Genomic DNA, 71,874 nt, shown 5'->3' with positions numbered 1-71,874 from the left:
AGTGTGTGAGTGTGTGTGGATTGAGTGTGGCAGGAGTGTCTGTGTGTGAGTGAGTGTGTGAGAGTGTGTGTGTGGATTGAGTGTGGTGGGAGTGTCTGTGTGTGAGTGTGTGAGAGTGTGTGTGGATTGAGTGTGGTGGGAGTGTCTGTGTGTGAGTGTGTGAGTGTGTGTGGATTGTGTGGTGGGAGTGTCTGTGTGTGAGTGAGTGTGTGAGAGTGTGTGTGTGGACTGAGTGTGGTGGGAGTGTCTGTGTGTGTGAGTGAGTGTGTGAGTGTGTGTGGATTGAGTGTGGTGGGAGTGTCTGTGTGTGAGTGAGTGTGTGTGTGTGGACTGAGTGTGGTGGGAGTGTCTGTGTGTGAGTGTGTGAGTGTGTGTGTGGATTGAGTGTGGTGGGGTGTCTGTGTGTGTGAGTGAGTGTGTGAGAGTGTGTGTGTGGATTGAGTGTGGTGGGAGTGTCTGTGTGTGAGTGTGTGAGAGTGTGTGTGTGGACTGAGTGTGGTGGGAGTGTCTGTGTGTGAGTGAGTGTGTGTGTGTGGATTGAGTGTGGTGGGAGTGTCTGTGTGTGAGTGTGTGAGAGTGTGTGTGTGGATTGAGTGTGGTGGGGTGTCTGTGTATGTGAGTGTGTGAGAGTGTGTGTGTGGACTGAGTGTGGTGGGAGTGTCTGTGTGTGAGTGTGTGAGTGTGTGTGTGGATTGAGTGTGGTGGGGTGTCTGTGTATGTGAGTGTGTGTGTGTGGATTGAGTGTGGTGGGGTGTCTGTGTATGTGAGTGAGTGTGTGAGAGTGTGTATGTGGATTGAGTGTGGTGGGAGTGTCTGTGTGTGAGTGAGTGTGTGAGTGTGTGTGGACTGAGTGTGGTGGGAGTGTCTGTGTGTGAGTGTGTGAGTGTGTGTGGACTGAGTGTGGTGGGAGTGTCTGTGTGTGAGTGTGTGAGTGTGTGTGTGGAATGAGTGTGGTGGGGTGTCTGTGTATGTGAGTGTGTGTGTGGATTGAGTGTGGTGGGGTGTCTGTGTATGTGAGTGTGCCTTCTGTAATTGCACACTGGCGTTTACTGAACACAGCCTGTCACACAGGCCCTGAGCTGAGTGCCCTGCGCCTGCACCTTCCTGACACTTGCACTTTGCTCAGCATGAGAAGGGCCGCCCGCCGCAGCAGGGGGACCTAAGCCGGACCGAGGGGAGCCTTGGGTTGAATCAGGCTCCGACTCTGACTCGCTCGGCAAAATTTCAAGCAATGGCAGCCACAACAGGAAGTGACATTGAAAGAAATAAACGCAGCCCACTAAATGGAAACCCAGGGAGGCCCAGCCCAGCCTCCCCATAGCCAGACCCCAGCCACGCCACAGCTTCCACCCCGAGGGGAAGTGGGACCCACGGAAGGTCAAAGTGGAAAGAAACAACTCAGCAGATTGCGGCTTAGAGATATTTTGCAAACATCCCAAAACATGTGACTCCGCAAACACACTGCCAGCCCCTTCCAGCGGGCGGTGTGGATGTCCGTGCAGTGTGGACAGTTCCCACACCGGACCCTTGCTGGGATGGGCAGCGTCCTCCTCATCCCTCCTGTCCAGGAACCTGAGGTTCGGAAAAGTCGGGGTAGGGTCTGGAGGTGGCTCATCGGAGGAACTCGGCTGCTCTGAACCCTTCTCCGAGGGCGGAAACAGCTTGGCTATCGGTGTCCTGGGGCTGCTGTGGGAGCGCACTACAAACGGGGGGCCCAGGACAGCAGAAAGGGATCGGCTCCCATGCAGGAGGCCGGAAGGCTGAAATCAGGGCATCAGTGGGGCCCTGCGTCCTCTGAAGGCTCCACCAGAGAACGCTTCCCTGCTTCCCTGCTTCCCTGCTGCCCTGCTGCCCTGCTTCCCTGCTGCCCTGCTGCCCTGCTGCCCTGCTTCCCTGCTGCCCTGCTGCCCTGGCTCCCGGCAATCTTCAGCGTTCCTTAGCGTGCAGCTGCATCACCCCAGCCTCTGCCTCCTCCTCTCCTGGGTTCTCTCCGGTGTGTCTCTCTCCTCCTAAGGACACCAACCCCTAATCCAGTGTGGCCACATCTTAACTTCACTCCCTTTGCAAAGACCTCTCTTCTCAACCAGGTTGTACCCACAGGTACCGGGGGTGGGACTTGGACACATCGCCCAGCGGAACCCAGCATGGAGGAATTTGGACTGAGAGTCAGAGTCTTGCCAGTCAGAAGGGCCCACCGCTGTCAGCTCAGGGGGCCTGAGACTTCTCCCCACATACAGACCGAGACTTCTCCCCACGTGCAGACCGAGACTCCCCCCCACGTACGGACCGAGACTCCCCCCCACGTACGGACCGAGTCTTCTCCCCACGTGCAGACCGAGACTTCCCCCCACGTGGAGACCGAGACTCCCCCCCACGTACGGACCGAGACTCCTCCCCACGTACGGACCGAGACTCCCCGCCACAAACAGACCGAGACTCCCCCCCACGTACAGACCGAGACTTCTCCCCACGTACGGACCGAGACTCCTCCCCACGTACGGACCGAGACTCCCCCCCACGTACGGACCGAGACTCCCCCCCACGTACGGACCGAGACTCCCCCCCACGTGCGGACCGAGACTTCCCCCCACGTGCGGACCGAGACTTCCCCCCACGTGCGGACCGAGACTTCTCCCCACGTGCAGACCGAGACTCCCCCCCACGTACAGACTGAGACTTCTCCCCACGTGCAGACCCAGACTTCTCCCCACGTGCAGACTGAGCACTTCAAGGCTTGCAGTGCTCGAAAGATCTGAAAACATCATTGCGTATTCACTTTTCCTTTTGCCTCAGTAACAGCACAGATGTGGAGAGCGGCTCAGTGAAGAGGGCACCCTGGGCTCAGAGGGAGCACGACCAGGGACTCCCTAAGAGAGAAAACAGAAACAGGTGCAAGCAGAGGGACCCTCCAACCTGGAAAAGCACCAGCAGGTGGTGCATCTCTATTGTCTCTGGAGGAGGCTGCAAGTTCCTGACCCCTAACTCTCTCGGACCCCAGCATTGTGTTTAGGGGCCTAAAGAGGGGCACTGCCAGCAGAATTACAGCTCCTGCTCGTGTGCCTGGAAGAATGCAGTAACTGCAGCCTTGTCTGAGTAAGCACAGGCTTGCTTTTGCGGACCTGTGGTCCCTGCCATGTACAGGAGCTGGGCTTGTGAGAGGAGCAAAGTGAGGGCAAAGAGAATGGCTGAAGCTCTTGACTTCAGCAAAGCTCTGCTCATCCGCAGCCTTAGAATAAAATCAGTTGGATACTTGAGAAATCAGAGGTGAATTTAGACATCGGCTCAGTGATTATATTTCTGCATGTAATCATAATGTCCAGAGCGTGGTGGTCGGGGGGCAGGACCAGGCATGCATTCATTGAGAAATTAAGTGGTTTGTTGAAGCCTTAAGAAGATCATGGCATTATCTCGCTGAGTAAAAGCCATATCCAGGAGAGCAAGAACAAATCAAAAAAGCCCTGCTCGCTCTGCTCTGGGAATGAATTGAGCAACTGCCAGGCACGTGGTGTCCCAACTGATCTAGATAAAAATCAATTTCGTTATTTCTCATTCTGCAAAACTGGAATTAAGGCTGGGCAGAAAGAATATCTCCATTTCCAATTCAGCAGAAAGCTCTTTCCTTTTTAAATAACTACAGGCTTACTCTTTGTCCTTCCCTTCCTTCAGCCCCCTGATAATAACAAATAATTCTTTTTTTTGGAGGCTAACAAAAGACAGCTTTGAAATTTGGTGGGAAACTTTTATAATATTTAAAAATTGGCTTTTAGAGAACGAAACTCCCGTCCATGCATTTCTTGGGGATAGAAGCAAGTCGAGGTTCGAGGAAGCCTTTTCCTGAGGCTCCCTGGAGGGCACCCTTTCCCTGAGGTCCCTTTCAAGGGATCCCTTTCACTGAGGGAGGCTGGCTCTGGAGGTGGCCCTGACAAGGTTGTCTAGGGGACAGACGTTCTTGAACGGCTGCATGTTCCCTTTCTCTCTCCCTCCCTGCCCCCCTCCCTCCTGAAGACAGGCTCTGGGGTGCTGGGACAGGATCACATTCTCCAGGCAGAGAGGACTCTTCTTGGGCCCTGCTGAAACCTGCAAGCCTGGGAGGGCAGATCCCGTCCCAGACTGGGAGGCCGCACAGATCTTCAGTAGTTCTGTGCCTCAGGGTCCTGGCCGGGAACAAACTAGGCCCTCCAAGGGGAACTGGGGAGCCTCACATGCGGAGTCTGTAGGGAGAGCCACAGCAGGGTCCAGGCAGTTCAGACGGGGTAGGAAGCCCCAGGCCGGCAATGCCACAGAGCCTTCCCAGCCCTCGGCCTGCAGTGGCCCAGGTGGGTGCACTGACCAGAGCCCAGGCGAGTCAGCCAGAGAGCTGCCCAGCAGAGAGCAACCACTGCCTCCCCGAGCTGCCTGCCGAGGCCACGTGCCGGGATCGGGGAGGAGGGGAAAGGAGAGGAGGGGCCTCGGGCTCCTTCGGGTTCCCTGCCCAGGCGCTGGCGGCCGGGACACTGGCCAGAGCAGTGCTGTCAGATCCAGGCTCCCACAGCACCCCACAGGGCAGCACAGGTGGGGAACAAGTGGGCGATCTCCAACTTCGAGGCCGTCCTGGCAAGCCCGCGGGAGAACTGTGCTGACAGGTCTCAACAGGTTGTCCTGTGTGTCCACAGCCTCGGAAGAGATTCTAGATGTATTTTGTGCTCACTGATGTGTGTGTGACATTTCTCAACAACCTGTTTATTTGGCAACATCAATGAATGAATGTGTAATTGGAACTGTTTTGTCGGGGCCTCCACATTCTGCCGCCCTGACGAGTGGTCTTTCATCGCTAGTGACAGCTCTCTGCCTGGATCAGAGTTCAGCAGATGAGTCTGTCCCCACCATTTCTGGCTTGTGCGGCAGGGAGGGTTGGCCCATGGTTGTCCTGCCTTAGGCGCAGGGGGCTTCAGGGGCTGCTGGGGGGCAGGAGAAGAATCATCTGGGAGCCAGCGGGTGACTGAACAGCCACTGAATTGCCAGATCGGTAGGAGGTGAGGGGAGAAACCTAAGTCCCTGGAGGAGAGACACTGCCTGGACCTCGCCTAGGTAACGGGCACAGAAGCCATGTCTGGGGCTGGGAGTTTGAACTCAGCTCCAAAGGACGACTGGGAATTGCTTAGGGAGAAAGGAGGGCGGAAGTGTGTTCCAGGCAGTGGAACAGCCTGCAGGAAGGCCAGAGCTGGAAGGGATCGTGGCTCAGGAACAGGACATGGCTGGCATCGGAGGGGCCGTCTCATGATGAATGGGGAGAGGGCAGGAGAGAAGGGGTCGCTGTAGACACAGAGGGGCCGTGCTGATCCCGGTCCTATATCTTCAGAGTGTTGGGAGTCCGTGAAGGGTCACAACTGGTAGTGGTGAGATCCACAAGTTTCAGGGACAATTCATCTGCAGTGCAGGGATCAGGTAAACCAGAGGCACTGGGGGCGCCGGTAGCAGGTGGAGGAGGCAGGTGTCCAGGCCAGAGAGGCTGGGCTGGTCAGGCGGGCTGCAAAGGCTGGGAGGGAAGAAGGTGAGGCTTAGAAGGAAGCAGAGTGTCTTCAGAAGGCAGCCTGTGGACGGGCGCCTGTGTGCCTGCCACTCCTCTCTGTGTGCCTTGCCCGAGCTGGCATCCTTGGGTTATTTGAGGGCTGATTCTTCATCTCATCCGTCCATGTGAAGAACAGCCATGAACGCACCCTCATCTGCAGTCGCCCACCAGCATGCAAGGTGCACACAGGCCCAGAGCTGTGGTCTCTTCCTTGCAGGCAGAGTCCCCTCCCCAGGGCCCGCCTGGTGCTGGAAGCTCAGTGGGCTCAGGCTTCATGCCTGCTGAGCGGGACAGGGCAGCCTTCCCTGGCTCCTGCTGCTGGGAGCTCCCTCACTGCTGAACATGAACCCAGAGGCTGTGGCCTGTTTCTCATCCTGCCCCCTGCCTTCCTCTTGTGGAGAAATTGCCCAGGAGCAAGTGGAAAGCTGCCGCCTTTGGAACTCGAGGCTTCCCAGGAGACGCAGCAGCCTGAATCCTACTCCAGCAGCCTGTCCTAATAAGAAGAGATTTGAACACAGAGACACACAGGGACAGTGCCATGTGATGGCTGCAGCGATGTCTACAAGCCACGGAACTTCATGGATCTCCGGCTACCACCAGAAACTAGGGGAGAGGCATGGAACAGATTCTTCTGTGAGTTTCGGGAGGAACCAACCCTGCCCACACCTTAATTTTGAACGTCTGGCCTCCAGAACTGTGAGAGAATGTTTTCGTTGCTTTTAGCTACTCAGTTTGTGGTACTGGTTGTAGCGGCCCAAATAAACTGACACCCGGGCTTTGCTGCAGATGGGGAAACAGGCATGGAGAAAAGGACCGTCCAGACTCCAGCGCTGGCGAGGGGATGCCCATCTTCCCTCTGTGGATCATGGAGGAGATAAAAGATCTTGTTTGGTTGGAAGTGCCTTATTTCTATGTGCAGAGACTCTTATGTGAATTCACAAATGGCATCAATCTGCCTACGTATTAGGGTGCAAGGGTTCTTCGAGCTCACAAGGACCTCAGAAGTCCTGAGTCTGCTGTGCATTTGGATGTGAAGTTTGGATGTTTGCCCTCACCAGCACCCCCTCACAGATACCCTGGTGGGCCCCCCAGCAGGCCCTCCTTCAGCCGCTTCTGCAAGGTGGGATTTTTCATGCTAAAAGGGGTGGGTTCCTGACATGTCCCAATTCCAAAGTAAAACTAAGCTCCAAGTCTCCCATGGAGCATAAGCACATCAGAATATTTACGTCTTATATTCCTGCTGGAAATTCAGCATTCTGAATGCTGAAACCTAGAGTCACTGGGCAGAGACAGCTGGTTTTTAATTGGTGAGGAGTCGGGAGCTGCATCACCCACAGCCTGGGGACGGAGCTGGATGTCCCTTCCCCAGCTCCCTGTCTTGCTCTCTGTCTATCTGCAGGCATAGAGAAAGCTGACAGGCAAGTCTCTTTCCACTGATAGCTGGAATTTGGCATTGATGGTGTGAGCTCTCTGCAATCAGCTTAGAATTGCATGGCGCTGTGATGGAAAATGGGGTTGGCGCTGAGGCTGAAATACCGCTGTGCTCAAAGTGAGTTGGGTTGCACTTGAAGACATCTCATCACAGAGGCTTATTGTGTAACTTATTTTTTGGGATAAAGAAATCCCCGTAGGCCCACCTGTGGGTGTTACGAGGTTCCTGAGTGAGTCCCGATTCTCGAGGCTTTGAAAGGAATCCATGCCCCTGGGATGGAGGTGCCCAGTTTCACAGAGAGCAGGCGTGAACGGGAACCAGAGATGCTTTATAACCTGCTTGAGAAAGATCATCTGCATTCATTTCATGCATGCTCCAAGAATGTGAGTAAAGCCTGGAGTCTTCTAAAAGAGTGGAATCAAACACAATATGTGGAACTAAGTATCTGTGTCTGCCACTCATTTTCCACTTACCCAGCTAGAGCCGCTCTCTGCTGTATCTGCCCTGCCCTGTGCCTGTGGATGGGCCAATGCAGTCAGAGGCCTTCTGATCCCACTGGATGTAACCAAAGGCACAGGGGCGGGGGGCAGCAGGGAGAATCCTAGTGGGGAGAAGAGGAAGGTCAGGGCATCGGATTCACTGGCTGGTTCCCTGCAGGGTGTCTCAAGCTAGCGTGTCCCTGAGCCAAATGCCCATCTCGTCTCACTGTAGCCCTCCCCCTGCTGGTCTCTCTGCCAGCTTCAAGCAAGAGCTCCATCTCCGTCTCCCAGCCCCATCTCCGGCTTCAGGGAACCACAACCACACTGATACTAGCACCCAGATCCCACCCTGTCCCTTACAGCCTCTCTCATACATCGTCTCCTCACTGACACTCCCTGAGCTGCCATTGCAAGTGAATCATGGCTTCCTGCAGGGCCCTGGCACACCAAGCCCCTCATAGTCACCGCTATTGATCTTTCCACTTACGTGCCAGTGATACCGTGATTTTGTGTGGGTCTTTGAAGAAATTGTCTTGCTAAGTAAGTATCTGCTAACTGTTAAGCCACATAACATGCTAGTCTTTGTGTCAACCCTATTGGGGTTTGTTTTTCTGCTGTGTTCTAGATAGCTACACACCCCACCAAAATCATTTCTTTATTATCAGCTGAGTCATGTCTAAAAAAAAGTCAAGTTATGGAGACTTCTTAGAGAAGGGAGGGGGTTTCAATTTCCACAGCACTGCATGGCTGGAGAGCAATTGTAGGGGCATTTGAAGAGGTCCCGCAGGCTGTGAAAGGGTTTGCCAAGGGGAAGGATTGGAGAGAAGCTGTCTACGACACGAGTCTAGGCAGTAGGTCGCCTTATGTGAAAGTTATTTGAGGCTACCCATCATTTCTTGCATATTTTAAAGCACAATAGACTCTAGGCAAAAAAGAAAACGTGCAACACAGGCTCACAGACCCATTCATTCATTCAGCAAGTCATCATTGAATCCTATGCACATGCCTGGCAATGTTCTGGGTGCTGGATCACAGTGAGCGACACCGGCCTCGCTCTCCGCCCTCTAGATACTCACAGTTCAGGGTGGCATCGTCCAGGAAGCAGGCGACAGAGCTGTGGCCGGCTCCACAGAGGACAGGGTTGAGGTAGGATGCACACTTATGATGCGGTGTTCCATGATCAGGAAGATCAGGGAAGGCTTCTAGGAGGAAGTGGCATCTGAGCTGAGGACTGTGAAACTGTAGGAGTGCACCAGGCAGAAAGGGTGGGGGAGCGGGGTCCCAGACAGAAGGAAAGATGGTACTAAGGAGACAGGAGAAAGGGCCAAAGATGTGGGGCAAATGGATATGGAGGGATGTGGGTCAACCTGGGATGAATTGTCAGGGAGGGTTATACTAAATAATTCTGCTTTATCTCCAAGGCAAGGGAAATCACTAACGGACCTTAGTTCCTTAGGGACAGTCAGAGATTTTCATTCTTGTGAGATCACCCTGGCTGAGACCAGAGCAGAAGCAGGGGCCTCTGGAAATAGGGAGGAGGGATGCACACAGGCAGAAACACACATGCACTCGTCACACAGAAACACACACGCACACACACACACACTCATGCACACAGCTACACATGCACATACATATGCACCTGTGTACACAGAAACACACATGCACACACACTCGTGCACACAGCTACACATGCACACACATCAGCACATGTGAACACATCACACAGGTATGCACATATCACTTATTTATGCACACACATAGACATACATACATGCACATATATGCACACACTAGTTCTAATAATAACACAGGCAATGCCATGGTTCTTGTGTGGTAGTTCCTGCGATCTGCTTGGTTTAGGCAACTCTTGCAGCATCTGCCAGGAGGAGGCGGTTGCATAAAACCACTTTAAGTGAAGCTGGCCAGAGCCTGGATGAGACACGCGCCGTGGGTCACTCTGGGTCACTCCCCAGCCCTTGAGAGCGTCTGCGTTTGACTCTGTCGTGATGAGCTGGGAAACGGCCGCATCAGCAGCTGCCCGTCTTGCTTCCTCAGTTGATTCTCCACCAGATATTTCTGGAAGGAGTGAACAAAGCTTCCTATCATAGCCTACATTCCAGGATGAAAAATTGCAGTGATCGGCCTTATCTTCCATGCTTTAACCTTCATTATGTCAAATGTTTTCTTATCATAGAAATTGAATAGCTTCAATCCAGCGCTGGGGTCATATTCCCCATAAGTAAAAACTAAAAGTACTCCCTGCCGTCAGCATGCGCGGCAGGACTTTCGACCGTCTCAACCTAAGGGACGCGTGTGGATCTTACGAACGGGAAGAGCATGCTGTTTTCAAGCCCAAAATCACCCTTACACTCAAATGTAAAACTTAAAAAAAATTCCTATTAATCTGCTGCGTCGTGGGAACAGAACAACCCTCCTTTGTAGAAAATAGAAGACCGAATGGTCAGCACGCAAAGTAAGTGAGCAGCGTCGAATCTGTACAGGGCGGCAGTCTCCATTCTCGCCTCCTTGAAGGAAAGAATTCGTCCGAGGGGGGATAAGGCAGCGTGAGAGACCGAGGCAAGTTTAGGGCAGGAGTGACCAACATAGCACCTCTTGGTGCCATTGAGCCATAGACAATGTGTCTGCAATCCTAAAAAAAAATTAAACATAATTTGGCCAAGTTTATCTTTTTTTTCCCCTAGAGATAAGGGGAAGCAGATTGCCTTGTGCCTTGAAGATAATAGAATTAGCTGCTCTGTCCTCCCGGGGCTGTGGTCTGGCCCTCTGTCCTCCTAGGGGCCTGGCCATAGCAGTGTGATCCTGGAGAGCCCCAAGGCTCTCCCACCAGTGGATGCCTTGGGGAAGGAAGGGGAAGTGGACTGTCATGGTAGGACGACAGCCCCATCACCTCTGTGTCCCAATGCACAACCCACAGGTGCCTGTGGAGCAGAGTCACCCATGACAGCAAGCAGTGTGACCACAGGGGTGACCACCGAGGTGACCACCGACACCGCAGCCCCAGATGCAAGCCCAATTCTGGCCTCTATGCTTTGGGCCATGTAGGGAATAATATACACTTTTGGGTGTGCATTGTTCCCATTTTATTGATGAGAAAACTGAGGCTCCTGGGGACTTTGTGCTCTCCTGGTTTTCCAGGCCTGTAGCGCAGTCTCTGATCTTCACACCCACTGTTCAAGACAGACACAAATCATTTCCCGGGTGGGCATTTTCACTGGACTTGAAGATGTTCATTGTGGGGATTTAAGTGGCTCCAGGTCCCTGAGACTGTGTCTGCTGCAACAGATTGACCTGAAGAAGCTGGAAGGGGAGCGGAAGGAAGCAGAATCTGTCCCAGTGGCCGTGGAGACCCCTGTAAGCCCACCTGAAGGTGGGAGCCAGTTGGAAACTAGGCTTCAGGGACTGCAGGGTTCTCAGGGCACCCTCAGCCCGAGGACCACGGGGCCCATGGCTGGTGTTTAGACTCTTTCCAACCAGCGGCCCAGGTCACTCGTGTGTGTGTATGGAAGTGTGCATGTATCTGCACACGCGTGTGTCCATGCATGTAGGAGAGTACCCATTAGCTCACTGAACCACGCTGCAGGTGCAGAGCCCCACAGCCACACTGGCTACACCTTCCACACTGGCAATCAGGAGCTCCAGTGCTCAGATGTGCCGGCCGCCTGGCGGAGGGAAGTGTGGCGACTCCAGAGCCCTGCTTGGCTCACAGGAGTGGAGACAGCAATGATGCTGGCCACCAAATCCAGCCCTACGTATAGAGGAATCTCAGCTTGAGGGCCCCTCTTGGGGGTGGCAAGGGAGGCTTCAGACCATGTCCAGGAGCCATGGCTATGTGGCAAGACCACCAGGACCCCCTGACCCCCGGGAAATGAACTAAGACCTTCCTTGGGCATCCCAGCATTGGTGGTAGGAGGATTGGGTTAGGGGCAAGGGGAGCAGGCCAGGGATTGATGCCCATGGATGCTGATGTGACCATTACTGGGATTAATAGGACCAAGAGACTGGTGACTGCAGACACATCTGTGCTGGCTCACATCACATACGTGAAGAAACAGAAGACAGCAGAGATCCGGTGACATGCTAGGCACCATCAGCTCCTGGATTCAAACCCACCTTCATCCAGCCACACAGCTGGGCTTTCAGCTTTTCAGTCAGGGAGAGAAGAGCTGAGCTCTACACGCAGCTTCTCTCTTGCACACTTGCCCTACTGAGCAGTCTCCTGGGTCTTAGCATGCATGAAAAAAATGTCCAAGTCTCTAAGTACCAGAAGTTTACAATTTAAAAGATGTGAGGGTGATGATAGAAAACTTTTCAGCATTCTAAGTCCCCACCCCTTTCCAAGCACATTTGAGAGACCAGATACAACTCCTGACCTCCCAGGTGTAAATGACACATGGCTCCTCGGTTTTGGATGCCGTTCCTGCACCCACCTGGCCTCCCCACAGTCCTCTCTGAGGCTGACACTCTTGGATGCTCCTGAAGCCTGCAGAATGAGGCCGCACTGCGGTGCCAGCACTGCCAGCCCGACTCTGACTCTCAGCATTGTCCTGCACAGGCTCTCCACAGGGCTGCTCCATGCTACACCCTTCATGCTGCCCCTCTGAGAGATTTTAATCCAGTGGGCAGGCAGGCCCAGGAATCTGCATTTTACCATTGAGTGATTCCGTAGCCATCATCTTTGGAGATCACAATTCATCATGGAAAGCTGTAATCACATGATGCTGTGTGCACCAGCCCCAGGAGTGAAGGCTGCAGAGAGCCCAGCCTTGGCCATCACATTTGCCTGCTAGCCTCTGCAGACCTCTGCCCTGCAGCCCAGGATGCTAGGGCATCCCCGACCTTCCTCTTGGATGGTCCAACTGAGAGCCGCTCCAGGTGAAGATTCCCCCAACTCCTGCTGCACCCCCTGCAGATCCTGCCACCCAACAGGGAGGGGCCAGGGTCACCTCACCTCAGCCGATCTGATAAAGTAAAATTGCAGGTTTCCCACCTGGGTATTGCTGGGAGCCGTCCGCTGTGTCCCTGCCTCCTGGAGGGAGCCAGAGCTCTGGGATGTGTGGGTACCTGCTTTTGCTAGGAAGGTTTTGCTCATTTGGGCAGGTGAGGCCAAATTGTCCTGGGTTCTACACGAGGCCTGCCTTCTGAAAAGATTTCCGGGCCTGCCCAGGAGCATGTTTCCCAGCAGAGAATCTGGGTTTCTGGAACAAGCCCCATAAGAGCTACAGAAAAAGAGTTCCAGGGCTGCACCTGCCCCAGGCCTGCCAGATCCCTTGCTTCCCTCCCAACCAATTAGTTCACCAGCCCTGGGTGACCCCTCCAATCTCCCTTGGGATGAGATGGGAGCCTACCATGGCTGGCCCTAAGTCTGGGCCCAGCTTCCCTTTGGTTCTGTGTAGACAGAAAGTTTAGAGTGCACCCAGGGAAGATGGCCTTTGGGCCACACAGGCCTGGCCCTGAGCTGACTGGTGCAGAGCCTGGCACAGGTGGCATTAGGTAAATGCTGGCTCTACACCCTTTTGTTGCTGCACATGGCTTGGGGAAGCCCAGGCCCCTCCAGTCTGCCCTGAGTGTTGATGTCTTGCCTTAGAGAGGCCTTCCTCCAATCCTGTGGCAAAAGCAGCCACACAGGCTGTACATAAAGTCAAACATGGCTGCAGGTGACCAATCCCCTCTACTTGTTTTCAATCCAGGTATCATTTGCTATGTGTTTACTGACCCAGGGATTAGATGGAATCACTTAGGAAAAATGTTTAGAAGGAGAAGATACAATTCAGTGAACATAAGTCCTGTGATCAACTGCCACCTTCCTTATTCTCTCCTTAAATTCTAGGTTCAGATTCTGTTTCCTGATCATCCCCTACTCATTCTGAAATGTAACTTTAATGTGATGGGAGCAGGAGAGGTGTGCAGGAGACACGTGCTGGAGGGAGCCTGCGGGGCATCTCTGTAAAGGGATGGAATTTTTTAGCTGAATGGAAATGTGCTGGAATTCACGATTCCTGCCCAGTGATCACCAGGCAATTTCTAGCAAGCTACGCTACAGAACACACCCGTATTTGATGTGGTTCGCGTGTAATTAGAAATCTGTGAGAGCTGCATTGATTCCTGAAACAGAATAGCCCACATCTGCTGTTAGTCATGCACCGTATTCGCTCAGCAGCTGATGATAACCTGATGACACCCATAAATATGGTAACATTGGCATAAAACCTTGTGCAGGTTGTCGTTGAAGTGCAGTGGTCAAAGCCAGTTACCTGTAAACCTTCTGTGGCTTGTTTGCATCCATCACCCATGTGCTGGGGGGAAGAGCGTCCCCCAAAATCCATTTACATCTAGCGCCTCAGAATATGAACTTTAACTGAGAAGGTCTTTTCCGAAGCCATTAATTAAGATGAACTCACACTGAACTAGAAGAGGCTGTAAGTCCAATCATGTGTGTATTCATAAGAAGACGAGAGGAGGACACAGGGAAAACGCCATGTGACAGCAAAGGCAGAAAGTGAAGGGACAAGCCTGTAAGCCAAGGACCCCAGCAACAATGAGGAGCTGGGAGAGGCGAGGAGTCATCCTCCCCTAGAGCCCTCGTGGGGAGCGCAGTCCTGTAGACATTGTAAGTTTGGACTTCCAGACTCCAAAAGAGTGACAGGAGAAACTTTCATGGTTCTAAGGCACCTGGTGCTCGGTCATTGGTCCTGGCAGCCCAGGAAGCTGACACACCCAGCCAAAGAGGTTTGTCCTACTCTGAGGGCTGGTGGACGAGGTCACCCTCCAAGGACCAGTGTGGTCATTGGCCTGCACAGAGCAGGATCCTGTTTAGGATAATGTCTTTTCCCTTCACCACATTCTTCTATATTTTAACATGTGTCATGTGGAAACATACCTGATTGTGTTGAGTTTTTAAAGATTTATAACTAGTTTGCTATCTTCCCAATGTTGGCAAGTGGAAAAGGCTAGAATCACTTCTGATCACCATGAAGCGAATGTTTGTTATTTGGGGACTCGTGGTGTTCGCAGCTGAAGAAGGAAAAACCACGAAGTGTTGGATGACTCCAGGGTGAGGAGGACCTGTCTGAGAGTTGGAGTGCAAGCAGCTTTCTTACTTGCAAAGAAATATTTGGGGAGATGCAGTGGCAACACTGCTTCCCTGGAAGGAAAATTCCATGATAAACCAGGACCTTGGTTGGATCCTGTGTGTCCACTCAGGGCCACAGGATGAAGGGATTGGGGCATCTGGTGGATGGGGCACCTGGGTTCTCAGCAGAGCCAGACCCCTGCCTGGCCAGGAGACCTCTGCCAGCTTTGACATTCTAAGATCAATGCCAGGGAGCAGGTCTCCTGGCCTCATGTCCCCAGACTCAGTGCCAAGCCTCACTCTCTGAGGGACACCTAGAAAGTATGTTCCCATGAAGGTGGCCTCAGGTGGCCACACCAAGGGCCTAGTACATAATGCCAGGGGTTTCTCGTAGGAAGCCCAGCAAACCCCAAAATGTGCAAATTCACACTTGTGATAAATGCAGGGTCAAATAAGACTTTTAGCCACCATCCCCAATGCAACTTTTTAAAAAAGCAAAACAAAGAAATTTCAAAAACGTAAAGATCGAAGCTCTGATTTGGTGCTTCCTTTGTATTGGACACAGGAGTCTCAAGCCCAGTCCTACAGGAAGGTGGGCGTGCAGGTGCATCTGTGGCTGCCCAGGGCAGGAATGGGTCTGGAGGGCCTGGGGGCAGATGGCACCCCTGGAAGGTAAGAGTCACAGTGCCCTGAGTTCTCTCTGTGTCCTGGGGTGCCGGTTCTCATGGCCTCGGCGCGAAGCCCGTTGTGCTGTACCTGGGCAGGGCTGCTGTTTTCTGGCCTGTGGGTGCTGGCTGCAGTTGGGCTGGGCATAGACCTGGTGTTCACCAGGATGGAGGGCCATCAGGAAGCATAGAGGCTTGTTGAACTCATGGTGGTGAGAAAAGTGACAGGTGTCAGGCTAAGTCCTAGGCAGGGTGTTGATCTTCAAAGATGTGCCCATGTCCAAGCACAAGGCAGCGCAGACCCTCCCCCTCACCAAAAACTGGGTGTTTGTGGTACCTGTTCTTCCCAACAGGCCACTGGATTAATCATCCAAGGACCATGTTGTTTTGGCTGCAAGAAGTTTTGCCCTGGCATTTTGCTCTTAAATTCAGCTAACTTTTTATCCATACCTAACCATGCTGATCCTTGTACAGAAAGCAAGTTGCAAAGAGGCTCACATGTACACCTGACCAGGGGCCCGTCTCCCACGTGGGATCACAAAGACTCAGTGCCCAATTATTCTCTGATGCTTTTAGAAATACTTTGATGGATTCAGAGCTAGAAAGTGTTTGCTCTCTCCCCTTTAGAATGGCAGCCTTTCTGATATTAGCCAAAATAGGAAAAAAGAAGGATGGCGTGGCTTATGTCCCCTTGCTGCAATTTCTACTACCATCAAGGAATTTGTTACCACTATTGGAAGAATTATGAAGATGCTCAAGAAAATAAGCTGTTAAGAAAAGGCATTTAGGTATAATAAAATGAAAGGCAGTGTTTCTTCTTGCCAAAGGAATTATGCAAAGGGACATAAAATGCGGTGTTATGGCTGGAACGTTCTAGCTAACATTTCCTGCTCAGCGATGACATGAGGACGGCTAGAAAGGAGTAGAAAAACAAGCTGAGTATGGACTCAACTACAACCTGACATTTTTCAAGGGACAGTGGGCCTCCCTTCACCCGTGCCTGAACTCTGAGGAGGATGCTCAGTGTCCTCAGGAGCAGCTGATGCACACCAGGGAGCAGCGGCTGCATCGGCAGAATTGTTAGGAAACTCTGTGTTGCCTACATTTGTTCTTTTCTCTGTAAACCTGGAATCAGTAAGCTTTCCAGGGCCATCTTTCTGTTGGTTTTGGGGGAAACGGGTTAAAACAATGAGCCCAAAGAACTTCCTGAACCCGGGAGGCAGAGGTTGCAGTGAGCCGAGATCACGCCACTGCACTCTAGCCTGGGCGACAGAGTGAGATTCCATCTCAAAAACAAAAAACAAGACCAAACAGACAAAAAACAATGAGCCCAAATTAGCTCACTAAGTGTGTGCTTTAAATGAAAATAACCCTTGGGAATCCACATGGGAAGTGGTAATAAGGGATAGGGCTGGTCAGCCAGGAACGGATTTTAGCAAGCTGGGTCCTAGTTGACTTGACTTTTTCATCTTTCAGCATTTGCTAATTTTGTCAAAAGCTTCTTTTCCTTGGGTAAGATTAGACCCAGTGACAATGACTGACCAGAGACAGCTGCCCGGGGTCATGGCCCGGGGACCCCGAGCAGATCTGCCCAGCAGAGGTCGGAGCACCAGCCTCTATGGTAAGACAGTTTTCACTGCGCTCACTCGATTAATCAAATCAGCTCAATCCATACGCGCAATTCTTAATATATATGAATTGATCCTACATGTTGTAAGCAAACACGGACACATTCAGCTCCTTATTTACTTAGCCCTGATCTAAATAACGATGTGCTTTTTTGCTGACATCTTCTGACAATTAAGTCTTTTTTTATTTTCTTTTGTCCAAGAAATGTCTCTAGAGGTGAACAGATCTGAATTCATTTCACATTTTCAGCATGGATTCTTTTTATTTCTTGCCTTAAAAAAAGAAAGACAAAAACAATGAACTGTGCACTGTAAATAAGGAGAAAGGAAATCCATTTTTTTCTGATGATAATGCTTAAACCTGTTTCCCTTGATGAAACTCTTATGGTAATACACAAGCCCCATTATAAATATATTTCTCGTATTTTATGCATCTGGTTCTAAAGTTATAATATTTACCAGGCACCAACACAAATTCCATCATCACATTCATGAGTAAGCTTGGTTACACAAGAAATGGCACAAACACAAACAGGAGTGAAGAAAACAAAGACGAGAACGAGGAGCTGCAGGAGGTGCCACCCTGACGTCAGGGCACCTGCTAGCGCAGGGGCTGCCTCCAGGGGGGTGGGTGGGAGCAGGCTGTACCCTTCTGCCTACCCCCCAGGCCTCACACTGGGACTTTCCCACCTTCCCTCCGCTGCTCTGCAGCAGGACTGAAATGACCACAAGCGGCATTTACCAAGGCACCTGCCTGACCTCTCATTCTGCCACCTCTGATCTCCTGCTGTGGTCTCCACTGGGAAGAGCCAGCCTGGGGCAAGAGGGCAGAGGAGCTTGGTCCCTGGCACAGAACTAAGAAGGACAAGGAGCAGGAGATTCAGTTGGGCAAACGGAGCAGCATGTCTTCCACAAGCCTGTTCATCTTTTCAGCCTAGGCCATCCTCTAAGGACCCACAAGAGTATCTTAACCAGGATCCTGTGGCTCTGCAGGTACCTGGAGCATCCTGGGCTTCACTGTCAGCATCTGCTGTGTGGGCTGAGCACAGGGACTGGTGCTACATTCTCTACCAAGGCCCTGGATGGTCCTACAGGGCTTCTCTGAACTTTCCTTTTTATCCAGAGGTCCCAGGAAGAATCCCAGCCTCACATCTCACTAGAGATTGTTGATGCCTTTGAAAGAATGAAGGTTCCCCTATATCCCTGACAAACCAGGAAGCCTTTGGTGCCAGCGCTTTGCTAAAACTGCTTTGCTGTGGCCCCCCAAGGAAGGCTGAATGGCAGTGGGACTCTGCCAGCATCTGGCCACATATGGAAAGGAAGTGGGTATGGAGGAGAGGAAGCCAGAGAGATGACAAAGCATGTTTGGAAAGTACATGTTCTCCGAGTATCTGTGACACCTCCCTACCTGCCTTGATCCTGTCTTCCCAACTCCACGGTTGTTTAGGATAAACTCAGAGGGCTTTTCTCTTCTGTTTCCGACCAAGGACAATGCATCTTTGAAAACGGGTTTGGAGTTCTGAAGTCCTGTTTTGAAATCCAGGGAAATTCCCTTTCTTCATCTCAGCAGCCCCTGCCATGTAACTGGTCATTCTGTCTCAACTCAGCACGGCTTCGTGTTGCATATTTAATAATTGCTGTGCATGGGGCTTCTCAATGTCAATCACCTGAGGAAGAAAGCAGTTGCCAGGGATTAGTGTGGCTCAGGGAGCAGATCTGTAATTAGACTTAACACTCTCCATCAGCTCTGAAACCCAGTAAATCCCACAGGACTCACCACAAGGGACCATGTGGCATCCACGGCGAGTCAGCCCACTGTGACTGCAGCTGACGTGCCCTGGGGAAGAGGAGGCAAGGTGTGCAAGGGGCCTAAAGGGCACAGCGTACTCCACATGCATCCGGAGCATGGCTGCAGTCGGGATGCTGTGTCGGCCCATGAGGTTGCAGGTCTGAGTGCACAGACTGTCCTAGAGGGCTCCCAGCTTATCCAGTGAGACAAAGAGATAGGCTGGTCGTTGCTATGCAAGGCTGCTGGGTGCAGGTCAGCAGGGCAAGCAGAGGCCGTAAACCATATTCCAAGTGCTTAGAAGGTAAAAGTCAGGCTAAAAAATTGCTAATATAATACGTTCCTCTTCTGACCCTAGCAAATATACTTCACAGGACAGCATTGAAAACCACGTATGAATCTATTATCTGGATAGCACTGACAGTTGGCAAAATATCAAAGATGATAAAATTAATCATCATTGCATGTGTCTGAATTCTGTGCTGATTGCCTGGTGAAATCTGAGTAATAAAATGAAGACACAAATTCCATAAAACAGAAGCTATCAAACCATTTTGTTTGCTTTCATTTCAGCAAAATGTCTAATTATTATGTAATTAAGGAGCACTTTAGAGCTTGCATTTTTCTTTAGAACTTGTATATTTGACAGTAATATTATACAGAATTAAAAATAAAATTCACTGGCATTCAAAAAAACTTGAAAATTTATCAGAAATTAAAATAAATATAAAATTTCAAAAAGTATAATTATTTAATGCATTGCAACACTATTTTTTCAAGATAGTCAAATATCTATTAACATTGGAACACAAAATAGAAATTATAATTAAGAAATATGAAACTATTACCAATAAATTATTAAAATAAATCTGAATTTTCATTACTCAGTATCCATCCAGTTGACCAGATAAAGAACTGATATCATGCTTCATTCAGACCCCTTCTCCAACTATACAGATTTAAATTTAAGAGCATTAAGGAAGATTTAGTATGGAAGAACGTTGCTCAGTCACACCTTCTCCAACAGCGGCAAGTTCTGTGCAAATTCACGGGCATCTGCAGGGGGAGGTCTGTGCCACAGCTGGAGAGGGGTATTGTGGTTGGCAAGAGGTGCCTGCAGGCCTGTGCTCCCAAGGAAGTCTTGGCAAGCTGCCCACGTGGTACAGCCCCTTCCCAGAGTCCTCTCCCATGGCTGGGATCCTCTGTGCCTGAAGGAGCCGGGAGCAGGGGTGTCCTGTGTGCGGGGGCCTTGGACTCCTTTGCTGTGTCCTGCAGACAGTCCCCCTGTGAGAAAAGCCCAGGGCAGGCGACAGAGCTTAGGACACAGGAGAGAGAACCCACCAGTCTGAAGAGATGAAGCCAAGAGGGAGTCAGAAGAGGGCAGGGAGCAGGGGGACAGGAGAGAGGCGTGCTGTGAGAGAGGGCCAGGAGAGGGGCCCTGCCAGCAGGAGCGGCCCCAGAGCTGCAGCCCAGTGTGGGTGTGGGGCGTTGGGAAATGAGGCCAGCCAGGGTGGCAGGGCCACCTGCTCCTAGGAACTCAAATGTCCCCAAGAAGGTGCGGGGCGCTCATCACAGGAGACAGTGGAGTGTTGAAGGCCTCTGGGGACGTCAGCTGGGGGATGGTGCAGGAGCCTGTGGGTGGCTCCTTATAGGGTGGATGTCCTGGCACATCCTCCAGCCTCCATTAGGTCCTGTCTGCTTCCTGCCTCCTCTGTCCCCTTCATGTCCCTTGTCCTCACCTCACCCCTCTCACCCTTCATGTCCTCTTATTTGTCCTTCTCAATTATCAGGAGCAAGAGGCAGGGAATCTCCACTGCTCACACTCCCCTCAGCAGACCCGCCCTGGCTCTGCCTCTCCCAGAGTGGGATTCCCCAGCTGGGACACGTGCCCTGCACCTCCAAGGGCAGCCTCACTCCTGAACAAGTTTGGCCTCTGCTTGGTGGCTCAGCACAAGTAGGTGTCTCAGCTTTGGGGCCCTCAGTCCCCACAGCAAACCCCAAGTTCTCAGGCCCACAGCCCTCCCCCTCTCACAGACCCTCCCAACTACACTCACAGGGCAGTCATTGGGGGCTCAGCCCTCTGCCCACTGCCAGCAGAGGGGACGGACACACTGTCCCCCTTTCAACTCAGGATGCCATCAGGGCCAGCAGCGTCTGCTCACCCAAAGGACTTCAGTGCTAGAAAATCACAACTGAGAGACTGAGGGAGGCTACACTGACGTGCTGAGGGAAGCAGCCAGGGGTGGCTGGGCAGGGTGCAGATGGCTGGAAGAGGCACCTGAACTTCCTCCCCAACCCTGGGCCCCTGCCCTCATCCCATGACGAGAGCTCCTATGAGGCAGAGGGGGGCGCACTTCGCAATTCCTGGGGTGTGCCTGCAGCAATTCCTGGGGTGTGTCTGCAGCAATTCTTGGGGTGTGCCTGCAGAAATTCATGGGGTGTGCCTGCAGCAATCCACGGGGTGTGTCTGCGGCAATTCCTGGGGTGTGCCTGCAGCAATTCCTGGGGTGTGTCTGCAGCAATTCCTGGGGTGTGTCTGCAGCAATTCCTGGGGTGTGCCTGCAGCAATTCCTGGGGTGTGCCTGCAGCAATTCCTGGGGTGTGTCTGTAGCAATTCCTGGGGTGTGTCTGCAGCAATTCCTGGGGTGTGTCTGCAGCAATTCCTGGGGTGTGCCTGCAGAAATTCATGGGGTGTGCCTGCAGCAATCCACGGGGTGTGTCTGCGGCAATTCCTGGGGTGTGCCTGTGGCAATTCCTGGGGTGTGTCTGCAGCAATTCCTGGGGTGTGTCTGCAGCAATTCCTGGGGTGTGCCTGCAGCAATTCCTGGGGTGTGCCTGCAGCAATTCCTGGGGTGTGTCTGCAGCAATTCCTGGGGTGTGTCTGCAGCAATTCCTGGGGTGTGCCTGCAGAAATTCCTGGGGTGTGCCTGCAGCAATCCACGGGGTGTGCCTGCAGCAATTCATGGGGTGTGTCTGCAGACTGGCACATGATGGGCTTAAGTTTTAAAATCATTCCATTTTCATTTTACTTTGGGTTGGATAATCCCAATTTTTGAAAGCTGCTTTCAGCCATTCCAAGAATTTAGTTGAAGTGGGTGGATTCCCCTCCCAGCCTGTCTAGAGAGCCCGCACGCAAGTAGAGTAACCTGGAAACTATCACGTTCCTCTGGTCGGCATTCCTTCTGTGCACCCGATCCCCTCCACTATGAAGGGGACCCAGCTCTGTCCTGCCAAGGGGGCACTCTGGAAAGCACTGGGGCAGGGGGGAACTGTTTCCACCATCCCCAAGGCTTAGCAGGTCCAAATCTGTCCTCCCGACCTTGCCCAGGCAGCGCCTAGGACCCCAGTCCACGTGGGTCATGGCCTTCAAAGCTCAGCTGGGGTTCGGAGCTCTGGACACTGGGACCCTGGCAGCCCTTGGTCCACCCCTGGCCTCCAGAACCACTGTGGAGCAGGCAATGGGCAGCCCAGGGGCCACCACTGACCATGGGGCACATGTGCCAGGCATGGTGGGCAACCCAGGCCACGCAAACAGCCCCACAGGTCAGGAGACAGCTGCAGTATAATTTCCCAAGGGCCTGGGACTAAGGGCAGCGTGGAACGTGGGGCTACCCAGGGCCTCCGGCAACTTTGCATGCATCCTGTGCATGCAGACAGGGAGAAATCTCAGCAAAGCAGGCTGGCACCTCCTTGGGCAGGGCCCTCTGCAGGTTTCACTGCTCTGTGCAAGGCTCTAAGACACCAACCACATCAAGTTCTAGGAAATGGGCCCAAGCCTGTGACCTTCCAAGAGGGAGGCCGGGCTGGAAATAAGACGCAGCTGAGTAGAGGCTGTGAGCAGCCCCTCCTGTCTGGGGCCAGAGAGCAAGTGCCCAGCATGGGCACATCTGGCTTGAGCAGGCCTCTGAGGTGGACATGGGCATGGCTGGGAAAGGCAGAGTTGATGCCCTCATGCCCTCCTCGTGCCCCCAAAACCAGCTCCTCCCAGCCAAGGTGGCCCCAGCACATCCTCCAAAGTGCCCAGGAAAAAGTCCGTGTAATCATGGAGCGCAGCTCCCCCGTCCCAGGACTCTGGAACCCTGATACTCAGTGTGCCCCGACCCTCATCAGCACCCCATGCACCTTTGTTTTAATGCAGAATCTGGGGCTGGCCCAGCTCCCAGGCAAGGTGTAGACACAGCAGTGTCTGACTGTGCCCTCCAGGATGCCTGAGGAGTCCCCCCACCCTCATGGCCTCAGCAGGCAGAACCCGGCGCAGCAGAGACGCATTTGCCTCTGCATGGAAACCTCTGCAGAGCCTGGGGCTGGGGTCACTGGTGCTCAGAGAGGGGCCTGCCACCTGGAAAGCAAAGCGAGACCCACAACATGGCATCTGCTTCTCAAAAGGTGTGGAAAGCACTGCAGGACCGCAGGTGATAAGAACCCGTGAGCAGGCGGGGTCCCAAGGTGCTGCTCTGCTGGTGACAGTGCAGAGGAGGGAGGGCCCGAGATGGCTCCCTCAGGGGGAGGTTCAAGGCTGAGGAGAGGGAGAGTGGGACAGAGGGGACTGAAGGGGAGCCTCCCTCACTCTGGTGATCCAGCACCAGGTGACCTCCAAGTCCTCAGCATGGAGGCCAGTTGGGCTCCTTCTGAGCATGGCAGGAGTCTTGTCCTTGCTTGGAGGAATGGGCAGTCCCTCTCTGTGCCCTGCGTTCCCACCTGTCTCCTCATTTCCAGGGCGGTGTCTGTGTTCAGGCTGTCCGGGCCAGGGCAGCTTCTGACCCGCATCTTTGCAGGGCCCGGTGTCTCCACTCTCGGCTAGTTCAAGAGAGGGCTTCTCCCCAGGCTGGGTGATCTGTTTCCCTGGGACCTGCAGAGTTGGGTTGGGAAGTGGGGTCCAGGCAAGTCTTGCCTGGTGGGGAGGCAGTGAGGGATCAGGTCACACTGCTCTCAGAAACCAGGGAGGTTGCGCTGGGAGCTCAGGCTCTGGAACCAAAACTCCTGGCTCCAAACTCTGGTGCTGCCGTCCTGTGGGATTTGGGTAAGTTGCTTGGCATCATCTGTCTCAGTCTGTTCTTGCTGCTGTAACAAAATACCTTAGACTGGGGGGATGTATCCATAATAGAGATTTATTTCTCCCAGTGCTGGAGGCTGGCAGTTGCAGTACCTGGTGAGGGCTGCTCTCTGCTTCCAGGATGTGTCCTCCAGAGGGGACAAACTGTGTCCTCAGGAAGGGCAGAGGAGCAAGAGGACCAGCCAGTTCCCTCCAGCCCTTTTGTAAGCACCATTCCCGTCCCTGAGGGTGCAGTCCCCACGGCCTAATCACCTCCCAAAGACCCCCTCTTAATACTGTTGCACTGGGGATTCAGTTTTAGCAAGCACTTTGGAGAGCAAACAGACATTCAAACCACAGCACCATCCTCCCAGGCAAGGACAGAAGCCTTGACTTCAAACCTCAAGCCCCTCTAAATCAGGGGCAGAGCTCCTGTCACCCCCAGCTCTGCAGCTTCCCAACTCCGCCCACTGCCTGCCTCATCATCTGTCTCTGCCCAGTGCCTGTCTCATGCCTGGAGGGCCCCACTTGCCCCCAGAGTCTCCTAGCCTCAGCCTCAGCAGCCCCTCCCCTCCGCCGTCCTGAAAGTGTCAGCAGGGCTGGCACAGCCTCACTGATCACTCTTCACAGGCCCCATCGCACCAACACCCACTCCTCGCCACCTGTGATGTCCTCGGGCTGTGCCTTGGGACCCCTCAGGGACCCCTTCCTACAGGTCTGCCCTGCCAGCCCCCAGACGGCTGGGACACCTCCCTGGAAGCCCAAGCCTGTCCTCACTCTGTTGAGTCAACACTGCTGATGACCGCCCAGTCACCTGTGACTCAAGCTGCAGATCCTCTCACCCAGGAAAGGCCACATGGGGACACAGTGAGTGGCACCGTCTGAGTCTGCACGCCAAGGAGAGGCCCCCCACCAGAAACTAGCCCAGCCACAACTTGAGTCTCAGCCCCAGAACAGTGAGAAAAGGATCTGCTCTGTAAGCCCCCAGTCCGTGGTATTTTGCTGTGGCAGCCTGGGCTGCCTAAGACAAATGGAAGTTTTGTGTTATCTTTCTTTCCCCCATAAATAGGATATATAGAAAGACAATTCAAATTTTCCTCTATTATTTTTTATAATTATTTTTAATGTTGTTATTTAGAAAAGGGTCTTTCTTTTCTTTCAGGTGCAATGCCACGGAAATTCTTAAAGTTGCTGTCAGGTTTGGAAAAAAGCTCTGGGATCTTTTGTTTCCTGAGATTTGAGGGGAATTTTAAGCTTGCTTTTTCTCATTGTGAATATAAAATCCTTCTTGACTGAATGGATCATGCTAGCCAGTCTGTGGCCAGTATCAAGGTCTTTGTTGTAGTGGCCTCATGAACTTTATCTTAACTTTGTTGGGCTCCATATTTCCTTTCAAATTAGGAAGAAATAATAAGACCAATTGCAGATATGATTGGCAAGGCCATTCCAGGACGAGGGTCAAGGAAGAAGAATGGAGGGTCCTTCCAGGCAGAGAATCCAGGCAGGACAGTGTAGCAGGCTAAGCAATGACCCCTGAAGACACTAGATTCTAATCTCAAGAAACCATGTTAACTTATATGGCAGAAGATATGATTAAAATAAGGATATTGAGATGGAGAGATTATCCTGGATTATCCAAGAGGGTCCTAAATCATATATACGTATCCTTATAAGAGGAAGACAGAGAAACATTTGACACAGAGAGAAGAGGGTGGCCCATGCGACCACAGAGGCAGAGATTGGAATGATGTAGCTACAAGCCAAGGAATGCCAGCAGCCACCAAGAGCTGGAAGAGGCAGGAGACAGATTTTCACCTGGAGCCTTTAGAATGAGCATGGCCCTACACACCTTAATTTAAGCCCATTGATACTGATCTTGGACTTTCGTCCTCCAGAACGGTAAGAATGTCAATATGTGTTGATTTAAACCAATCAGTCTGTAGCCATCGGTTACAGCAGCCACTGAAAACTCAGACAGACAGTGCAGTGGACTGGCAGGCAGCTCACACACGGGGTCAGATGGAAGATGGGGATGGACATGGGCTGCCAACAAGTGGCCGTGGGGGGCTAAACGTGGCTCTAGGTTGAGGGATCAAAGCCTGTGAAGGGGTCTGTAACAAGCGGCAGGCGACGCTGTGGTGCTCCGAGCATTGGCGTCTGACTCCTGCCAGGGTTGGGCCCTGCTGTCCCAGGAACCTGTGGTAGTGGAACTACACACGAAAGCAACTGAGACACAGAGTTCAGCCCACGGAACCCACACAAAGATGTCCCCAGCTTGCAGAATCCCCAGCAGGCCCACTGCCTGGTCCCTGACCAGAGGGTGGGCTGGAGAGTAAAAGGCAGCACTTGTCACTTTCGGTCATAAAATACAGTGTCTGATTCTGCAAAATCTGCACAAGTATTTCACCATGTGGATATGTTGCCGGGACCTTTGCAGGGTCTTTGGAGGGCTCCAAATTTCAGCCTCAGGTCACTAAGAACACAGCATCATGTCAATAATAACACAACCGTCCACACCTGAGGTGGAGCCCAGCGCCTGGTACTGAAACCTGTACTGAATGAATGAATGAAAGAAGGAACGGACTGATGTATGAATTTCACGTAGGGGAAAGTGAGTCCACTTTATATAACACACTGTACACTGCCACAGAGCCACCATCATCTAACCAGGCCGTGGATCCGCCAGGCAAGGGTCATGAAAGAGCAGCCCCCATGCGGAGATCCCCCGGACCCAGCCATCATTCACTGTCAGCCACACCTGGGAGATTAAGCAGCCCAGCCTGCATAAACCACCGCACTCATCCATGCACTGCACGTGAACCTACCCAGGGTACGTTTGACCGAGAATTGACAAGACTTCCCAAACACAAGAATGGTTTTACTTTACCTAAAGTTACACATCGTCTTCAAAAATTGATTAATACAGTTACACTTGGACTTGCTTTGATTGTGCCATTAATTTAGAAGGGTCAAGAACCCCAGGCTCTTCTCCCTGATATTTTATTCCTCCCCCCGATGTAAGGGTTTTAGAGGGAAAGCATTATGATTTAATGAGGTAAGTCCATTTCCTCTTATCATTTTATGCATCTCATTTATGAAGTCTGGAATAAGTATTTAATGAGGCCCACCAGGGATGGCCACACGGAGATGATGATGGCCTCTGGCGTCCTCCTCCTGCTGGCAGGAGCATTCTCCTGGGAACTGGACACGGGGCTGGGCCTGGGGTGAGCAGATCTTCCAGTAGGGGAGGCTTGGGCATAGAGAGGCACAGGCTTTCCCCCAAAAGAAAGACCCAGGAGTGTGCCTAGGACTTTCTATTAGAACGCAAGCATCAAGACCAACTTCAGGGGTTCCTGGCAAGCTCAGATCTGGGGTCATGAATGACACACAGTGCGTCTGACTTTTGTGAGTAGAATTTATTCTGAGCCTGATGGAAAACCACAGAGGCAGTGACTGGTTCCTTTCATCACCTCCCAAGACAATGGGGCAAAACACAGCTGGCAGGGAGAGCAGGATAAGGCAGGTGCCAGGCTGCTTCCGTTTCCAATACTATGTAGGAATGTGAGGACGCAACGCGTACACAGGTGCGCACAGGTGCACACGTGTGTTTATGCATGTGTACATGTATGCATATGTTCATGTGGGCACACATGTTCATACATGCACACACACGCTTAGCACCCTGCACTATTTTGTGGAATTTTGGTTTTCCGCTACCGTTTCTCACAAGGTCTACAGCATAGTTTCTTGAGAGTTACATCCCAGGAAATGGAGAACTTGCACCATTTAGGGTTTTTTGTTTTTTTTTTCTGAGACTGAGTCTCACTCTGTCGCCAAGGCTTGAGGGCAGTGGTGCCATCTCGGCTCACTGCAAGCTCCGCCTCCCAGGTTCACACCATTCTCCTGCCTCAGCCTCCCAAATGACTGGGACTATAGGCACCTGTCACCACACCCAGATAATTTTTTGCGTTTTTAGTAGAGATAGGGTTTCACCGTGTTAGCCAGGATTGTCTCGATCTCCTGACCTCGGGATCTACCCGCCTCAGCCTCCCAAAGTTCTGGAATTACAGGTGTGAGCCACCATACCCGGCCCCATTTAGATTTTTAATTAACACCCTTGTAGGCCGTACCCAGAACTGGGTGCTGCGATGAGATGGGATGTGTGTTGAAATGTAAATATTCATGCCACAGGAGCCCCAGGGAAGCAGGGCCCAGCCCAGCCATCCTCACATGAACTCAGGGCGTTCCCCGCTGGTTCATGTTTTCCCTCTGGGACAGACCCAATGTCTAAGTTTCCTGGGCTCCAGTAACTCCATGGTGCCTGTGGTCACCCCACTGGACCCCAGTTGCAGCCAGCCTCTTATGAAGACTCACTCTCTCATTTGAACCATCTCCAGGTTGCTCAGGGCCCTGGCCTAACATGCACGTGACCTTGAACCATTCAGCCCATTTCAGGTCTCTGGGTCCTGCGGGTGCAGGGCAGAGGCAGAAGGAGGGGATAGGAGAACCCCTCCCAGTGGTAGCCGTAGAGGACTCTGATTCATGTCCCCAGTTTAATTAGACTGCTGCTTCAGGCTTGCGTGTTTTCAAGTGTACTCAGTAAGGGCTCCTCCCTCCACTTGAAAACAGATCATACACTCACCCTGGATCCTGTGTCTCCGGGACAGTCCCCAGTAGGTGGCATCCACAGTCAGGCCTGAACTGGGGGCCGGAGCAAGAGGCAGCAGGGAGTAAAGCTCAGCGGCTGCAAGTCCTCATTTGTCTACCCTGCTTGTCAGGAGCAGAGGACAGTAGCTTCCAGACCCTGATATATGACACCAAGGTCAAGGTCAAGCCGCCATAAAGAAGGTGTTAATGGCACTGGAGACAGAGCTGGCCCTCATCCCTGGGTGATGTAGCTATAAATCAATCTGCTGGGTCTTGGTGTCTTCGAGGAGGGAGCACGCCCCTCCCGCGTGCGTCCCCTGCAGCTGTGTCCTCTGCACCTCTACAGGGAAACCCTAGCTGGGCTGTGAGCTTCTCCAGACGTCTTTGGGTCTGTGGGAAGGAACTTGCCCATCTGCCATCAATCAGATGGGACTCATGAGCCCCTAGAGGATGCATCAGCTTCAGGCATCCAGTTTCTCCTCAAAAACCAACTAGGCCAGCAGGGCTCCCAGAAAGAGAAGGGACTGAGGCGGGCCGCGATCCAGCAAGGCCCACGAGGATGAGCTCACCATGGGGGCAGAAAAGGGTGGGCTCCAGACACAAGAGAACCCTGCTGCATTCTGCAGGACGAGGCTGACCTGAAAGCTCCCCTTGCCCACAGGCACAAGAATGACTTATTCTCACTTCTGCCACCTCCCAGGATGCTGCCTTTCTCAACACCTACCCTGGAGGAATCTGCAGGTGTCACCCTCCAGCGTTCTGATGAACGCATATTTATACGAGTACTATTTCTCCTAAGCACCCCAGACAGGGGCAGCCCAGCAGCCTTGGGAGGCAGGAGCCAGCTTCACCCGATCAGGGCCAGAGGAGGCCAGGCCAGTGAGAAAAAGAGGACTCCTTCTCTGGCCTGGGGTCCTCAGGCTCCCACAGGACTCAGGGGCCCTAGCATGAGCCCTGCTGACCTTGGCCTAGCATAGCCCCTCCCAATCCACTGAGTGTGTAGGTGAATGGCAGACACAGCGCTGGGGCACAGCTGCACTGAGCAAGCAGAGGTCACTCCGCAGGGGTGCCGGGCTGCAGGGACAGTTGTCAGGGGCCAAGACCCTGCATCAGGGGCTCCTTGTCACTGTCTAGAGGGGCCTTTGCACTCCCAGCCCAAGGGCCCTGGATGCCTTCCACCTGCACACACCTCTCCTGGCCCTGAACCCATGTCTGAGCTCTTTCTCCCTGCTCCTGGTCACAACCCCCAGATGGGTCCCTTTCCCATCATCCCCAGGTGGCCCCACCCTCCCAGGATCATCCTCAGCCCTGCAGAGGAGGCACCTCCATTTTCATACCTTTGTTCTCAGCGACCAAAGCCAAAAATTTTCACAGCTGTGCATCCTGAACCCCGAATCCCATCAACTGTGTATCCTGAATCCCGAACCCCTAACAACTGTACATCCCGAATCCAAACCCCTAACAACTGTGCATCCAGAATCCCCAATTTCTATCAACTGTGTATCCCGAATTCCCATCCCCTATCAACTGTGCATCCTGAATATCAAACCCCTAACAACTGTGCATCCCAAATTCCCATCCCCTATCAACTGTGTATCCTGAATTCCCATCCCCTATCAACTGTGTATCCCGAATTCCCATCCCCTATCAACTATGCACCCTGAATCCTGAACCCTGAAGCAAACCCCCCTCCCCATCACCCACCTGGATGACTAAGGAAGCCGCAGCATCATTCCAGAAGCCATGCTCCTGTCTCCTGGCTGAGGCTTGCTCCCAGCTGCTGGCCCAGCAGGAGTGCTACGCTGTCCGGTACCGTAGACCCTGCGTCCCAGCTCACTGCTCCTCAGCCTCACCAGCCACCTCTGACAGAGTCCAGCATGTTCTCCCTCCTACGCCTCCCAGATCAGGTACACACTGCTCTCTCCAGTCCTATGGAGGGCTCCCTGCTCTGGTGATCCTGCCACCTGCCCTCTGGGTTGCAGGGAGGGGACCAGATGAGCCTGCCAAGGCCAAGCTGGTACCATAGCTCAGACAGATGTGCCTCTGTGCACAGCCTTCTGCAGAATGGATGGGGAAGGTGGTGACTTCTTGTTGTAAGACATGCTGTTTGTTTCCTGTTCCCTGTTCTCCTATGTCCCTGTGACATAGAGATGGGACCCGGGTCTGGGTGGCCTGGGATAGCAAGGGAGGTATGTTTGCACTTCCTGCTTAGCCATCCTCGAAAGCCCTGCAGGGATAGCCAGGACATTGGGGTAGTGGGAAATCCTGCTCCTCTTGGCTGGGCCTCACTGGCTGGACTGATCAGGACGTCTGCTGTTAGAGCCATCTGGGCTGAGGCCCGGCTCTGTGCTGCTCATCACCTTGGAAACACACATTCCATATTTCCGTGTGCCGTTTCCAGTCAGTTTACAGAAGAGGCCTGAGGTGAGTCCCGCCTGAGTGGTGTGAACAGGTTAAGTGTCCTCTCTGAGCCTTACTTTCCTCATCTGTAAAATGGGAATATGCACCGTATCCCCTAGTAGGTTGCTACTGAGACTTGGTGCTTGAGGCCACGCAGGCACACAGGGCGCACGCTACGTGTGTGTCATGCAACATAAAACCTGTCTGCCTGCAGTGAGCCCAGAGGTGCAGCTACCCACAAGGGAGGGAGAGCCCGAGATGCTGGGCCCTGAGGACGTGCCTCCAGCAGTGTTTCTTGACAGGGCCAGTGCGGTCAGAGTGACGCCCCTCAAGGATATCCACGTCCTGATTCAAAGAACCCGTAAAGACATTACCTTACCTGGCAAAGGGAATTCAAGTTGCAGACGGAGTAAGATTGCTCAGACCCTGAGCTGAGAAGATTATCAGGATGATCCAGTGGGGCTCCATGTAATCACAGGGGACCTGAAAGTGGGAAGAGGGAGGCAGAAAAGGAAAACCAGAGATGTGGCATTAGGAGGACTCTGCCCGCCTTTGCCAGCTCTGATGATGGAGGAGGGCATGGGCCAAGGAGGGCAGGCAGCTCCAGGGGCTGGAAGAAATGAGGAAACGGCTTCTCCAGAGCATCCAGAGGGAACCCTGCTCACACCTCCATGGGAGCCCAGTGAGGCCCAGTTTGGACTCTGAGCTCCAGACCTGAGAGCTGACTGACAAATCTGTGTGATCTGAGGCCACCAAGCCTGTGGCATGGGGATAGGTGACAGCGGGGTAGGAGCTGGCGTGCCCTTGCTGTCTTCACCTCTCCCATCAGGCAGGGCCTCTGTGTTAACAGCTCATCTTCCTGCATCTGTGGCATAAGTCTAGATCTTAATCCAGCCTTTTTCAAGCTTGAAAGGGTGTATAACTTTGATAAGACAGCTGGCCCCTTTCTAAATTACAGCTGCTTTGTATAAATTATAGCTGCTTTTTATGTCCATAAATCTGTCCAAAGGCCTTATTTCTAGGCAGAGTAATATCTTTTTTTCCAGACTTTAAGACATCTATTGGCAGCATCACTGACTGTTCACTTGCTTTTTATTCTTTTTTCTGTTCTTTCATCTCCCTTCCTTCCTTCCTTCCTTTCTTCCTTCCTTTCTTCCTTCCTTCCTTCCTGCCTTCCCTCCTTCCTTCCTTCCTTCCTTCCTTCCTTCCTTCCTTCCTTCCTTCCTTCCTTCCTTCCCTCCCTCCCTCCCTCCCTGCCCCCCTCCCTCCCTGCCTCCCTCTCTCCCTCTCTCTCTTCCTTCCTTCCTCTTTCCTTTCCTACAGGAAGTCCGGGCCAACACTGTTCCTGGTGGCTGCCTTGGCACAGCACAAACACAGCTGTCCCTGAATGCTGTACAGTGGCCTGTGGGACAGCTCTGTGCAAGGCCACCGGCCACGGAAGACCTGTGGCCACAGCCGACTTTGCACTGAACAGAGAGGCAGCAGGGAAGTTGCAGGCAGAGAACCAGGGGCCAGGACGTGTGCAGGTGCCTGGACCTCACTTGCCTTGTTTGAGGTGAATGGGGCTTGTGTGATGTTAAAATGCAACTTCCACCCATTTCCATTTGTTGCAAAAATAATACCATGAACCTTTCACCCAGGTGAAATGGAGGCAGGATGATAACAACGCCAGGCATTTGAGACATTTTCATGCTTTTTTGTAGAGTCCTTGTGATTTCTACATAGATAATTATGCCATCTGCAAATGGGAACAATTTTATTTCTTGCTTTCCAATCTGCAGGCCTTTATTTTTTTTTTCCTGGCCATTGATGTGGCTGAAACACCCCACCTTAGATTGAATAGGAGTTGTCAGAGGGGACGGGTGCAGTCAGTCTTTTATCATTAAGTACGATTTCAGCTGTGGATTTTTAATAGATGTTCTTTATCAAGTTGAGAAAGTTCTCCATTATTCCTATCTTTCTGAAAGTTTTTGTTATCAATGGGTGTGCATTTTGTCAAACGCTTTCTCTACAAGAGTTCGTATAATCATGTGATTTTTCTTCTTCAGTCTGTTGATATGGTATATTGTGTTGATTGATTTCTAATATTGAGACAGCACTGCATACCTGGAATAAACCCCACTTGCTCATAGTGTATAATTATTTTTAATTTATTACTGATTTTTATTTGCTGATATTTTGTTAAGAATTTTTCCATTTATATTCATGAGATTGTGGTTTACAGTTTCACTGTTTTGTATTGAATAGTCCTATAATTATTCTGGAAATTGAATTCATAATTTTAAAATTTCACACAAAAAGTCATGAGGCCTAGATGGTTTCACTGCAGAATTCTGTGACATAATGTGGTTTTAGCATCAGGCCAATACTGGCTTCATAAATCAGTTGAGAAGGTTTTCCTCTCCTAGTTTCTGGAGGATATTGCATAGACTTTGGGTTAATTGCGTTACAACCATCTACTAGAATTCTGCAGTGAAAGCATCTAGGTCTAAGTTATGAATTCAATTTCCAGAATAGCTATAGGACTATTCAAAATATCCATTTCATATTGGGTGAGTTGGGTAGTTTGTACTTTTCAAATAATTCCTTTATTTGATGGAAGGTGCCAGATTTAAGTCTGTAGAGAGGGTGGCTTGTGATATTCTATTATTTCCCTTTTGTATCTGCAGGATCACAGTGCATTTCCTATTTGTTTCCTGGTATTGGTGATTTGTGTCTTCTCTCTTTTTATCGCCTCAGTCTTGTTGGAGGTCTGTCCGTTGTATTGATCTTTATAGAGAATCAAGATTTTGTTGACTGGTGTTCTGTATGGTGTGTGTTTGTTTTCAATTTCATTGACTTCTGCTCTTCATTATTATTATTTTTTCCTTCTGCTTGCTTTGAATTCATTTTGTTCCTTTTTCCTTTTTTGAGAGGGGAGCTTAGATGATTGATTTGGAAGATTACCTTCTTTCTAATGTGAGTATTTTGTGCTATGCATTTCCCTCCCAGTGTTACTTTACCTGCTACCTACTCATTTTGATATGCTGTATTTTAATTCTTATTTAGTTTGATAGACTTTTAAAAATTTTCCCTAAAACTTCCCCTTTAACCTGTGGATTATTTAAAAGTTTGTGGTTTAGTTTCTAAGTGTTTGAAGAGATCCTTGCTTTTATTCTGTTATTGGCATGTAGTTGATTCCACTGTGGTAGAAAAAGAAAATGTGCATGACTTCAATTCTTTCGAATTTTCTCAGGACAGTTGTGGGCCAGCATATGGCCTATCTTGGTCTCGGTTCCCTGGATACTTGTAAAGATTGTTTACTTGCTGTTGTTAGGTGGAATGGTCTCTAAACATTGATTAAATCCTGTTGGTTGATGATATTGTTGAGTTCTGTATCCTTACTGATTTTCTATCACTGGTGGGGAGCACAGTGTGGCAGTCTCCAACCGCAAGTGTGGATGTATCTATTTCTCTTTCAGTTCTATCAGTTTTGCTTCAGGTATTTTGAATTTCTATTCTTTGGTATGTACACATTTAGCAATGTTTTCTTGCTGGATTAACCCTCTTATTATATAATGCTCTTCTCTGTCTCTAGTAATTTTCTTTACTGTAAAGTCTACTTTATCTGGTATAATCATCACTGCTTCCTTTTGTTTAATGCTTTCATGGTATATTTTTTTCCATCCTTTTACTTCCAACTTGTATATACCATTTTATAACAAGTGAGCTTCTTGTGGATAGTTTATATTTGGATCATGTTTTCTTTCTTAAAAAAATCACTGTGATACTCTTTGTCTTTTAATTAGTATATTTAAACCATTTAGATTTAATATAACTATTGATATTTTACTGCATGAATCTTCTCTTATTTTGTGTTTTCTGTTCTATTTTTAAAATTTCTCTGTTGTCTTTATTCTGTCAGTTTTAAAACATGTTTCAAATTCCAGTTTAATTTTTTATAATGTTTTTGATTGTATCTCTTTGTATAGGACTTTTAGGGATTGTTCTATATATTAGTAGATGATGTGTGTGCATTTATATATACACACACACACACACATATATCTTAAGTATATGTTTATCTGGTGATATATGTATGTGTGTCTATGTATATGATATATACATATTACATACAATATATACAGATGTTCCTCGCCTTACTATGGGGTTATGTCCCGATAAACCAATTGTAAGTTGAAAATATTTTAAGTTAAAAATGCAGTAAATATCCCAATCAACCCGTCACAAAGTTGAAAAATCATGAGTTGAACCACTCATGATATATATAATATATTATATTATATATTATATATTTATATTTTATATACATTTATATATTTATAATATATAATCACAAAGTTGAAAAATCATGAGTTGAACCACTCATGACATATATAATATAATATATTATATATTATATAGTTATGTTTTATATAAATTTATATTTTATATAAATGTATATATTACATAAAATATAAATATATAATATACAATATAATACATAATATATATAATATATAATACATAATATAATATAATACACACACACATATATATAATACATAATATAATATAATACACACACACATATATATAGAGAGAGAGAGAGAGAAAGAGAGAGAGAGAAAGAGAGAGAGAGAAAGAGAGAGAGAGAAAGAGAGAGAGAGAATTCTGGATATATCTCTCTCTAGAGAGAGAGGGAGAGAGAGAGAGTTTCTGTGTATTTATATATATACAGTTTCTGTGTGTTTCTATGTATTTATATGTCTAAACACACACACACACGCAGAGACATACACACCCTATTGGTTCTGTTTCTCTGGAATCAATGTGGTTCCAGAGAACCAGAGAGATAATTCTGGATATCTCTCTCTCTCCTTCTCTCTCTCTCTCGATATATCTGTATATAGATATAGATAAATACCTAGATCTATAAATGTATCTATATAGATATAGATAGAGACAGAGACAGAGAGAGAGGGAGAGAGAAAAAGAGAGAGAGAGTTAGATGATAAGAAACTGGCTCATGTGGTCACTGAAGCTAACAAGCTCCAAAACCCACAGGGTGACTGAGCAGCCTGAGACCCAGGAGAGCGGGTGGTGTAGTTGCATTTTAACAGTCGGGCTTGAGAGCCAGGAAGAGCTCATGTTTCACTGAAGGCAGGAAAGTCCCCAGGTGGCCAGGCGGGAGGAGCTCCCGTTTACTTACATGGGGCTTGCCTTTCATTCTCCTCAGGCCGTCAGCTGATTGGATGAGGCCACTCACACTGGAGACAGCCTTGACTTCACTCCGTTCACGAATTCAGACATTCGTCTCACCCGGGACCCTCACAGACACACCTAGAGTCACGTCTGACCAAATGTGGGGCACTCCGCTATCCAGTCCGGATGACCCCTAAAATTAACCACCATGACATCTCCCATGTAGGAATGCATCTATCAAAACTAAGACATTAAAACTCACACAACAAGACTAAACTAAAGATATATTGGGATTTCCCAGTTTCCATAATGTCCTTTTGCTGCCCTGGGATCCAGTTCAGGACCCCACGTTTCACGAAGCCATCAAACCTTCTGAATCTCCAGCCTGTGCCAGAACCTCAGGCACTACTTTGATTTATAACTTTGACTGTGTTGAAGTGACTTGTTTGGTATTTGCAGAATGTCCTTTCACTTGGCCTGACTTTTTTTAAATAATTAAACTGGAGATACCTGCTTTGGGGGAGATGACCAGGGTGGTGAAGTGCCTGCCTCCTCACATCCCATCAGGGGCGCCGACATCCACATAACCAAGTGCAGATGAGTAAACCTCTAACACGGGGTTAAGGTGGTGTCTGCCAAGTCTCTCCCCGATACAGTTACTGCTTTTCCCTTTTACCTCTATTCTTTGGGAAGTGAGTCATTAAGTCCAGCCCACCCACAAGAGGGGAGAGGATTCAACTCCACTTCCCAGAGCCAGGAGCGTCTATGTGCATGGTTAGGAATTCTTCTGAAAGGAAGGTGTGTTCCTTCTCCTCTCTTTATTGATTTATCCAATCTTTTGTTCAATCATCCTCATTTCAGAGGGAGCAGGTGGAGACTCCCCTGTAGGCATGGACTCGGGTATGTTCCTTGTATACTCTGGGTTACAACCCAAAGTCCAGGCTCTCCACTTGCCAGGAGGTCTGCACTGATAGGGTGGTGTGGGTCCCGTGCCTGCTGGCAGGAGTCCAGAGTTCCTCTCCCTACCTGTCCTTCTCTGATCCCACTCTTTACTTTCTAAGGTCTCTTTACCCTCCCTTTATTTCCTCTGCCAGCACAACAGTTATCTTTCCTTTGGAGGATTTCTGGAAGTTTCTGCTGCGGAGATGACAAAAGGAAACAGCCTGTATGCTGAGCCGGGCCCTGCGAGGCTTCGTGCTGATTCCTGTTGGCAGCCCCAGTACACGTGTGTTTCAGGTTGCTGGCTCCACGCAGAACCCAGACCCTTACAGGGTCAGTCCAGCGCCACCAGCCCAGGAGTGCTACGTGATTGATACTGGCCCCGTGCCGTGGGGGTTCAGCCTGCCCCGTGCCTACCCTCTCAGCCTCCACCACATGGGAACCAACAGAATGTCTACTTTGTGTGCCAGACACTGGGATGTGCTGCTTGGCAAATATAATGCACCTGACCCTTCGCTTTATGTAAGCAAAGGAAAGAGCAAACCCTCTCCTTCGCTCCTTCCCTGATGCTGCAGGCTCCACGTAATGAGGGTGCGGGATGCCATGCGGGTGTCCCATCAGTCTTGATCAATGGAGTTCTGCTTGCTTTTGCTGTCACCTAAGCATAATGATGCTGGAGACACAGAGGAGGCTCATCTCCAGGGCTTTGAGTGGATCTGTCAAGGCCTGAGAAACCCAAGAAAAAATAGCGGAAGAGGAAGAAGGAAAGACCTGTAGATTCAGTCTGCAGTAGGAGTCCCCCCTCCACATTTGCTACTCCAATGCCTGACTCAGAAAGGGCTTTTATTTGCTGAGAGGAAATGAAGATGGTCCGAGATGTACCAGGGGCAATGGCCAGGCTGAAGATGAAGCCCTAACCTGCCAAGGTTGCCTGTTGCGATGGGAAGAAGCAAGGTCCATTGTTCCTGGCGACAGCTGAGAAGGGTTGGCTGTGGAGAGGGATCGGCAAAGCCACTGGCCCACCAGCAATGAGGCTCATCTAAGCAGGTGCCTCCGGACCCGGAGGGAGGCACTAAGAGGACAGGACAGCAGCAGAGATCAGGGTGGAGCCCATGCAGGAACAAGGGAGCAGCCAGGACAATGTTAGTCACCCTCATTCAGAGGGAGTCAGTGGAAGCGCCCCTGTAGGTGCCTCCTGGCAGGAGTGGAAGCTGCTGCTGCCCCATTTAATGTCCAGAAGAGCCCAGGACTCCGCCGTGGGGCAGGGCAGGCAGGGAGCCACAGCAGGAAAGCGCCAGGACTTCTGTTGATCCATATACGAGATACGGAGGTATTGTTTGGGCAAAGATTGAGAGGTGCTCATATTTGTGATGGAGTGGAAGGCTGGTGACAGTCTAAAGGAAGGGGCAGGCAGAGGGGTCAGCTGCACAGGACTAGGACATACCTGTAGCACAGGTGCAGACTGCAGCACAGGGGTGGAGACCACAGTACAGGTGGGGATCTCAGGGCAGGTGGGGATCTCAGGACAGGTGGGGAGCTCAGGACAGGTGGAGAGGTCAGGACAGGTGGAGAGCTCAGGACAGGTGGGGAGCTCAGGACAGGTGGAGAGCTCAGGACAGGTGGGGAGCTCAGGACAGGTGGGGAGCTCAGGACAGGTGGGGAGCTCAGGACAGGTGGAGAGGTCAGGACAGGTGGGGAGCTCAGGACAGGTGGAGAGCTCAGGACAGGTGGGGAGCTCAGGACAGGTGGAGAGCTCAGGACAGGTGGAGAGCTCAGGACAGGTGGAGAGGTCAGGACAGGTGGAGAGCTCAGGACAGGTGGGGAGCTCAGGACAGGTGGAGAGGTCAGGACAGGTGGGGAGCTCAGGACAGGTGGGGAGCTCAGGACAGGTGGGGAGCTCAGGGCAGGTGGAGAAGTCAGGCCAGGTGGGGAGCTCAGGACAGGTGGGGAGCTCAGGACAGGTGGAGAGCTCAGGACAGGTGGAGAGCTCAGGACAGGTGGGGAGCTCAGGACAGGTGGGGAGCTCAGGGCAGGTGGAGAGCTCAGGACAGGTGGGGAGTTCAGGGCAGGTGGAGAGCTCAGGACAGGTGGGGAGCTCAGGACAGGTGGAGAAGTCAGGACAGGTGGGGGACCACAGCACAGGTAGGGATCTTAGGACAGGTGGGGACCTCAGCACAGGTGAACCACTTACTCAGACCTGCCTCCAGCCAACCCTGGCGTCCTCCCTTGTCTTTTCTTCCCACAGGCCCCGTTTCTAACACTGTTCCCAGCAGCCTGGAGGAGCTGCTGTCAAATGAGAAACTGGCCAAGGCAGCCCTTGCCCAATCCTTGCCACAGGGTGGAGGGAGACTTCTGCCTCTGATGTCATTAATAGGGGAGGGTCCGGTCAAAGTTTTCGTGGTTCATATGTGGGACAGTGTGTTTTAAAAGTAATAAATACCTGGACCTGCAGGCAGCATGTAGACTTTTAATAGTCAAACTAGAAGGATATCAACTATTTCAGAAACCTCTGTATCAATGGTCTATGCAGGACTGTTTGGAGAATTTCTTGGCGAGAAGAGATCAGTTTGTCCTTAACCCTGCCTTTGAAGCTGACCAATGAGAAATGCCTCTCGGATAGTTTATCTGGGCTATGGGCTTTATTAGCAAATATTTAAAACAGCTCCAGAGAATCATTATACAAGATCAAAGCAGATGATTAAAAAGCTGATTTGCTCCTGAGTGGAAGAAAATTATGCATGTGTTTGTGTACATATATATACACGGATTTCAAATATGAGGTGGAGCAAGCCCATATGTTAAAAATGTTTTTATTTTAAAACTTCAAATACATCATATGTTATTTATTTGCATTTAATGTTTAAACGAAGAGGAAAAAATTTCTCCCCACAAGTAAGTCAAGGCCAGGACCACAATCTTGCAAAGGCCAGATTCTATCGCTCTGGTTAATTGGATCTGTCTTCAAGGTCACCCTGTCAATACCTCAAGGGCAGCAGAGGGCACAGAGACTGCTGGGAATGGATGAGCACGAGGCCGGCTCCCGGGGCCTGGCTCAGGCCTGTGGGGAGCTCTCAGTCACCACCCCAGCCATCTTTCTCGAGGCAAGTGATCTGGGGTGGCAGTGCCCTCCACGATGTCCTGGGTAAGTAAATGACTGTGTTGTGCTTGAGAGATTTACAGCCTGCCCCGTTCTCCTGTTTATAGCTTTGGAGTTATTTTTAACCTCACAGAACATCTAAAATGTCCTCCCCAAGCTCTGTGGCATGTGGACAGCTGGATAAACTCAGAGGACGCTGCGGGCTGCAGGATCCTTGGGGGAGGCTGCCTGCAGCCCAGAGGCAGGCGCGGGAGAGTCCCGACCTGTCAGCTCCCTTCTCTTTCTCACGTCTGTGCTATGCACTTGGGCCTGGGCTTGCAAAGGCCTCTTCAACTTGAAAATGTAAATTGGGAAATGTGTTCGCAAAGCCCCACTCCTTGTATGCTCAAATAGTCTTCTGTTCAGCCCTGAGAGAATTTTCTCACCTAAAGTGAGAAGCACAAGAGAACCGGAAAGAAATAGAAAATCAAGATTCCTCTTCCCTGGGGAAATCGAAAACAAGATGGTGTGGGTGAGGATCGGTGGAAACTGTGGTGATTCTGGGGATTTCTGCTGCGTCCACCACTGGGGTTCAGACAAGGGAGACCTTGGTGTGTTTGCTGGGGACGATCAACAGGGCTCCGTGCGCCTCGCTGCTTCCTGGGTTCGAGATGGTTGAGGCTGTCATATTAATGAAGAGTCACGTCGAAATCGGGTAGATTTGAGTCAGAATGGGTCTGGTGTCTGCGACGTGATAAGGCGGGACATGAACATGATGCCAGCCTTGTTGTGCTAGGCTCGAGGGTGTTTTGAGCCTTCCCCATTCTTCCCAGTGTGATTTTATTAATCCACTGCAGCCGAGTTGCTCGCTCGGTCACAACCTAGAGCAGACCAGAGCACCACCCGGCCAGGTCCGTTAGGGCCCTGGTGGTTGCCATCAGGCCAGGCTGTGGCACAGTGCATTGCCAAAGAAAAACACATTCAGACTTAGGTCAAGAGAGACTTTTATTCAGGATGATTGCCACAAGAGGAGGACCCCTACTGCACTAGGGAAGGGTGTCCTGCAACAAGGAGAAGCTCGGATCACGAGATCTGAAAGAGTCCCAGAAGTCAGGCAGAAAGGGATTCTCTCTATCTTATAGCGGGAAGTCAACAAGGCTAGGAAGAAACAGGAAGGGGCGGTGTGTGGCGTGACGAAATGATTCATCAGGGAACGTTCTCCAGAGTAGCTGATGATTCATCAGGGAACGTTCTCCGGAGTAGCTGTTCGTGAGAAGTTGCTCCACGCTCCCAAGCTCCAGAGTCGGCCAAAGTTCAGAGCTGGGGAAAGGAGAGAAGCCTGTGTCAGGGAGGAAATGAGGTTTTGTCTACCCTCTCAAGTGTAGCGTCTGGGGCCTGCAAATTAAACTGGCAAAGGACAGATTCCCTGGAGGGCAAGTTTATTTACACATGCAAAGCTCATCGACGCAGGAGTGCTCAGGGATGACTAACTCAAAGCAGTGGCTAGAATCTGGGGTGCAGGTACCCAATTCAGCAGGGAGAAGGGATAAGAGAGAGAAAGCCTTATGAGAAGAACAAATAGGTTTCGTTAGTTACGACAATGGGTTTTGGGCAGAACAAATGACAGAGGAAAGCATGTAACAGTGCTCGTTTATGTGGCTGTGAGTGGTCACTCTGTCTTCCCCATGGACATGAAACTGTCCTGAAGGCAGGATTTTTGGTAGATTTACTCTTGCTCTCTCTCCTGGGAGCAGAACTGCCCTGAAGAGGAAATGTATGGCTGCTTTATTTCCCAGAAGTTACTGCTTTTAGTCAGATAAAGGGAGCTCCAAGGAGGCTCCTTCCTGCGTCTGTTGAATCTCAGATATCTTCAGCTTAAAATAAGCTTCATACCAACTCTGGGCTTCCAAGTGCATCCCCACACCTGACTAAAGTTTGGCCAAGTCAAATTAGTGGGCATTTTGTCCAGAATGGTCAGTGGAGACAAGTATTACATAGTTTAGCTCATCATTCATGCAGCAAAGCCTGGGGATGGGGAAGGTCTGGACACGGCCTGTCCTAGGTAAACAGAGGCAGCTGTGAGCCTCATCCAAGTTGTGTGGACTTTGCAGTGAGCCCTTTCCAAGAGCACTGGGGTTGGGGGCGGGTAACTTCCCAGAGCACCAGGGTTGGGGGGATTTAACTTCCCAGAGCACCTGAGTGCAAGGAGGTAATTTAACTTCCCAGAGCACCGAGGGATAGTCGGGGGGCGTTACCTGCTGCTGTTCCCCAGGGTCACAGGAGGCTGGGCAGTGATCTGGTGGGTTCCAAGGCAGGGCGAGGCTGTGGGAGTCTTTAATCACTGGCATTGCTTTTCAGTGCTCTCCAGAGAACGCTCTCTTTACTGCCTGTGCCTGGGGTGGGCCTGCCTACCACACACCCTGGAGGCTACTGCCAAGCCCAGGTATTACAGCAGTGGGGAAGGAACCCACTTGGGAATTGCACCAGCAGAGTGGATGATGAGAATTGAGAATTTTAAGAAAATAGAAGAAAACAATCCAGGACTTCTTCCTCCTGAGTATATTTGCAACTCTGATTTCAAACACGTCTTTGGTCAGCTCAGCTCAACGGGCCTTCTGCATGGCTGGGAGTCTCCCTGAGGTCTGCGCTTCCCAGGCTTCAGGAGCTGGACCAGACCACATTGGGAGTAGCCAGGCTGGCTCATGCTCCCTATTGAAGGCACCCCATGCACCAGTGGGTCCACATTCCTGGGCTACACTGCTGGACACAGGACATCTCAGTGGCCTTGGAGGAAGCAGAGAACTGCTCTGCCTCAGTGGTTTTTGTCAAAGACGTGTGCCCTGGCTACAGGCACACACACTACAGGGCTGTGATTCATATCTGAAAATTGTCCCAGCTCATCAGAGAGCTTCCCAAAGGGCAGTCCTGGAATATCTCAGCGTAGACCTTCCACAGGGAATGCAGAAGTGTGACAAGGAAGAGCTCAGATTTCAGAACTTCCTTGCCTAGGGACGACAGGTGTTGGCTGCGAATACTTACTAGCCCTGCCCACTGCACACAGGAGACACTGAGGAGACATTAGCAGGCACAGCAGGCAAAGGGGCTGGAAGGCTTAGGACAGCCCTCATACCCACCCACCCCCTGGCAGCCCACATTTGCATATGGGGAGACTCATCTGCTTCTGTTTCACAGGTAAGTGCCTCTCAGGCTGGTTTTCCAGGTTACTGTAGCTACTGTTTTCTCCCCAAGCCATATTGCTGGTGATATCTTTGGGATGGACTCAAGAGGAAGGGGACAATCTCAGGTAGGATGGGGGCTCCAGGGAGGCAATGCATGCAGCATTAGGTGGCCACCGGGTTGGGCAGGAGGCGGTCAGGGAGAAGGAGGGTCAGGAGGCTGAGAAGTGGTCAGGAAAGAGAGGACACTGCCCAGCCCAGCCCAGGCACATCAGGGCAGAGGAGCTGAAGAAAAGATGAAGAACAGAGACCCCAGGCAGGACTTTCCTCTTTACTGCAAGTGTCTGTCATAGGCATTTCAGGCTGCTGGTGTTTTCAGGATATTTCCAGAATCTTCCGCACTGCTGCCAAAAGTCTGCTGTGCTGCCTTGTGCTGTCAGGGGCTCTGTCCCCAGCAGGCTGCTGACTCCTCTAATGAGGGCCTTTTACGCTTATCGGTAATTGGTAATTTTGGTAATTGTTGGTTTAAGATCCCAAATAATTACTGACACAATGTCTTAAGAAAAAGAAAAGCAATAAAGTCATCTGGTTCAAGTGTGTCACCTTGGGATCCACAGAGCACAGGGAGCTGGAACTGCATTTTCCATACTAGAAGATTCCACCGTGAGCTTTCGGTCACTGGGTTTGGACTCTGAATGCATCTGAGAGTGGGCACGGCAGTCCTAAGTGCTGGCCTATAATTCCGTCAAGTTAGGTGCAGATCAGGATGGCAAATCCCAGGCATTTGCTCCCCCACCTGGCCCAGCAGGGGGCTTGAATGACCTGTGACTTCACGAAGTCTGGTCATTGGTTACGAGCTTTAGACCAGCTATCAGGGAAGAAGAAAAAAGACATACCAAGACATTGGATCGGGGGAACAAAATGCAAACAAGTTTTGTCTCCACTGAGCTCTGCAGAGTCGATTTGAAAGGGTTTCTGTTGTGGTCTCAGAAGACTCCCAGCAGGGACAGGGACTTTTTCCTCTTGTCAGAAGCTGTTGGTGAGTGAGGCCGGAAGGGCCACACTGGGCAGTCTACGGACCCTTTGAAGCCCTGGGCTTTCTCACCTAAACCGTCTCAGGGCCTCAGCCTGTGGGGCTCTGGCTTTGGACTTTTTCCACAAGAAGGGCAAGGAGAGAATGTGCTTTTCCAGAGTTTGAGTGGTCATGAGAAGAAACAAGAAGGCAGCTGTTGGAGGGAAGCCGGGGAGATGTGGGAAGGAAGCCTCCTCATCTGCAGGGAGGGCAGGAGGCGCTGGGCTGGAACCCAGACAGAAGCCCAAAGGCCCAGCCAGCCCCACCAGATGGCCAGGCAGGTGGAGCTCAGGTGAGACCCGCAGGTCACAGCAGAGGCAGGGGTGGCCCTGTGGCCCCAGGCAGCCCTGCCTCCACCCGGCCATAGCAGCTTCAGCAACAGGGAGGCACAGGGGCTTTTGCCACAGACTCTGCCAGAGGAGGGGCATCTGGGCTGGGAAAGATGAGGTGGAGATGCCAGGTGGGGAAGGATGGCAGCCAACTGAGCAAGAAGCTGCCCAGGGAGTCACTCAGGGGAGGGCAGGGGTGTCTGCAGTGCAGGACCCAGGCCGCCTCTGCTCATCTCTGTGCAGGGTTGGGAAAGCAAAACCCGGGGAGGCTGTTTGGCTGTTGGTGTCTGGGGAAGCTGGGGCAATGGCTGCCACGGGGGCTGTCCTGAGATCCTCAGCGTGGTTATCGTGGGGTTCTTCGGGTGTCCTGCTGGACTTCCTTCTGAGCTTTTCCGGACACTCAGACTTTCTAGCCCCACGTCTCCACAGCGTCAGCAGGGCCCCTTATCCCCCTTCTTCCCTTAGTCATGGAAAGGTATGGGGAGGCCTCCCAAAGGCATCCCATTTTAGCAGAGCTGGTTATGTACTTCATCTTCTCAGAGCTCTCGCAGAGTTCCACCAGCCTGCAGTTTCTCTAAATTATCCGTGTGCCTGTCCCCTCCAGCTTTCCCTGCTGCCCTGGCCATTTCCGATTTCAGTCGCTATGAGAGTCTGAGGGGGCCCGGCCGTGGTCAGGGGCCAGAACGCAGCTGCGTTTCTGCAAGTCCGTTTATAAAATCCCCTGAACCGGACTCATTTTGCTGCAGTTTTGGATATGGGTCCCATTTGCTCGGATGGTTTGGCTTCTGGGATGGCCAGAAGCAATCACTTCCCCCATTTCTTTCGCTCTCTCTAATTTTCTTCTGATTTGCGGTATCTTCTCTGATTTGCACTCAGGGCTGCTCTGCTCTTGGGCTTCAGCGCCTGGTGGGGGAAGGAGGCGGGCAGGTGGGGAAGGCCTGCAGGGCTGGAGTTTGGCGCTCTGAGGTCTCAGCACCTTGGAAACCCATGGGTCTGGGAATTCTTTTACTGTGCCATGAAGTTCTGCGAGGAACCAGGGCTGAAAACGGACACAGCAGCTCTTTCCTGAAAGAGGGGGCTGAGTCCTCTACGGCAATTGTGGGAGGATGCACCTCGCGGGCTCAGGAGGCAAAGGCTGGGGAGGCAGGATGGGGATGAAGACATAAGACATGGCAGGGGGAGTTTAAAGACCACAGGACCTGCCTTCTCCCTCGCTCGGCCCATGAGTCCTTCAAGAAAGTTCCTTCAGAGCCGAGACCCATCACCTGCACGTAGCACTCAAAGGAGGGGGCCCTGGAGCTGGGCGGCTTCCCTCCATTTGGTTCTAAGGTGTGCAGAGGGCTCAGACCTTGTTGAAAATAAAAACAGCCACTGCAATTCTCATCATTCCTGTAATAATCCTTCCATTTGTTGGAGATGTGCACCGACGTGGACCGCTGTGAACACACATGCAAGGCACTGAAGCCCTGTGCGGTGGAGCACGGGGAGATGCAGGCCCAGCCCCGTAGCTGTGTCCAGGACTCTCGCATCTGCACCGCTGAGACTGGCCTGGCCGGCTGGGACCCACAAGCCCCCTGCCCCTGCTGAACATGGGGCGGGGCCTAACTCTGAGTTTTGTGTGGCATCTGTTAGACGCAGACAGACTGACAGAGCAAACTGTGAGTTTTGTGTGGCATCTGTTAGACGCAGACAGACTGACAGAGCAAACTGTGAGTTTTGTGTGGCATCTGTTAGACGCAGACAGACTGACAGAGCAGGTTGTCCCTCCTGCCCTGTAGCCAGCACAGGGAGAAGAGGTGGCCTAGAGCCAGCGTCATCCAGGCAGCGGTGGCCACAGGACCTGGGAGAATCCCAGAGCCGGGTGACTGTGGTCGGGGAGGCTGCCTCTCGGCTGCTGCCTGCTACTGCTCCGAACTCCCTCTCTCAGGTAAACCCGTGCCCAGAATCAATAATGAGATGATGAAAGGGCCGGATTTAGAACCAGCACCAGGGCAGGGCCTGCCCCAGGTCACCAGTGCCGTCTGATGTCATGAAGTGGGTCTATGGCTCCCTGGGTGCCTGGGCCGGGGTCCGGCAGCCCTTCCAATTGCTCCAAGTGGAAGGGGACCCCCAGGGAGTCCCACAGGAGCAGAAGGGCCGTCCTGAGTTTCCACGAAACATCTCCCTGTCCCGTCCTGGAGCCCTGCTCGCTGCCCCGTGTCTGCTGCACTTTGAGAACCAACGGAAGCTCTCTGCGTGGTATTGTGGGTCTGAGGTTCTTGGCCTGATGGTGAAAACATCAAAGCCCAACACAAAACTCTTTTCCTCTGGGTGTATGTGCATGTTTTCTGGAAGAACAGCCACAGTCTTAATCGAATTTTAAAGACATCTGTGGTCCCCACACCACCCTCCAAATTAAAAATGTTTGCTTGATACTTTTACACACACACCCTCACACACGTGCTGTCTTACACACACACACCCTGACACATGTGCTGTCTTACACACACACACACACACACGTACATTTCCTTTGTCAGCAATGACTCCTTTCAGCTAAGGGCAGCCCATGGTGCTGGCACCGCGTGCAGTGAAAGCTCTCTGCTCTCGCTGGCCCTCTACCAAACTGCGTTGGAAAGGTCCAAGCACCTTCTTCCAGACTCGACCTGGGTGCCGAGCTTCTCTAGGCATTTTATTTGTTTTTCTTGTTGTTTGCTTGCTAATAAACCATACTGGAAATACTAATTCAACCTCTGACGAACCCAAAAGCTTCGGCTACATTTGCCTCTGCCTGTGAGTATGTCTAGGGATTTAGGAAAGTTTCCCAAAAATTATTGGAGGAACTTCTTTGTGTTCTTCTAGAAGAATTCGGCATAGCTGAGAACACCCACAGAGCCCTCTTTCTCTCTAGTCACTCAGTCCCAGGGCAGAAGACACCCGGTCGCATCTACACCACGGACAGCTGGTTCTGAGGCCTTGAAACAGTGGAGCAAGAGGGGTTGCTATGTGCTTCATGCCCGGTGCCTCCTGCTGCCTGGAGGACACGTCACCAGCTTCAGCTGTGGAGGGGCCTTCTGCCATTTCGCCACACTTCAGGCCTCTAAAGCGTCCAGCTCCACACTCCTGTCCCTGTCTCCAGTCCAGGAGGTCAAGCTTGGTCCCCACTGTCTATTGGTTTTATTGGTCTTGGAGACGACATTGCTCTGAAGAGGGAGCTGTCCTGGGAGGCAGCGGGGATCGCCAGTTCTCCCCACCTCCCTGTCTCCCTCATCCCTGGTCCTTGGCTCTGGCTGGCCTTCAGTCACTCAGTGGCTTACGGGTGGACATTTGCCAGTTTGCTTGTATCCAAGCAGTTTTACACATTCATGAGGCAGAAAAGAGAAGCTGCCATGTATTTTAGCAGCTGAATTTAAAAGACTTTGAAGGGATTGTACTCCAGGAAAGAAGTGTCCCTTCCCACCGTCTGTCAGATTTGGAAGAACTTTATCAGGATGCTGACCCTGCCCCGTGCGGCCAGCCTGTGGCTGCTCACAACCTGGAGCGTGGCTCCTTCTCCCCGTCTCTCTCTCAGCTTCTCACTCACCTGTCCACCTGGTGCACTCAGGTGAGAATCAGGATGCAGATGGTTACGGATCTATTCATAAAATGAGATTGCATGATTTAGCCAGGAGCATCTGCTGTTGGTGCATCTAACTTCTATGAGGAGCAACTGGACACTGGTTCATAAACTGCCAGTATTGACACCCATTAGGAGCTATGGTCCCAACTGTGACCTGGCGCTTTCCCCACTCGGAGACCACAGCAGACAATCACGTGGTGTCCCAGGTCGGCACCCGGAGGGGTGGTGGCCGCTCTTTCTGAATGTGGTTCCCATACACACGTGGGAAGGAGCAGGACGGAGGCTGGGCTCCACGGGGCCTTCTGGCCATTCTTTCATGCAGATACTTTGGGTGTTAATAAAAGATGACCCCAACTGTTCTCGTCGGGTTCATGCACACCTTTCCACATTGTGAAACCCGTGCTCAGTCTCCAGCCTTCGTTATCCATCTTCTGCCACACTCATCTTCAGCCCCGCGCCACTCCTTCCTTCCCTTCTTCCTGTCTGCTCTCAGCCTCCAGGGTACCCCTCTCCTGGGCCTTCTCCTGCAGCTCTGCTTCTCTTTCTCAGAATCCAGACTGTCCCTGGCTGGTGGTCACTCAGCCCCTGTCCTGGAAGCTCGTCCGTTCTCCACCTCGGTTCATGCCTTAGGTGATTTCACACGGTACCATAACTCGGGTTACCATTGTGTGCTAGCAACTTCCTGTCCAGAACACTAGCTCTGCCCCCTCAGTCTCCAGACTGTGTGTGCCCAAGGCCCCTCAGCATCATATGCCCAGGAGCAGCTGGAAGTGAAGATGCCCAAATGGGTGCTTGGCTGGTCCCGTCCTCACAGCACTCGTGGTGTGTTCTCTATTTTGGGAAGTAGAAACTTCATTCTTCCAATCACTGAGGTCAAAAGACTTGGGCTTTTGTCCTTGTGTCACATTTCCAATCCACTAGCAAATCATCACGCCTCATTTTCAAAGTCTATCGGAATCCAACCACTTCCTGCTGTCTGCCATGAAGACCCTAGTAGAAACCTCCTTGATGTCTTGCCTGGCCTATTGCACAATGGTTCACCAAGAGACAGGTTTGGTTTTCTTTGACTGAGTTCACTGCTATGACCCCAGGCCCTAGACCAGCATTGCAGGGAGTAGGTGCTCAATAGATATTTATTGAATACATGTACAGTTTTCAAACTGGCCACTTTTCTCCAATCTACTCCCCATAGAAGCGTTAGAGTCATCATTTAAAAAGTATATTATGTTTGTCTTCTGCCTAAAACTTTCCGGTGCCTTACCCCCACTCAGGCTGAGGCACGGCCCTACCCCTACTCAGGCTGAGGCACAGCCTTACCCTCACTCAGGCTGAGGCACAGCCTTACCCTCACTCAGGCGGAGGCACGGCATCCTGCACGCTGTGAGTGCCTTCACAATGCCCACCTGCCTGGCCCTGGCCCAGCCCTGCTGATCCCCTGCCCTCCTCTTCTCCTACTTTCCCACTGATGCTGCCCAGCCACACTGGCCTCCTTGCTCTTATGCCCACCAAGCACAGCCTGCCTCAGGGCCTTTGCACACATGCTTTCTCCTGCCCAGACACCCACAGGTCTCAGCCTGTTTCATTGAGCTTCCCGCTCCAATATGACTTCGTCAGAGTAGCCTTCCGTATTTGGTCATTCTTGCATTGCTATAAAAAATACCCGAGACTGGGTAATTTATAAAGACAAGAGGTTTAATTGGCTTATGGTTCTGCAGGCTGTACAGGAAGCACAGTGCCCACATCTGCTTCTGGGGAGGTCTCAGGAAACTTCCAAGCATGGCAGAAGGTGAAGAGGAGGCAGGTGTCTCACCTGGCAGAACGGAAGCAAGGGGTAGAGGAGGTGCCACACACTTTGAAATGATGAGATCTCCTGAGAACTCATTCACTGTGATGAAGACAGCACCAAGCCACAAGGGGTCCTCCCCCATGACCCAGACACCTCTCACGAGGCCCCACCTCTAACATTGGGGATTACTTTTCAACAGCACATTTAGAGGAGACACACATTCAGACCACAGCACCATCCTTGACCCTCCATGATGGTTATTTTCCATTTGCCCCTCCATATACCCTTCTCGGCAGGCACCTGGAAGGCACAGACTCTGCAACCAAAGCTCTCGTGCCTCTGGCTTCTGGTTGGGCTCAGTCAATGGAAGGCAGCAGTGTAAGACAAGGAGGGAGGAGGGAGAAGAGGGAGTCAGGGCTTTACCCCCTGGCCCCTTGCTACCTCTCTTTGACTTTGGCAATAAATGCATCTCTCTACCTATGACTGCGGTCCCAGTAGGCAGCTCCTTCTTCTATACTCACAGCTCTCGCCAGCTCTGGGAACACTGCTCTTTTCTTTTTCCTCCTCAGGCTTAAAGATGTGCACGGCTCGATGCTGTTTCCACTCCTGATGGCGCCACTATTGCTTCCGGGCTCCTTTAACTCCTCACGCAGCTCTATAAATGATCTTTCTGCTAACTCTCTGTAGTTAAACTCTCTGAGGTTGCCCTCTCTGTCCTGCTGGGGTCTTGATTGATACAGCATCCTACTTAAAACAGTTCTTCCTTCCATGTCTGCCTGCCTTTGCATTATTTGTCATTGAAACTTCTGTTAGCCGGGCATAGTGGCATATGCCTGTGGTCTCAGCTATTCCGGAAGCTAAGGCAGTAGGATCGCTTGAGCCCAGGAGGTCAAGCCTGTAGTAAGCCAAGATCGTGCCACTGAGATCCAGCCTGGGCAACAGAGCGAGACCCTGTCTATAAAAGTAATTAATTAATTAGTAAACTTTGGTGGAGCCTATTACACATTGACTACTTTAACAATCTATTTTCCCTGTCCTTTGGGAAGAAGAGACAACACGCTTGGTCGCTGTCTGTGGTCCTGAAAAGTCTTTCCCTATGAGGTTGGGGATGTGACTTTTGGAGGTTCATCTCTGTCTCCCGGATGCTGCGCTTGCACAAAGCATCATGAATCTGCTTCCATGTCCTGTCTGTTAAGTTTTACCTAGGTCTGTACAGCTTGAAAACTGGGACCTTCTCCTTGGCAGTGACGCCTCCTGAGGTTATATCAGACCCTCAGTTTCTTGAGGCCATTGTCCTGGGTCAAGAAGGGAATGCACATCCACAGCCCCCCATGTCCTCTTCCTCTCATAACTGCTCACTGCAACCAAGAACCATGAATTGAAAGTCTAAGTTGCATAACAGATACAGCCCCTCCAAGGAGACCCGCCCTCTCCACTAGAAACCCTCATTGCCCAAGCAGAGCTGGAACACAGAGGCAGCTCCAAGCACAGGGGAAGAGCTCTCATCTCCCCCAGCCTCGTCAGCATGACAGTGGTGCTGCTAATTAAATCAGTTGTCCAGATGGCTTGGCAAATTGCTCCAGCCTCCCTTAGAAAGAAATCTCATGCCATTTAGTTGGAGCAATAATTTTTTATGAATAAAATAATTAGAAAAATATATGTAAATGAAATATAATAATCCATTAGCAAAAATTATATGCTTGTCTTTTTTCCCTTTAACTGTGAAACGCTGAGAGGCAGGATGCCACTCAGAGACCTCCTGAATCATTGTAGGAAAGCCGTGGAGAAACACTTTGGGGTCATCAGGATTTACACCGGTCATTTAAGTCATGGGATGTTCCATTTCCCACCAGCCAATGAGGGTACAAGGTTTAGGGTTCAAATCTGAAAGAATAAAGTTCTAGTCTGAGATCAGGCATCAACTCACCATGTGGTCCTGGTTAAGCCAGCAGAGATCCCTCTAAGCTTCAGACTCCTCACCTCTGAAATGTGTTAGGGAATGGAAAGGACGGCAGAATTTTGGACAGTGGCCTGTGTTTCCAGGGTAATAGACATTTGCTGCACAATGTTATTTGAGAATGCATTGGCATGTGCTGTGATTAGGAAATAAGCTAAGCTCTAATATGCTGGGTTGTGCCACGAGAGATTAAAGGCTACAGGAGGGTTGATTAGCCAAGAAGAACAAGGGGCTGTGGGTGGACAGAAGCTGTTGCAGGGCAATGACTAGAGGGTGTGTCCTCAGACACCCCAGGAGACCTGTGTGTCCTAAACTTCCCAGAAGCACATAGCATGGCAGCAACTCTGCTCATAGAAGGAAGACTGGGCTGGCTGCCTTCACACATAGGCACAGGAGAAAGGTCCAGAAGGATGTGCAAGCATGTGGCAGGACTAGGACAAACTCCCCAGGACTGCTGGACAGACAGGGTGGGGCTGGGTGGGGAAAAATATGCTATTTTAGTAGCAAATCCCAGAACCATGTTGGGCTTCCTTCTTCAATGCAGGGGTGTTTCCCCATGGCGGGGGCTGCAAGTTCTGCAGTAGCCCTCCCAGCCTGGACTGACGTTGCATCTTCCGTGCCCCAGCTAGGTTCCAACCTCTGTCTTTCTTTCCTGCATGAGCCTTCGCTCCTCCAGCGATCCTGTCTTCCTTCCTGCCAACCTCTGCCCTCTTTCTGTCACTCCTAAAGCCCATCATTACTGATCACCACAGCCACTCCATACATTCAGGTTCCACCATCTCCTCTCTGGCCAAAGCCTTTAGCTCCCACCCTCCATCACCGCAATCCCAACACGCCTCCACCCCACCAGCCTTCAGGCTGATTTCCTCACGACGCCCTCGGTTTTCACCCCCCATGTCCATGCTTTCTCCCTCCCTCAAACTAAAATTAACTCCTTGGTTAATTTTCACAATCACTGCTGTGCATGCTCCCAGATCCTCTGTCCCTCCCTGTCTTTGTTGTACTATATTTGGCTAAATTTCAACCCAGGTTAGATCCAGCTCTCTGCCGGGTTCATTGTCTACTGCCTGTGTGACTGAACACGACTGAGGGAACACACAGCCTTCCCAACTGGCTCTGCAAATCCAAGTTTGCTGCCATCAAGGCCACTCTGACGCTGCCCAGAAATCCTCAATATTTTCTTCTTGGTATATTATTCTCCCACCCTCTAATGCCTCCTTCAAACCTCCTCCTGCCTCCTGAAACTTGCAACAGTCCCTTGGTCATGGTGAACCGCTGCCCTTGCTTCCCATTTCCCCAAGAAGATAGAAACAATCAGAACACAGTTCTCTGTGCCTCCCACCTCTGCCCACCCATCTGGATCTGTGTCCATGTACTTTACTTCTCTCCAGTGTCACATCGCAACCCCTCCCCTGGTGCCTGTGGGCCCAGCCTCCCTCGTGCTCAAGGACATTGCTATAGCGATTCTCCCTTCTCTCCCCGACATCGTCAAACCTCTCACCGCTGGATCCCTCCAATCTGCAGAGAAACATGCCGTGGCTTGTCCCCTGAAAACTAAGAGTAAAACAGCTCTCCACCCCTCTTTCTTCTGCAGCTACTGCTCCACCTTCTCCCTCCTTTCTTTAACAGCACGACTCCAAAAGTTAAAAAAAAAAAAAAAAAAAAAAAAAAAAAAAAAAAAAGGCTGTTTTGCCTGTAGTTTCTTTTGAATTTAATCCAAGAAGGTTTTGGCTCTCAGCGTTGGCTGATGTTACGTTCATCCTGCTGGGGCAGAAGAAAACGAAAAACATAACAAGAGGTGAACCCCGGCCTCAGGAAGTGGTACCCACCCACCCAGATGCTTCAACCCCAATCCAAGTGGCTGCCCTTGATGCCTTCCTTACCATCAGCTGCTCACATGGACTTTACTCGCCCTACAGTAATTCCCAAGTCTTTCCTCACTGGACTTCATCATCTGAGACCAAACTGCCCTGCTGTCTGGTCTCTTGACCCGCCCTCACAAGGCTCACCTCTTAATTCTCACAACACTACAGTCACACCTTTTATTCCAACTTTAAAGGTGAGAAAACTGAACCCCAGAAAGATGTGTTGTTTGTCCATAGCCACAGAGCTAGGCAGCACCAAAGCCGGCGTGGGAGCCCTAGTTTTCCTGACACCAAAACCAAGGTGGTTTTTGTAGATTTTATTTGAGAACAAGAAACGTGGCATCAAGTAGTCAAGCATAACTCTGATTTTCTCTTTCTCCCTGAAGCATGGAAAATAGAGGATGGTTAAATGGTCTGGTCACCCAAAATGGAAAGAAACAAAACATATCACGGGAAAACCATTTCAATTTTTCTCCAAATGGTTTCAAGCAGAGCTTATACTCTTAGGCCACACCGATCAAAACAAAGCAAGTGTATTTTAATATAAAAAGTGGCATTTTCTCTTTTTAAAATTTATGTGTGAAAGTGCCTTTTCAACTTCCTTTTTAATGCTGTTTGACATTATGAGAGGGAAAAGTGGTAAATCGATGTTACACTCTTCATCACGACCTAGAAAAATAGTTGTGTTAAGCACTAAGCCACATCCTCGGGTACTGTGTAATTATTTCCCCAGGAATATGCACGTTGGCAGTTGTAAAAGTTGTACTGTACTTTATCATGCTAATCAAATAATGCCTTGCAGATAGCAATGGCAGCTCAATATTTTAATCCAGCTTGTAGAGCATTGTATACTTTATTTCATCGAAGGCCACTGTCAAATAGCATGATAATATTCAGGGGGCCCCGGAGCATGCAGGAGATCGATGCACTCCTGTCCATCCTTCTCAGTATTTCACATATCTGCAGCATCCTTGACATGGAAGTAAATCTGCCCATCACCCCACTGGGCCGGGCAGGTGAAGGCTCTGTGGGAGCTCCCTCACACCTTTCCCTATGCCTCTCAATTATATTTTCAGTGGTGCTTTAAGAACTTTGACTGCGAACTGGACACAGTCCTGTAATCCCAGCACTTTAGGAGGCTGAGGCAGGTGGATCATTTGAGGTCAGGAGTTTGAGACCAGCCTGGCTAACATGGTTAAACCTCATCTCCACTGAAAATACAAAAATTAGCCAGGCATGGTGGCGTGCACCTGTAATCCCAGCTACCTAGGAGACTGAGGCAGGAGAATCGCTTGAATCTGGGATGCGGAGGTTGTAGTGAGCTGAGATTGCTCCACTGCCCTCCAGCCTGGGTGAAAAATGGAGACTCCATCTCAAAAAAGACTTTCACCATCATCTGAAAACAAGTTACCACCTCCTAACCTCCCCAGATTTGATGTTTCAAGGCCAGGATGACCCGAGAATGGCTCACTCAAATGATTTCACCCAGGAGCCCATCAGATACATGAGTTCAGTCTCACGCTCTGAGAGCGTGTCTGCCAGCCCTACCCACGACAAGTGTATAAATCCAGGTATGCGGTGTGGTGACATGGGCGACCTCCTGGGAAGTGTTGACAGGCTCTTCCATCTTAAATGGATGGCCACTCTCTTTCCGGTCATCACCCTCACCTGTCCTTGCCTTTATGAGTTTATTTCCTTCCCCACAGGGATGCATTAGGTTAAGTGCAGCAAGGATGACAGTCAGTAGTTTCAAAAAGACAAATCAACACAAATTCCCTTGTAACCAATTTTTCTTTTTCCTATCAGAGAAAGCCAAGATAAACCAGTCATACAGAAGGAGCATTGCACTCTGGGTGTATATATGATTGCAAGAATTTAAGGATATTTTCTACTTATAACTATAAAGAAAATTGCCCTCATAGCTTCCCATTTTTTCTTGACATGTTTCTATAAGAAGACAAAATTTTCTCTTAAGGCACAGACGACCTTGATTGCTTGGAGCTTGCAATTTCTGTTCCTAATTACTAAATTAATTACCTCTGGATGTAGCAATGTGTTTTCTAAACAGATAAATGCTGTTGTTTTAAATATGGTTATAGTGTGAGTACATTTTGGCATGTACAGTATTTGCCCTTCCTTCATTCTGTTAGAATGAACTGGTTTTTGAATTAGGCGTGCTATTTATTAAAAGTACCACTTTCTTTCACTTATTGACAGTGTTTATTTTCCTTTATTTTCTTTCTTTTTTTTTTTTTTTGAGACAGAGTCTCACTCAGTCACTGAGGCTGAACACAGTGGCACAATCTCCGCTCACTGCAATCTCCGCTCACTGCGATCTCCTCTGCTCGCTGCAAGCTCCACTCACTGCAATCTCCGCTCACTGCAATCTCTGCTCACTGCAATCTCCTCTGCTCACTGCAATCTCCTCTGCTCACTGCAATCTCCGCTCACTGCAATCTCCACTCACTGCAATCTCCTCTGCTCGCTGCAATCTGTGCTTGCTGCAATCTCTGCTCACTACAATCTCCGCCTCCTGGGTTCAAGAGCTTCTCATGTCTCAGCCTCCAGAGTAGCTGGAATTACAGGCGTGCATCACCATGCACAACTCATTTTTGTACTTTTAGTATTTTGCCATGTTGGCCAGGCTGGTCTCAAACTCCTGACCTCAAGGTATCCACCCACCTTGGCCTCCCAAAGTGCTGGGATTATAGGCATAATCCACTCTTCCTGGCCTGTTTTTGTTTTCTATAGTCAAAATTTGATATTGTATGGAGTCATTTTTTCTAACATAAAGTGAATGCACCCCATCTCATTGCAGTTGTTACAGAGTTGAGTAAGGCATTGCCCTTTGTTCTCAGCTCAAGTCTTGCACTGCAAAAAAGCCACAAGCTTTGTCCACTGCAGTTTCTTCTAACACATGGCACCCTGCAGCTGGCCTACCACTTTGGTCCCTGGGCACAGCCTTCAGGACTGTGCCTATGGTGGGGGCTCAGTCCCAGGAGCCAGGTCTCATAGTGCATCTTGGAGGCATGGGACCAGGGGAAGGTTTGGTGAGCTGCTCTTCCTTGAATCCTTGTGGAGAGTCAGAGCCACCCACCTGGGTAATGTCTGCAGTTCCCCAGAGATACTCAGAGGCAGGTTGGTGGTGAAGGTACCTTAGGCCAATGTGCCCCACTTTGCACCACTCCTGTGCAAGGACACTTCAACAGTGTGCTGTCCTCAAGAGAAACATGCTGGGCACCTAGCAAGGTGGTAAGATAAAGGGGCAGTCTGGGTGCAGTGGCTCATGCCTGTAATCTCAACACTTTGGGAAGTCGAGGAGGGTGGATCACTTGAGGTCAGGGATTCAAAACCAGCCTGGCCAACGTGGTGAAACCCTGTCTCTTCTAAAAACACAGCAATTAGCTGGGTGTGGTGGTGCACACCTGTAGTCCCAGCTGCTTGGGAGGCTGAAGGAGGAGAATCGCTTGAACCCAGGAGATGGAGGTGCAGTAAGCCGAGATCGCACCACTGCACTCCAGCCTGGGCAACAGAGTGAGACTCTATCAAAAAAAAAAAAAAAAAAAAAAAAACAAATCAGCCGTATCTCTAGCTCTGTGTAAAGTTCCCACGGGGCTCTGGCAGGTCACCTGCTCCCTCTGGGGTGACCCAGTAGGGCTCTGCATGTCATTTAGCCCACACACGGGAGGACCCTGGGAGGCCGAACCTGCAAGCCGGAGACATAGGAAGATCTCTAGGGGAAGGAGTGGGTGGCACAGGTTCTCCTGAATAGATGGCCAAGGACAGGTGCTGGCAAGGGAGAAAGTCACCCACACCAGGCCTCCCTTCATGGGGAGCTGGGAATTCTCTTCTCTCGCAGCACGTGGGCAGGCCAATGGTCCTGAGGGCGATGTGATGCATCCCCTCCTGAAGCCAGGCCGGCTCCTCCACCCGTCAGCTTCCCTGCACCTCTTCCTCATCTGCCTGGAGTCCCCAGCGGCCACTCCACACTGTGCTGATCCACACGAACCTCTCCAGAGCCCCTGGCTGGCTGCACCCAGCAGGTCTTTGGTGCAGGGAGGCTGCACTGAGAGCAGCAATCACCCTGGTTCCAGGTTAGGGGCAGGAGTGGGGGCCGTGTCCTCCCTCTGCTGCTTTTCTAACTTCATGAACTTTCCCAGAGGAGCTGTAGTTGAGCGGGTGACCTTCTGTTCCTGAACGTAGCTGACCTGGATGGGAGGGTGTCTGTGAGAAGCACTGGCACTGCAGCTGAGGAGCTCGTGAACGTGGGCGCCCTGCCCAGGCCACCCGCCCGAGGCCACAGCCCCTGCACGCTGACCTGACACTGCGTGCCTACTGGCCTCCAACCGAAGCCCAGAAGCAGCTCTTAGTGTGCAAGTTATTATCATATAAAATCTATTTAATTGATAGAAATGGGCCCTGCCACTCCAACTCCTGTCTTTCTGGTCCTGTGAACTCCTCAGGTGCCCCAGTTAGCACAGATGCCACTTTTTCCTCCTTTCCCTGCAGTGTGACCTCGGATAACCACCAGGGTTCGAAGAGTTACCATAGCCCTTATCATCAGTGTCACATGTGAGCATCCTCCCCTACACAGTGAGAGTGACACGCATTTCCTAGAACCCATGTGGGAGCCGACGCTGCAATCCTTGTGAAGTGCCTGCCAAACGCTGCTTGGTGTGAGGCAGACACTTAACCCAGGACAGGACGCCGAGAGACCATGGGGAGCCCATCTCCTCTCTCTTGCCTGATTAACAGCCCTGGGCGGGAATTATTTCTGTGACTGTCCCACCCCCCAGAGCTTTGCAGAACTCAGAGAGGCAGTGCTTGAGCCCTCTGAATTGGACCAGTCACCCCAGAGCTGGCCCACCCTCCTGGGGGAGCCTGTTCTTCCTCTAGGGCTTCTCTCCAGGAGCAGCCCTGGGAACTGAAATACTGACCTCCACCCTCAGAAAAGCATGACTGCCAGCAGCTGAACAGTGCCCTCAAAGAGGCTGTCTGAGTCACGAGCCCGCCGTCATCCACTCTGCTTCGTTCACTTGGGGCCACGGCCTCTTCTCTTTCCCTGGTCCTGGGCCTGGTCACTGAGGCATCAGCTCACTCCATAGGGAGGGCCCTGCCATGGGAGGGCTCTTAGAGTTTTGCCACCAACTGCACTTAGACACTCGGAGGATCTTCATTAAGTACCTACTGGATACCAGACCTGAGCTACTGCCATGAGGTGAGCCCTGCATGGGACACTCAGGATCTCCCCCTCGAGAGGCTCAAAGCCTCTTAACTGTTGAACTATTGGGGAAGGATGGCTGGATGGGAAGGACAGAAGCGTCGCGTTCCTTGGCCTAACTCTAGGCCAGGTGTGCTGGGGCTATGCTGGCGTTCATGCCAGGCCCTGCTCCCCAGGCCATGTGACCTCTGCTGGCACAACCCGTCCCTCACACGCATCTGGGACCCCTGAGCCCTCGGCGCACGCCTTCATTGCACCTGCTCTGGGCTGACACTGCAGGCAGCAGACAACTCCACCTGTGGGAGGAGTAACACAGGCAACGAGCTGCCCTGAGGGACCCTCTGGAGACTCAGAGATCAGCAGGGCAGGTGTTCGTGAGGGAGAACTGGCCACTGAATCTGCAGGCACCTTTGCTAACTTCGTTTGCCATTTCATCCTCAGGGATCCCTGAAAGAAGGCGGAATTACCTACGTTTTACAATTGAGGACATGGGTCTCAGCACAGCAAATCTCCTTATTCCACAGCCACATGGTATGAAGGGATGGCGCTGGGATCTGAGACTTCACTGGTGAGCCCTGCCCCTGCGGTGCCCACCTTGATGGCCAGGCCCCAGCTGCCCCATGGAGGTGCCCACAGAGTCTGCTCCTTGGTGCTCAGAGCACACCCTCAGACTCATCAAATTAAACTTCCTTGTTGTGGTGCTTTTATAACTGGGCATTACTGCAGATGAAAAATGTTGAAAAGATAAAATAATTTTGACTCGATTTTGCTCTTGTCATTATGGAGAGCAATGAATCACTGAAACAATCGCGGGTGCCAGCCGTTTTCATTTCATGCATTGTTTCAGAGGGAAACGTTCACTCTGTACCGTCCCGCAGTGTCCTGTCTGCTCTCAGGAGCACACCCTTTCCTGGCTGGCGTGGTGTAACGTGGCCATGGTGGCATGCAAGAAACCCTCACCAGAAGGGAGCTTCAAAATGATGCCATCTTCTGTGCTAAACAGTTACTGGAAATAACAGGATCTGGAAAACACACTTCTGTTAAATTCCCCAAATGGACTTGCCTGTGAGTCTTTTAGAAAACAGCCTGATGAGACTGTGAATTGGAGCTTAACTCTCCTACCTGCCTCAGGAGCTGATATAAAAATGAGGAATGACTGCAATGCTGCTCCGCTCAACTCCATTTTAATTGAAAATTATGTCTAAGATCGCTGCCTATCTGGACTTCGCCTGTCTCCCTCTTTTCAGAGTGCATGGATTTATGCACCTGCTCATATTAAAAGCCTCACTATTTCCCATGAATATGCACGGGTTCCTGTTTGTTTGTACAATAAATATTACAAAGATCATAAGGAAATTAAAATGGAGCCTGAAGATGGCTGTCCTCCGATGATATACTATGCATGAATCATGTCCTCAAGAACTATTATCCCCAAACATCAGGGACTCTATATGAATGTTTACTCCTTGGTTCTAAATTGCAGAAGAGAGAACTTCCTAATGGATTTATAGTTTGTCAGTGAGTTTCAGGGAAGCCAGAGATGGATGGGTTCTCTCCAATAGAGTATTCATTTACCAACAATCGACCACTGTTCAATTCTGCAGTCTATTTGTTTTGGTGAACCGGAGCACTACTTATAAATCACTTTATTTTTAAAGATAAACATATTATCTACACAAACATAGGAACTACATTACTGTAGATCAAGTTAATCAGGAGGTATTTATAGAGATGTTTTAAGGTAAAAATGTCAGTTTTCCTTCTTAAGCATTCCATTTCTGTCTTGGGGACAGGGACATTGGTCTAAAGATGTAGATTTAGATAAAATTAGGTTTGTATTATAAATTAAATGGCTCTAAAGCAGGAGCATGACTTGAGGATTGCTTTCAAATTGGGCAATAAAATAGCCGGTCCTCTCGGAACGCCCCTGCACCCCTGCCGTAAACAGCATTGCCCTGACAGCGTAGCTGGTGTTGGAGGCTGAGAGCACAGGGACCTCAGCTCATGGCTACACCAGCCCCACCTGACCCGGGCGAGGTGTGGAATGCCAGCCTCGCACCAGCAGGCACACGGCTGTGCTCCTGCTGTGTCCCAGGGTCTGAGAGCATCCTGGTCCACAATAGATGCTCAGTAAATATTTGCTGAATCATCAAAGATGCAATGAAAACATTCCCACAAGGGGCAATATTGGTTGAATCTCATGGGATAATAAATGGGGAGCATGACAGGCATCCCCCAAGTTCCTTAGGGTCAGCGTCCAGCCCAGGCTTCAAACCGAGTCCACTGAGTCCTTTTTCAATAGACTGAAGCCGGCCCAGGTGTCAATCTCAAGGCTTTCTGAGGATCACCCTGGACTCAGGCAGAGACCCCATGGCAGCCCCTCCACAGGGCAGAATGCTCAGGAAGCTTGGCTGAGTATGGGAGTCGATTGCAGCTGCCAGAGTCTGAACCGGCCAGAGGACTGGTGACACCAAGACACTGCTCACGTGGGAATATCTGCTTTCCCTTCATCTATGTGACCTATCCAACAGGCCTTACGTCCCCCAAAATGTGGAAGTGTCCACCTGGTGTGCCTCAGACCAAGAGTTGGAAAGGATACTCTTGGGTGGCCCCATGGGCTAGAGTTAAGAAGGGTCGAGAGCAAGAAAAGGCCACTGCGTGGGATTAGGTTATAGCTGCCCTTTCAGCAGCCATCTCTAGTGGAAAGGCAGCCAGGCTCACTGTTCAGGGTGAGATGAGAAGACGCACCTGCTGGAGGGGGTGGGATAAGGTGGGGGAGGAGCTCAGGGTGGTGGGACGTGTGGGCAGATCAGCAGAATCTGCCAGGCCTTTTGCGTGTTAGGGGCTCTCAGCCAACCTTGCTGAGGGTGTACTGGACTCAGGGGAGACCAATCCCACAGGTACACTATAGCCACCCAGGGCATCTTCTCCCAACAGGAGACAGGTATTCCAAGCTGCGTGAAAATGATCCAGTTCAGGATGGAACAGGCCTCCCGTCCCAACTGTAGCTCCTTTGAATTTCCTCTGACCATGTACTTCGGACTGTGTAACCTCCACTGTGCTAAACAGCAATCATTGGGATTGCTGCGCAATGGAAGGGACTCCAGTTTACACGTCTGCATGAGTCTAGCAGAAAGTAGAAGACCTCTGGCAGATCAACATTTAAAACAGGAAGAAGATGGGAGGCCAAGGCGGGCTAACTGCTTGAGCCCAGGAGTTTGAGACCAGCCTGGCCAACATGGCAAAGCTCCATCTCTACAGAATTAGCTGGGTGTGGTGGGCATGGTGGCCTGTGCCTGTCATCCCAACTGCTCAGGAGGCTGAGGCACAAGAATCGTTTGAGCCTGGGAGGCAAAGGCTGCAGTGAGCAGAGATCATGACACTGCACTCTAGCCTGGAAGACAGAGTGAAATCCTGTTTAACAACAACCAAACAAAGAATTGTAGGAGGACACTTATCTGGGGAGCAGTTGACAATTCCACCAAATGCCCATGGCTATTCTCATAGCACAACCATGGTCCAGCTTCTCTCCGCCATGGCTTGAAGAGAAGAATGGTCCTGGGCACAGCCCACTATGCCACAGCTTCCTCCATATTGCGTAAGGCCAGCCTCAGCAGGTGAGATGTTCATGCGGGTGGAAGAGCTTGGTGCAGCCAGCCTGAAGCACCTGCGTTAGACAAAACCCACCTGGGGCAGAGGGTCCACAGAGACAAGAGGTACTGCTGGTCTGGGGCCACCACTGCCTGCACTTTTCCCCAGCATAGATCAAGAGGCACTCAGCTGCCCAGCAACACCAGGAACGGGAGCTCTAGCTTCCTTGTAGGAGGGGAATGAGTAGCCAAGCCCAGGCCCACCCTTCCCTGGAGGAGCCCGCCTGGATGGCCTTCCACAGGGACCACCAGAGAGCAAGGACTGCTCCAGCCTGCAGGGAGCCCTTCTCGTCCCTGCTCAGCCTCTGCTGCTGACCCTGGTTGATGCCCCCAGAGCCTGGGGGCTGCTCCATGTGCAATGAGATGAAAACTTCATGTCCTTGCTGCAAGAAAGATACGACTCAAGGTCATCTCACTGAATCCTTCTCCAGGTCTTGATAACTAGAAGCCTACTAATTTCATTGTTTTTATATAACAAGAATCTGAAGTTCCAAGGGATTAACTCCAGAGTCACAGTTGCTAATTAATGGAGCCAATTTTAAAGCTCTTACCCCAAATCCTACCACCTCCATGAAGAAAGAAGACTTTTGCATTATTAACCAGGAAAGCTTTGGGGTACAAATGGTCTGTGAGTGAGTGATCTGGGGACAGGGGTCATTTTTCAGAACTACAGGAGTTTATAGGAAACAAGACCCGTGACTGCCTTCCTGCCACACAGACACACACACACATACACACACACACACACAGTAAACCAAAAATAAAATTCAAAGTCCCCCAACTGACTGAATGGACTCCTCCTGTTGGCCAAAGGAATTCCAAAGAAATCTAAAATCCTAGTTTGGGCCATAATGGGAAGTGGGGGTTGGACTGCCTCATTATACCTTCTTTCCTCTGGAATTCAGGCACAAGTGACCAGCATTAACGTGAAAGCAGAGATCTTAAGACTGACAAAGCAGACTCTTGGTAGCAATAAGACACCACATTCTAACCTGACGCTAGCATAAAATCACATGACAGATAGCAGGCCCTGAAAGAAATCAAAGTGTCTTACCTCAAAATATATTCTTTAACTTATTTTGAAATGGCCCTGCAAAGCTATCTCTTGTGGGAGAAATTTGCATTCTGTAGAGAATCCCCTTCCCTTCCAGGTCATTTTCTGGTCCTGAAAAAAGTTAACTGACAGCCTAGCACCTTTTAAAGGTCTGAATAGGAAACATTTGCCATCTATTGCTTCTAAGGGCAGCCACCCAGGAGACTTTATCTAGATAATAAGAACATTGGTCTCTAAAATTCCTTATCTTAACCCAGACACTCCTTTCTACTGATTCCAGTTCTTCAGATCATAATTTAACTATTTCAGCCAATTGCCAATCAGAAAATGTTTGAATCTTATCGGTGATCTAGAAGCATCTGCCTCACCGCCACTTTGAGCTGTCCCACTTTTCCAGACGAAGCCAATGAATACTTCGCATGTGTTGTTTGATGTCTTATGTCTCCCTAAAAGGTATAAAACCAAGCTGCCACCCAATCACCTTGGGCAAATGTTCTCAGACCTCCTGAGGCTGTGTCATGGGTCACAGTCCTCACATTCGGCTCAGAATAAATGTCTTCAAATATTTTACAGAGTTTGGCTTTTTTCATCAACAACACACATGAACACACATGCACACGCAGACACACACAGAGACACACACACGCAGACACACACACGCAGACACACACATTAGTGATGTTCACAATGGCTTCTTGAACCCCAGCATCTCAAGGTCAAAGAGCATCCCACCAATGACCACCTTTTCTGCACAGTCCTTTCAAAATAATGGACGGAACAGGGCTGTGATTTTATACAGCCTCCTCATCAGCACTCCGTGGCAGCTCGTTATCCACATGGTGCAATCATTTTGGCAGCTTCTCCAAAAGAAGGTTGCCCTTTTTGAAGTGTAGTTTGCAAAGTAAAACTACTGAGGCATATTCCTGGGCTGAGACTCTTTAGGCCCCTTTGTCAGGAAGGACTGAACTGGGCTGCAATCGGCTGTTTATTCTGGTGTTGCTGCTGGGTGCCTCCCTCCATCTTTGCCTTCAGGCATCTGTGGCCATCTGTTCTTCCTTCACTAATGAGGACGTAGGAACTGTCTTCCCTCCACACTGCCAGGTAGATACTCAGAAATATGGCAAGTTGTGGCTGTGAGATCCTGTCCCAAGTCCAGTCCTGGCCACAAAACATCAGCGTCAAGACCAGAGGGGACAGGAAAACATAGAAATCAACATCCTGTCATTTTTATGAAAAACTTTATAAGGAAAGTTTAATTTAAAAATCCTGCTATGCTAAAGAGTAAATTATCTGTGAGGTTTGCAAAAACTGTAATCCAAACATCTAGGTAAATGGAATGGCTTCTGCACACACACACACACACACACAAGCACACGCATGTGCACACATGCACAAATACACATGCACACACACCAAACACACACAGGTGTGCACGTGCACACATACACATCTCCATGCCTGTGAGGCCAGGAGCCACCCACGAGCTAGACTCCCTCAAAACTCCACCCAGTACCAGCAACAGGCACACCAGTGACACTGATCACGCCCTGGTGGCAAATGTCCTCCTCAGGAAAGGTAGACGCTCTCATGTGTTACTGAATTCTCTGTGTATCCTGGTTCCTAATCTATAAGTCAAGGTAACTAGTGGCAAGCCCTCAGGAAAAAAAAAAAAAAAAAGGATTTGGGTCCCAGATGAACAGCTCTGGGACACCCCAGGTGCCCACTCTTAATCTCTTTTAAGGGAGGAGCAAAAGCAGGCTTGGAGTAGAGGGCGTTAGTACAAGCCCTGGCTGTGACTGGGCACCACCACTTACAATATGAAAGTAGTGGCTGGGTGTGGTGGCTCACACCTGTAATCCCAGCACTTTGGGAGGCTGAGGGACATGAATCACCTGAGATCAGGAGTTCAAGACCAGCCTGGCCAACATGGTGAAACCTCGTCTCTACTAAAATACAAAAAATTAGCTGAGTGTGGTGGCGCATGCCCACAGTCCCAGCTACTCGGGAGGCTGAAGCATGAGAATCACTTGAACCCAGGAGGCGGAGGTTGCAGTGAGCTGAGATCACACCACAGCACTCCAGCCCGGGCAACAGAGTGAGACTCTATCTCAAAAAAAGTAAATAAATAAATAAATGAAATAAAATAAAATGATTTTAAAAAATGAAAGTAGAAGTGATCATTTAAAATTCCTAATATAAATATTAGTTGCCTTAAAAAACAAGCCTGCCTCACCTCTTTTTACCTGGTGGCTGTGTGTGGGGTGTCTGTTTGTGGGGTGTCTGTGTGTAGGGAGTGTGGGGTTGTCTGTGTGGGGGCTGTTGGTTTGGGGGCGTCTTTGTGTGGTTATTGTTTTTTCCCAGCAGCAAGAGCATGAATGTAGCTGGATTGTGTGGCTGGAACCACTGGGTTTCAAGAGAATATCATTTAAAAGTGATTAAAAAAAAAAAAAAAGAGTACAATCAATGAAGAAAAAAAAGAAAGCAAGAACCACCATTGGGAAGCTGGTTGCCCCAGAGAATACAGTTTCCCAGTGTCTATTTAAAGTCTCATACTTGCTTCAGATAGTATTGAGTCGGGAAAAATCCCCGGGCCTCTCATGTGAAGCGCAATTGTTGTAGTCGGCAGGCTGGTGAGCTCTGGCTCAGCAGGTGCGAGATAGCACTTAGCAATGGATTGCACTGATGCTCAGGAAACAGCAGGTAGTAATATCCCCCCATTTGTACCTTGTGCTTATTGATTGTTTGCACGTTAAACAGGGATTCTCTTTCCACACATTAGGGAGATGTCCATGACCCAGGCAGCTCTCCTCCTGAGGTTCAGTCTCCCAGGGCACTTCCCAGGAAGGCACTGGAAGCTGGCTTTCCATCCCAGAGTAAGGCATGCCCTGTGTGGATGCTGCTTACAACACTAGCAGAGCATAAAGTGATAAAGTAATAAGAAAGCGAAATGTGTTAAAACCAAAAAAAGAAGTAAGAGGGCTCTATTGGGTTGTACTTAATGATCAGTTTCTACTGCACATGTGAACAAACACAGATGAAATGAATCCATATTTATGATGATCTTCAAGACGAAAGATGAAATTTACACTGAGAGCCAAGACGGGTGTTGTGCTGCCCAAAATTCAGTTCCACGGAAGCCACTGCTGCAACCCAGTGACCTTCAGCAGGACTATTATTAACCACCCAAGGTGGGCTCTTGCTGAAGAGGATATAAGGGCTTTTACGTATCTGCATGCCAGGTACTCCACAAGCCATTCTCTCTCTAACCGTCACGAAACCTCCATTTGGAAGTTACAGGAATGGTTACAGTTTATGGAGGAAAGACAGAGCCAGCGTTGCTGTAACTGACCAGAAGGCTGCCTGCTGCTACCTGCTCCCACTGGAGTTTGCATACATGTGTGTGGAACCTGGAGGCTTGTCTTAGTCCATTTTCTGCTGCTATAACAGAATACAGCAGACTGGGTCATTAATATAGAACAGAAGTTTATCTGGCTCATAGTTCTGGAGGCTGGGAAGGCCTTGAACAAGGTGACAACATCTGCGAGGGTCCGATCATGGCAGAAGGCAGGAGGGTGGAAGTGAGCATTTGAGACAGAAAGGAAATTAGACCAAACTCATCCTTTTATCAGGAGCCCACTCCTAGGATGACTAACCCATGAGCTCAGGACCGCTTCAAGCCCACTCCTAGGATAACCAACCTATAAGCTCATGACCTTTTCAAGGCCCCACCTCCCAATACCATTACAGTGGTAATTAACTTTCAACGTGAGTTTTGGCAGGGACATTCCAAACACAGTGAGGCTCCTTCTCATCACAATACCATTGCTTCTTCCTCCGTCCCAGCACGCTGATGAGGGAGTGAGTTTATATGTAATTTCACAGGATTGTTTTCATTCAATTTGAAATTCATGCTTTGGGGTAGTTAAAATCTAGATATATTATTGGAGCTGGAATTGCATTTCAAAGGAAGAGAACTAGGAATGAATCAGTGTCTATTTCAGCACAATCATTAGCCTTATGTTCAAGTAGTGAAACATTCACTGGCCTCAAGTCAGCTTTGTCCCCCAGAAGCTCACTCCCGTGCTGGGTCTTTCTCGCTGGTTTCATTTCCTTAAAAGCACCTGTCCTAACTTCCTTTCTGCCCCACCTCCAGCCATCAGCACCCAAAGGTCATTTTGCCAGCACATCTCAATGGAAATGCCTTGTAGCCATTTTTATATTTAGTCTTGCCTTGGCTTATCTTTATCAGATTATTTTGTTGTAAGGATGATGTACATGATCTACAAAAAATAAAAATAAAAAATAAAAGTCTTTTCTCAACTCCTCTAGAAAGCACATCTCCCCATCCTCATCTACTCCCCTCGACTCCCTTCTCTTCTTCCTTCTCCTTTCCCCTCCCTCCACCACTGCTCTTATCACGGTAACTGCTCACCTCAATTCCCCAAGAATCTGTTCTTCTCTTGCTCTCATTTCAGTTCCTAGAATATGTTTCCTTTAAGTAGAAAAGCAGAAAGAACACACTTTAAAGTAAAGGGCCCATCAAACTTCGCATCCCATTTGTCTCTGCTTCCCCTAAATTCCAGGGTGCTTTCTCTGGACATATTATAGGCATGGAATATCATGCTGGATGCTGTAGAATGTTATGCATGCCCTGGCTTTTAAAAAAATTGTTAAGGTATAAATTGCATAGCATAACATTCACCCATTTTATGTGTACACCACAATGATTCTTAATAAATGCATCAAGCTGTGGAAACATCACCACGTTGCAGTTTGGGGACATCTCTGTCACCCCAGTGAGAGTCTCATGGGCATTTATAGTTAATCCTGTTCCCATCCCCAGCCCCAGGCAACCCCTAACTACTTCTGCCTGTTCTGAATACTTCCTGTAAATGGACTCATGAGATACCTGGTCCTGTGTGTCTGGCTTCCTTCGTGGGACGTAATGCTTCCGAGGTTCAATTACACTGTGGCGTGTCAGCGTTCTGCTCTGTGGAATGCACGCCTGACTTCTCACCTGGTTCCCTGGTAGATGAGGACCTCCACCCAGCAGACATCATGCATGAATTCAGATACAAGAGTGGACAGCTGTCCTCCTTGTTTGCTAAGCCATGGCCCAGGCAGTTCATTTATTTTCAAAGTTTTCTCTTTATGTCTTTGCCATCTTCAGTGTAATGTGTTCCCATCTCTGGCTATTTCAGGCCCTTTGCACACACAAACTTGGATTTTTAGAGAACACCTAATTGCTCCTCATGCTTGTTCCAAGTTGATGGTAATAGCTGTGCTTCCCGCTGAGACCACAGAGCTCAGTAATGAGCTCCCTCCCTCTGTGCTGTGCCTGGAGGATCAACTGCAGATGTAAGCAGGGGCTGGCTCAGTGGCATCAAGTGCTGTTACATAAAGCAGAACTAGGGAAATGGACACAAGGCCAAAGAGGGGATGTACACATCTGTGTGTTGAGGTACATGTATATGAGTGCATGCATGCTATCCCCGTTTGTTTTTTATGAGAAGCGAGCCAGGAGTCAGTGTGGAATAAGACATGCAGTTCCTGAAAATAAACATATTTCAGCTATAGCAATGGTCCCTTGGATGCTGCTGCACCCTCCTAGCCAGGAGCAGAAAGGGCCAAGGAAGGTGGATGGTCCCATGGTCCAAACCCTCTGGTGATGATGCAAGGGTGTGATCCATCATCAGCCTGGTCAATTTCAAGAAAGGCGACTGTCCCCAGGGCAAGGATGGCCAGGCACAGCTATGGGGCTCAGGATCCCCCACTTGACCCCAGTGGAGCAAGGGAATACACACCCCCTTAAGGGAGGCTGAAGGGGAGGCTTCTTTCTGTCTGGGGCTTCCTGACCATCATCAATCAGGGATCCTTTGGTGTCCAAAGTGGGCAAGGGAATCACAGCTTTAGCTTGCTGCCCTCGTGTGTCACAGGTCCTAGTACAGTACGGCTCCCAGCAGCAGCTGCGACAGGAGGATGTGCCTCCTGGTCTAGGAGGTTGGGAAGTTTCCAGAGCAGCATGCATCGGCTGCAGATCCTGCAGGGCAGGGGACGGCACCCCGGCTCCTGGACCCTCGGGGCCTTTCCTCAACCTGCAGGGGCTCCATGAAGGTTAGCTCTGGTCCAGCAAGCAGGGGCTTTAGTAGGAAAGGCAGCCACGAGCCCAAGGGCTTGGGGGTAGGCAAACAAAATGACAGAGACCATGAGGGACTGGGTGGCATCCAGGAACCCCACCCAGTGGGATATGTCCGGAGGCAGTCAAGGCCTGTTCAGAACACCTGGTGATGGAGCAGGTTCTATCCCTGCCACCTGCATGACCTTGCTGCTCACAGGAACACTTCATGAAGGATGGTGTCCAGCTGCTGGCAGGCCCTCTGGGGACAGGAGGCAGCAGTCCTTGTACATCAGCATCAGGCCCACACAGAAAGCACCAAGTCCACATTGGGGACATGCCACCATCCTTCGCTGAGAGTTCAGTGACCTGGGGTGTCTGAGAAGAAGCCTGCAGCTTGGCCACTGTGGACTCACACAGCTGGCCCCTCCCCAAGCGCCCAGCTCTCAGAATGTGCTTGCTGGCACAGTGGATTTTAGGAAGGGGAAACGCTTCTGTTACAAACTGTTCCGGTAGACCCATGTCAATGTGCATTTGTAAAACCCCCAGAACTGCAAAGCAAAGAGGGAACCCTGGTGTCAGCTGTGGTCTTCAGTGACTCAGTGTATCAGTGCAGGTTTCTCAATTGTCCCAAATGTCCACATGAATGCAAGATGTCAAAATAGGGAAAGCAATGTGTGCAGTGGGGTGGGTAAAGGGAACACTACGTACTATCTCAATTCCCTGTCAATCTAAAACCGCACTAAAGGCTGGGTGCAGTGGCTCACACCTGTAATCCTTGCACTTTAAGAGGCCAAGGCAGGTGGATTACTTGAGGTCAGGAGTTCGAGAGCAGACTGGCCAAGATGGTGAAATCTCATCTCTACTAAAACTACGAAAACTAGCCGAGCATGGTGGCGTGCCTGCAATCCCAGCTACTCGAGAGGCCGAGGGAGGAGAATTGCTTGACCCTGGGAGGCAAAGGTTGCAGTGAGCCGAGATCGCACCATTACACTCCAGCCTGGAGACAAAGCAAAACTCCATCTCAAATAAATAAATAAATAAATGAAGTGCACTAAAAAAATGTAAAGTCTTACTTATTTAAAAATGGTAATTTTGTAAAGTGCCTGTTGAATCAACAAGCAGTACCCCCCAACAGGTGAATGTGGCTCCTGTCCCCAGCTTGAGGGAGATCTGGTTTCCAGCCTGCCCTCGGGGTCAGGGGAGCAACGCTTGGGGAGCTGCCCACATTTTCTAGGTCCCCCTTCTGGGTCCTCGGGCACTGAGGAACTATTGTTTCCTTCTGTTTCCTTGAGGCCTGGGTGAGTGGATTGTGTGGGAGGTTAACACAGAAACGCGTGCAGAGGCAGCCTCCCCATTGCGGGCAGATGAGCAGGCTGCTTCCGAGACGAAGCCGATTGCAGGGCTCCTCTCCTAATTGATCTAACCCCAGTGGCAAGTCAGCTGCTCTCTGGAAAGAAATTAGTGTCTTAGGGTGCACTAATTCTCCTTCCCAGAGATTAAGACGTACACTCCCAGGGCTTTCTGCATTAACATGCAGCTACAAATGCATCAATTATCTCATCAGCATCCCTCCTGCAAGGCCTTTCTCTCTGTGCTGCCTTGTGGATGGCAAGTGTGACTCACCTCGCGAAACAGCAGAGGATGAGGACTCCTAGTGAAGAGCAGAGCCTTCAGAGCAGGTGGAGCGGGGCTGGGGGCACCTGCTCGCCCATCCCCAGAGACCTTCCTCAGGGTGTCTTTACGCAGTAATTGAGACGAACTGTAATAAGAAAAGTGACCATTTGGCACCTGGGCATCTTGGTAGTGGGTAAAGGTGTAGAATCTGGCTCAGTCCTCAGTGTCCCACAAGTGCTTTCTTTCCTTATCACCACATGATGGATGGTGAAACTGACACTCAGAGGGTTTCAGTCGCCTGCCCAGGGTTTCAGGGCAGAGGAGGCAGAGATGGGCCTTGACCTACCAAGACTGACTTTGAAGCCATTGCTCCATCCTCTTTGTGTTTCTGGATCACTCCTTGCTGGGGTGCCCTGAACCCAGGGCTGCCCGCGTGCTCACTCGAAAGGGCTGCAGGGAGTGGCCCTCACCTGCCCTCCTTGGACAGGGTGGCTCCAGGTGGACAAAATGGAAAGGGGGATAGTT

This window comes from Macaca fascicularis, chromosome 9 (genome assembly GCF_037993035.2).
Source record: "Macaca fascicularis isolate 582-1 chromosome 9, T2T-MFA8v1.1".
Lineage (NCBI taxonomy): Eukaryota > Metazoa > Chordata > Mammalia > Primates > Cercopithecidae > Macaca > Macaca fascicularis.
This window is presented reverse-complemented; position numbering follows the sequence as displayed.